The sequence below is a fragment of the Gastrolobium bilobum genome, unplaced genomic scaffold (assembly GCF_033153095.1).
Source record: "Gastrolobium bilobum isolate Gb01-03AN ecotype WA unplaced genomic scaffold, APGP_CSIRO_Gbil_v1 utg7396, whole genome shotgun sequence".
Taxonomy (NCBI): Eukaryota; Viridiplantae; Streptophyta; class Magnoliopsida; order Fabales; family Fabaceae; genus Gastrolobium; species Gastrolobium bilobum.
Genome location: NW_026899269.1, coordinates 651836 through 704851, shown reverse-complemented (window position 1 = coordinate 704851; position 53016 = coordinate 651836). Strand labels below are relative to the sequence as shown.

Here is a 53016-nt window from a genome sequence, read left to right as displayed (position 1 = left end):
GAAGGGGGGAATGAGCTGCTGTGGTAACAGCTTTTGGTGCCCCTTTGGTCTTACTGTCATGTGTCTTACTGTCATGTGTTACAGGCACTAATTTGGGTCTCGATGAATTTGTTAGGGACCTATTTGTCCAATAGGAAAAAATTACAGGGACTAAAATGGTCCTCGACCCAAATTGTGGGGGACTTATAAGGCATAAAAGGGAACCCAGAATTCAGGTATGTTTACACATGACCCCAAAATGACACAGCATACAAATATTGTAACAAGACAAGCAATGAATCAAAAAGTAGTACTGTTTGACAGTATAGAAAACAATCATGACAGTGAATACAGATAGTAACCAAACTGACATAATCTTCCAATCATTTCACATCAATGACAGCAATTCCAAACTAGTAATGACATAAGAGATTTAGTAATCCATAAAGCATATTTCATTGATATCATGACTGTGTACTTACAATTGGCACTGACATAATAAACCATTAAGTAGGAACACTATGTATTCCCAAAAAACAAAGTGTTCATACTTAATATGGCCATAACCAGAGGCATACAAAAAAAAGTCATTGGTGAATAATTTAAACAGGGCCAAAACCAAAGTAAACCAAAAAAACTTGCCTAATTACAATTCCAAGCTAATGGCCTAATAACAAAAAAAAATGCCTCCTAAGACATTCGAACTGGCCTAATGTCAGTGATTACAATTCATGTTCAGTTATGTGGGGCTGGCCTAGGTGGCCTGAGTCCTGGTGTAGTCATGAAGCTCATGAATCTGGCTCTGGTGCCACTGCTAGCTGCAGCTGCTGTCTCACTGGTCACTGCCTCAGCAGGATTGCATGGTGGTGGGCTGCTGGCTCTTGGTTCAGCTGCATTTGGTGCATGCTGGCTGCTTGTCTCTGGTGGAGGGCCCTGACTCATGCTGATGAGGATCTCTTCAACTGACCTTGACTGGCCAACTTCAACATTAACCGGTTTAGTTTTTTTCTTTGATCCACCAGCAGGTCCCTTACATGTCTTGGCATAATGACCAGTCTGACCACACTTGGAGCATTGAACTGTGTAAGTCTTCTTAAGCTTCTTGTTGGTCTTCATAAGCTCTTCAGTTGGATCCTTCTTGCGATGCTTTTTTGGACGTCCAATAGGCCTTTTCAAGCGTGGAGGAAGTGGTTTTGGGGCATCACAAGTTGGCCAATATTGTTGGGAATTGACTGGGTTCAGAGTGTGTTCATAAGTGGCATGCAAAGCATCCACTGTTAGCCATTGGTGAACATGATTTTCCACAGGTTCATTCTTGTGTGCAATGGCAGCAATGGCATGTTCACAAGGCAATCCAGTCAGCTGCCACACATTACAGCTGCAAGTTTGCTGAGTTAAATTCACCCCAACACGTTGACCCTTTCCAGAAACTTCATACAGATCTTGGACCAAGTTTCCAGTCCATGTTGGTGTCCAAGAATTGCTTGCAACCTTCAACTGGTCCAGCCTCTTCTGTTGTGCCGGTGCTATCTTACCCCTAAAGGTTTGTAGAATCCTCTTGTGTGCTGCCATCCTTCGCATTATGTAGCACCTCAATTCCTCACACAATGTCATTATAGGTTTGTCCCTATAATTGACAATCTTTGCATTCCACACCTCAGCCATATTATTCGTGATGTTGTCACATTTAGGCCAGTGACTGTAATAGGCTTTAACCCATGCTGAAGGGTGTATATTGTCAAGATACTTCCAAGCTGGTTCATTTAGAGTCTTCAACCTTTGCATGACCTTCTCAAATTGGGGAACAGTGGTGCATCTAGCACATTCCCATACAATTCCTCTTGTCTCTTTATCCTTCCATTGCTTGATGAAGTTCTTCCATACATGTTGTACACAGAACCTGTGGTGTGAACCTGGCATAATTTCCTTCAAGGCTGGGACAAGTCCCTGTATGTGAATGACAGTGAATAAAAATTAAAATACAATCTCAAATCAGCATGAATAATATTAGCATGTATAAGGGGAATTTACAGTGCTGGATTTTTAGGTGACCATATTAAAAGAACTGTTGTAGGGACCAATTTGTACCCCCGATAATATTGTTAGGGACCAAAATGGTCCCTTCTGTTAAATAACAAGGACTAAAATGGACCTCGATGATATTTATGGGGGACTAGTTAAGGTTATTAAACATCATTAGATAAGGCAAACACAACACACATACCACATGATTTCAAAACCAGATACTGCATGACATTGGCAGCAACAGACATGAAAAAATTGTAAACAATCCACATTATTCAATAAGATCAATGACAGCAATGGCAATGGCAGAAGCTTGCTTGCAAATATTCATTAACAGCAAGGCAATGGCAACAACACATAACACACATACCAGAACACACATACGAAGGACAGCAAACAGAATACTACATGGTCATCAATGACAGCAACCAGAACAAACAGGACAAACTTGGCAATCCAAAATATTCATTAACATCATCAAACAGAATTACTAAGGACAGCTTCATCAACAACAGGACTATGGCAAAATATTCATTAACAACCAAAATACAATTAAGTATGACAATTCTATATGAAATAAATAATTGGAAGCACAACCAAAAAAACCTTACCTTCTGTTGATCCGAGATGAAGTTCCAACCAAATACTGCATGGTCCCCTAAATCTTCCTGTAATAATGTCAGAAACCACTTCCAATTGTCCTTCGTCTCACTATCAACCACGGCATATGCAATCACATAAAATTGTTTGTTTGCATCTTCACCCACAGCACTCAATAATTGACCTCCATAATAGCCCTTCAGAAAGCATCCATCCAACCCAATTAAGGGCCTGCATCCAGCTTTGAATCCCTTCTTACAAGCATCAAGGCAGATGTACATTCTGTCAAATATTGGCAATGCTTGTGGAATAGGTTGGGGGGTGACTTGCAATTTGCAACTGGAGCCAGGGTTGCTCCTCAATAGTTCTGACAAATATTCCCTTAATCTTCCATATTGCTCCTTTTCACAACCTTCAATGGTCCCCTTTGCTTTTTTCAAAGCCTTACTTACTTTCTTCAGATCCAAATGCACATTGTATTCCTCCTTCATGTGCTCAAATGCCTCTGTCCTTGTCATCTTGGGTTGTGTTACTATTCTCTGCTCCAATTTCTTGGCCACCCAATCTCTTGTAGCCCTTTTATTCTTGAAGACTCTACAACATGTATCTCTTTAAAAGTCTTAACTTGGAATGTGCTTTGCTTACTGTTCCAGGCACAATACACCATCCATTCACAGTCTTCTACACTGCATTTGGCCCTTACTCTCACCTTGTCATTCTTAACCCATACAAAGTTCCTACCAAGACTGATATTGTAATCTTTTACTGCACCCTTAAATTGGTCCAGATTCATAAACTCCATACCAAGTTCTAAATAGACATGCCCAAAAGAAGCTTGCTCATTGAAATTTGGCATAACAGGTCTAACATTCTCATCATCATCACTTGAAGGAGGAGTCCTCAACTCCTCGGACAGATAGGTATATCCTTCTTCCTCAAATGACATCATGGCTTCCTCTTCATCAACTTCTTCAGATTCAGAGTCTTGTATTGGGGAATCCTTCTTGACTGCCTTCCTCCTTGGGGTCTATTTTGCAGGCCTTTCTTTCTCTACAATTGGCACTGACATATCATCATCATCATCTTCTGAATTATCCTCAACACCAGGTGGGGGAGGCTTGTAAACCTCATCCTCTGCACTCTCATATGAATATGAGTGTGAGGTAGCATGGTCATCATCTGCATTGTCTTCTTCAGACCCATCATCTGCACTGTCTTCATCATGGTCCGAATTGATCCCATCATCACCTTCTGCATTCAGGTCATCAGCAGCCCGTGCATGGTCTTCATCCAAATTCATCCCATCATCACCTTGTGCACCAAGGTCATCAGCAGCCTGTGCATGGTCTTCATTTTCTTTGACCCCAACATCACCTTGTGCACAACCTTCATGTGAACCGACCCCATCATCAACCTCTTCATGGTCGTCATTATGTGCTGAATTAATGATATTATCCTCTTCACTGTCATGTGTAGGTGAAGCAAACTGGGGAATTGAGATGCAGCCCTCAAAGTAGACATGTATCTCATTGCCATTCCCTAAAGCAGCCTCACACATAGCACACACATCTGAATCTGTACTAAGAGGTCTCAGCCCCAGATCCAAATCGGGTACCCCAGGCTGTAGCCACATCATCCTCTTGTATTTTTCATACCCATATTGCTTAAACAGGGTGTCAAGGTCACGAATATTGCAGTAGTCAATGTCCATCTCCGGCAATGAGTCCACCCTTCCATATATATAGGTCATCACTCCATCTTCATCTCTGATAAACATACCACCGTGATGATAGACAATAACTATGTATTCGGACATCTGTCAAAACCAAAAAACCAATCCTATCATTAAACCATGAAGCCACAGACTTTGAAAGTGTTAAACAATACAAAGCAATAAAAAAGCAACCTTTTTTATGGATGCAGACATGTATTCCAACGATTAACATGGGGTTTTTAAATATTTTTAAATGGGTCAACCATGGCAGGGACCACACCACCTGGTTGTTACTTTCTTTTAAAACAAAACCCTAAATGGAAACATGGACCACAAAGTTCCACTTCGTGCAGACAAAAGCAAGCATTAAACAAAGGGGAACGACATGGGGACCACAAACATTAAACAAAGGATGACAAACAACAATATAAAAAAGTTTCAACTTATAAATACTCATACATTTTTCAACGGAATGCTCAGCCTCACAAAGTATCCAAATATGGCCCTTATTTCTTCCACTGGTTCCCTTCGATTCTGGAAAAAGTTGACAATATTCTAAACGCAAGCACCAGGGTTTAATGGACGGTCTTCTTCCTTCCTTCTCAACGATGAAGTGTCGATGTTAGAAGAGGGGGAACAGGTAAAGTGTCCAACGGTTAGGTGAGGGGCAAAATTGGGTTTTTGAAAAAAGGGTTGTCCAAGTGGCTGAGTTTGTACCAAACGACGTCGTCCAACCACTCCACGTGGGCAACCGCATGTCACTTAACGTGACACATCAGCACCGTCACTCACTCCGTCAATTTTCATTTGACAGAAGGACTAACGTGGGACCTGTTTGACATTGTTGGGGACTTTTTTTTGAGTTTATTTTTCTTAGGGACTAATTTGGCCACCGCATTTTTTGTCAGGGACCAATTTGGGTCTTTACTCTAATGTTTATATACATTATCAGTATAAAAAAAGTTTATGATTGTATCTGCTATAATATTATTTAGTGATATTATTATGGGACTTATTAATTTCCTGAATAGAAAATATTTTGTCTCTTGTTGCAGGTACATCTATGTGGTGGGATCAACCGTTTTTTTTTTTTTTAAAAAAAAAAAGCATGAAAATTGATGGGTCTATAAAAAAAGGGGTAAAAAATATTAAAAAGACATTACTTACACCCTTTTAAAGAATAAATAGTTTAAAACAGGGGGGGAAAGAAGTTTAAAACTTGGGGAACTTTTTTTAAAATAATTTTAATTATTTTCATATACCCTTTTGCATACTTAAAGAAAATAATGAAAAAAGAAGAAAAACAAACCCAATAACAACAAAATACAGCACAAAAAGTTGCGTAAGCCTTTCCAGATACAAACTTTCCAAGAATTTTCAATTAGTCAAGTAGTGTGTGCCGGCTAGAGTTTTATAAGAACCTATCACAATCCTCAACCTACAGAGGAATTTATCTTTCCAATCTTTAGCAATGGATTTCAATGGCCAATATAATACAAAAGGAACAAGTTAACCACCCAACATAAAGAAGAGACATAATCGTCTCCTAGTTGCCTATGCCAAACTATAAAAACCTTAATAAAACACCACATACTCCAAATGAACAGCACACAAACAATTAGAAAATTCTCTCATTTGTCACTAGTAGGAAATATATATCTCTACACCATGCTTTTATTTAAAATATTCTGGAAAGACTAATGAACTGAAAGTCTATGGTTCTATCCTCCTCCTGTTTGGTCAATGTTCCAACACTACTAAGCCCTTTCAAACCCTTCAATCTTTCTTCAATATCTCAAAAGTTTCTTCCATTACAATGACCATGGAACCAAACCCAACATCAGATCACATTCTAGACTGGATTGAAGGTTCTGTCTCTTTCTTTCCATCATTCTTGGATAATCCTTATGACTCAAGTGACATCCATGATTATCAATTATGGGATCAAGGCCAAGACATAAGCCTGTACCAAACCGATGCCAATACAGATTCCTCTAAAGCTATCAACAACAACAACAACAACAACACAATTGCTGCTGCTGCTGCTGCTAGTACAACCAGCACAACACCCCTTGAGCCTTATGATTCTAATACCCCAACACTTTCTGATTTGCCCAAGAAAAGAAATGCCGCTGATGAACCAAGTCTCAAACCATCACAAAACCACAAGCACAAGAGAATCAAGAGCCGTCCAATGAATGAAGCTGACAATGGAGATGCTGTTGTTGAAGGGACAACAGTTAGAAAATCTGGTGGGAACAAGAAAGGTGCATCCAAGGCCAACGGAAATAACTGTAACAATGGAAACAACAAGGAGGGTAGGTGGGCAGAGCAATTGCTCAACCCTTGTGCTATAGCCATAACTGGTGGAAACCTGAACCGTGTGCAACACCTCTTATATGTTCTCCACGAGCTAGCATCACCTACTGGTGATGCAAACCACAGGCTTGCAGCACATGGTCTTCGAGCACTGACACACCATCTATCTTCTACTCCATCATCTACTTCTTCAGGGCCTATAACTTTTGCATCTACAGAACCAAGGTTCTTTCAAAAGTCACTACTGAAGTTCTATGAGGTTAGCCCTTGGTTTTCTTTTCCTAATAACATAGCAAATGCTTCCATCCTTCAAGTTCTTTCAGAAGAGCCAGATAATTCACGTACCCTTCACATCCTTGACATTGGTGTCTCTCATGGTGTGCAATGGCCAACATTTCTAGAGGCCTTGAGTCGTCGACCTGGTGGACCTCCTCCACTGGTTCGTCTCACAGTGGTTACTGCTTCTTCCTCCACTGAAAATGACCACAATATGGAGACCCCATTTTCAATAGGTCCACCTGGTGATAACTTCTCTTCTAGACTCCTTGGTTTTGCTCAGTCCATGAATGTCAATTTGCAGATAAACAGGCTTGAGAATCATCCATTAGAGACATTAAATTCTCAAAGTATTGGCACTTCCCCGGATGAAACTTTTATTGTCTGTGCACAGTTTAGGCTGCATCACTTGAATCACAACACTCCTGATGAAAGGAGTGAGTTTCTGAAGGTTTTGAGGAACATTGAGCCGAAAGGGGTGATATTAAGTGAGAACAACATGGAATGTTGCTGCAGTAGTTGTGGGAATTTCGCCACTGGGTTCTCTCGGAGAGTGGAGTACTTATGGAGGTTTTTGGATTCCACAAGCTCAGCTTTCAAGGGTCGTGAGAGTGATGAAAGGAGGGTGATGGAAGGTGAAGCTGCAAAAGCATTGACAAACCAGCGTGAGATGAATGAAGGGAAAGAAAAATGGTGTGAGAGAATGAAAGAAGCAGGGTTTGTTGGGGAAATATTTGGAGAGGATGCCATCGATGGAGGTCGAGCTTTGTTAAGGAAGTACGATAATAATTGGGAGATGAAAGTAGAAGAGAACAATTCAAGTGTGGGATTATGGTGGAAGGGACAACCTGTTTCTTTCTGTTCTTTGTGGAAGCTGGATGGGAACGACCAGGGTAAGACAAGTTCCACATTGACATCTAAACTTTAAGTTCTGCAGATTGCCTATTTTGGTGCACAAAGTTACAGGATCGATCACGGTGAACCTTAATTTAGCAATCAGTACAAGTTTATATCCAATAAGATAGTCAGGGATTGTCGATTGCTGCTTATAATAGTCAAAATGTTTCAGAGGAAAAAGGCAGCACGGGTATTTGGAGTTTTTATTATTCTTTTGTTGCTAAATTTTACCACATTGTACTACTTCTCTACGTCAAATTCTTACTACGAAACTATTTGTAAGATAAGGAGGGCTACAAATTGTTTCTTCTATTGTGTGCTTTGTAATGATTGATAGCTATATAGAAGATAGCACTGTTTCATAGTTGAGCATCTGTTGTCTTTCAGTCACAAATCTGCACTGAGTGGCATGTTTAGTTAACCATAACAAATTTCTCAATATAAGTGATTATCTTCTCAGGATAAACTAATCCAAACATGCCATCACGTCATAAGCTAACAAATATGGCACTAAAGATTAAAAGGCCGGTCCAATACTCCACTTGCTAATCTACACAGATGATAAATATATGTCAACTGCTAATTCTGCACCCGCTTGAATTAAAAACTGACATATATCAGTCAACCTTTAGACATGTTCCCTTAAGGCAGAGCTACTAAATTAAATATCATGTTTTCATAATCAGTATTTAGTACCGTCTCACAAAATTCCAATATTCGCCAACAAATGATCACGAATCTCACCAAACAAACACAGGCTGACTGCATACCCGGTTATCACCGCAAAACATCTGCTGAATTTTTAAGTAGCATTTACAAAGTGTACTCGTGAGGTTACACATATCTTTAATCTGAGAGTAATAAAAGTAACAAGAAAGATATACAGTCTAGTAGCATATGTTAGGTAAAATTAAATATGTATGCACAACGCAACTAGGAAGATTGAAAATCCTAAGAGGTTCCACAAAACGAATTAACCTCGATCAACCTTTTTAAGCCATATTCAAATATCTACACCAGATAAATTCATGTGCTGGCAGCAAAAAAGCAATCATTCTGCACCTCATCAGGCATGAAACCCTCCTGCCACAGTGAACAGAACAATCAGCCCGTGTCTATTCAAGATTCAAAAATCCGCACTGAATCTCGAATCTCCTGACGACAAACTGGACACTTGGGTGCCACTTCACGTTCAACAGATATGGCACACCCTTGGCAACATACAAGATGCCCACAAGGAATGAAAACAGAACGCCTTCTCCTCATCAGGCATATAACACATAATTGTCCGTCTGGAACATCTTCAACCACGTCATCCACCTGAGGATCAACATCACCACTGACCGCCTGCCTTTGTTGCTGGAGCTGTCTCTGTTGCTTCCACTGCATCCACTTATTCCAGTTCCTGAAAACGGGCAAAATTTAGTTTCTTCAAATCAACTCTAGCTACCCAAAATTATCAATATTATTCCAAATCATTGCTTTTCTGATTATTAGCAAACCAACTAAATTAAACAACTTCTCCATTACACATAATCATCATGACAAAGTTTATCAAACCAAGAAAATTCACTTCTATTACATATTCTCAACAAATTCTAAAGCCAGCCATGATTAACGAAATCCAACACATCATGCATACAATAAGAATAAATGGACTGGTAAATGAAACCAACATACCTCACAACTGCATAGCCAAGGATCCCAACTGACATTGAACCAAGTAGAACACCACCCCAAAAAAGTATTTTTGTTTTGAAGGAAAGTTCTACAACCATCTGATCTTTACTCAACTCAGACCTACAAAAGACATGACAATTGTCGTAAGCAGCACTTCCTCAGGCTGAATCATTTGTTAATATTTATTGAGTTACATGCACTCAAATATGCAACTAAACCACTCCCCATTAAACCCCAACTAGCGAGAGTGAGGTGAAGACAATTCTTATACACAGCCTTACCCTTGCATAAGTGTAATTACCACTCCTTGCATAATTGCACTCAAATATGCAACTAGCAGGGGAAAAAACACACAAAATTTTCAGTGTCAGTGCTTGTTTGGAAATGCTTAAATTATGTAAAATAGTTCCTTTCTTTTCAGTAAGTTGCCAAAAAAATGCTATTATTATAAGCTAACACAAGTATGCACTTTAGTCTTATTAATGTACCACGAAAAAAAAAATTAAGGAAAAAAAATAGTAGACTTGTCAAAGGATCCTTTATCAAAAGCAATTTATACTTCACAGAAGGCATCCCTACTTGTTGACAAGAAAAAAAAAATACAAGTTTGATCAAAATCACACATTGATCGATCCAAACTCACCTTTCATGGTCACAAATGTAAATAAATTAATAATTAGAAACAAATAAAAACGTCCATGATCATTCTACCAGTAAAATGGCATTTCCCATAGTATCCTACTATCTTAGAATTAAACAATCCCCACAACTACCCAGCGTATAACAATACCAAACAGTATGGACTTTTCCATGATCAACAATATAATAGTTTATTTGAAGGAAAACAAACTTACAGAAAATATGGTAGATCTTTGCATGATCTAATTTCAGCAATTCCATTTCTTAAACTGCAATGGCCAACGGCACTGATATCCTTCCCCAAAGGAAGAATTTTCTCTTCATCTAGCAGTCCAACCTGCAGAAAAGAAACATATGTTAACATTTCAGCAAATATGATATACCAAAGATCAACAAACTCACAAGAGACAGAGCCACAGATGCTAAACTATAAAATAGATTAATTGAAGAGTGAAGTCAAACAAGTATTGAGCTTGAGCATAACTCATATTTATGCTATCCACTGCAGAAAAGCATTGAGAATATTAACTCACCGGATATTCATGCCCAAAAAGTGCTTGCAAGAAAGTATAAGGAGAAGCATTTATGGGTTGCAATTTATGATAAACTGTTGTCAACGGCAATGGATGTCTTGAGCCATCCAAGTTGACAACAACATATTCAGGATTCGTCCGCCATCCTACATCAATGAGAACAAAAGGAACCTAATACAAAAATATTGTCAGAATATCTAGAAAATATTTCAAAATATCATCATATCTTAAAATATTTTAAAGTATCTTAGATGATCATTTAGGAATGATTTCAATCTTTCATAATATTTGCTATTTTTTTCCTTCTTTGATTAAGATTAGAAATCTAGTGCTGGTATAAATAAGAATCACTGCTTATTAATAGTTTTTATGTTGTAACACATCATTTCACATCACAGATCAATAACATATTCTATTATTCAGAGTTTGACCTCTATTTTCCTTCTTCTCTACCTAAATCCCTATAATTCCAATAAATATGATAATTCCCATCTAATGGATCTCTAAAACAAATAATTATGAAAAGAAAAGAAAGGAAATAGAAACCAAAAGACACTCCACAATCCTCTCAAATAATCATAACAAAGCAAGATATAGTTAAGTGATTAAATAAAAATCACCAAAGACAGTGCATATTTAAACAGACAACTATCTACAAGAAACATATCATCAAGTCCCTCAACCTTAATGTTCAAAATATTGGGCTGTTTTCACTAACCTGGGTTATGCTCAACTGAAGCACATCCATGGTGCACAATTTTATGTAACGAGAGTTTGCATGTTATATTATTAAAACCACTAATTAGTTACAAATATTAAAAAAAATAAAAAATAAAATTGTACTAGGATATCCGAGCATGCCCCCATATGTACTGCACAGGATAGGACAAAGACTTCTTCATTGTTGTCAAATATGGTGACTCTTTATACTGCTCCATTATATAAACCAGTCACAAATTTTATCATGTGAAACTCAAACACCTTGATAAGATTATACCAGAAATTTTTTGATACATTATGATCCTCAATATGTAACAAAGTTATGCATTACCTTTCTTAAGGACGTGGACTCTTGTTTTCTCCAAGATCTTGCAAATATGGCTCGGAGATCAGAAGTCCATCCAAATAAGCCCTTCCATTCATTGTATATACACTTCATGACAATCAACCAAAAAAAAAGTAAACAAATTAGTCTTCAAATTTACAACTATATCTAAATTGCATGAAATTTCAGTTGGAATCAAATTTATACTCTCTTAGACAATGACAAAATGTCATCTCTCTAAAACATGAAATTTATTTATTTTAAATGCCAAATAGTAGCCAAATATCATCTTTAAACAAATTAATTATTTAAATTTCTACAATGCTGATCCCCTGCCCATTTTCTTCCAGACCACCGTAGCTACTCAAGAATAAGAGCACACATAACAATAACACCTTACGGCCAAAACATAAAAATAAACCTATCCATATGACAAAAGGGGGGGAATCTACAGGTAACAATCTGGATATTAGTGCAGCTATCAAACAAAAAAACTCAACCAGCGAAGGTTCGTTACACAGTGCACAGTGAAAAGTCAAATCAATCAATGAGGCAGGGTTTGATCTGCTTGTCGATTAAGGGCCTTGGTTGATTAGTTGGAAAGAGAGAAGTTGGAAAAGTAAAGGACCAAGTGAAAATGATTTTCAACCCAAAGTTGTGGAGCAGAGTGAAAATGAGTACCGTTTTACTTTCCACCTTCTAATATTCTTGTTTTGAATCAAGTGTGAAGCGATTATCATTCCAAATTTTCCATTTTTTCACATTTAAACAATACATACAGACCTAACTACAAATTAAACATTCACTAATTTTCCCATACTCAAATAACCATTCAACACCCATCCCCAAACTTCGAATCAGACCCTAAAACTGCTGAATTTCAAATCAAAAACAAAATCCAACAACTGAGCACAAAAAGAAAATTAAGAACAAGAAAACAAAAAGGAGGGTTACCGTTTGAGTTCTTTGAAGGACGACACCTTTGTCGCCGGACTCGCGAGAAACCAAGACGCCGGGCCTCAAGGTTTTCCAGCTGCCGTCGACGGCAGACTTGGCGTCGACGGTGCCACGGACAATTACGATTGTTCCGTCGTCGGAATTTCCGTCAGCGTCGGAGGTGCTCTCGGAGAGGAGCGATCGGAGGTCGGAGACGGAGAGTGAAGGGGCGTGGCGGAGCTTGCCGAGGGCGGCGGAGGTGGCGGTGAATTTGAGGAGGGAGCGAACGGCGGCGTAAGCCAAGGCCAACCCCAAGACAGCGCCGTCGCAGGATAGGGCTAGCTGGGACAAAAGGGAAACTAGGGCTTGCTCCTGAGAGGACATTGATCATTCCTTCATGTTCATCGCTCACTACTATTTGCTATTGCATTTGCAGAAACATGAAGGTTCTTTTTTTTTTTTTTTTTTTTGGTAAGAGCATGAAGGTTCTTTACCTCGTCGTTTATCGGTTAAATACTCTCGACCGCCGAAATTTTTTTATTATTAATGGGTAATTTTTGTAGGAAAAACTATTTATCATTTAAAATGATATAAAATTATGTCATCTTAAGAAATAAATAGATACAAAATAATATTTTTTTATTTAAAATTTAAATTAAAAAAATCATTCATTTTCTCTCTTATAATTTTTATTCCTTATATTTATCTCTGCTAAAATAACATAACTTATGTCATTTAAAATGATAAACATCAAATTCTCTTTTTATTTATTTTAACTCTAATTGTTTTTTTATATTTTTCTTAATATTTCTCATTTAGTCAGGCTGAAAATACACCAAGAATAGCAGATGAAAGTTATGTGATTTTAATAAAGCAAATAGATACAAAATAATATTTTTTATTTAAAATTTAAATTAAAAAAAATCATCCACTTTTTTTCATGATTTTCATTCCTTGTATTTATCTCTATCCTAAAATGACACCAATTATGTCATTTAAAATAACAAACATCAAATTTTTATTTTATTTTAACTCTTATTGTGTTTTTATATTTTTCTTCATGTTTCAAAAATATTTCTCATTTAGTCAGGCTGAAAGTACACCAACAAGAGCAGGTGAATCCGGTTTTCTGTTCCAGCTTTTATATTTTATTTGCAGTGTTATCACTTTCTTAATATGTACTAACAATAAGGTAACCACATTATATAAAAAAAAAAAATCCATAAATAATTAAGTCGCTTGAGGTGCATAGAAAGAGGAAACTTCTGGTCAAATATTTTATTTTTCGTTTTAATTTTTATATGATATTTTGTTTTTTTCTCGGACAGAACCTTTGAGAAGCATATAGAAGATTTATACACAAATCAAACGTTTTGCTTGACTTGTTTATTTGTATGTTAAACAAGGTAGCTAATACCTCTTCCCTTCACTTATTGTGGTGGCTTTTGAACGACTTGTATGTTTGTCTCTTCATAGCTAATTGTGTGTGATTAATCTCCACTTAAGTTTCAACTTAACTCTAACCACAAGGTATATCTTGAGTTTCGAATCCCTACCACTTTTGTCAACTAGTTCATTTTTCTTATCACTAACCAACTATTTCATTTTTATTACATGAAAACTCGCTATTTAGCTATTAAGTTATAAAAATATGATATTCAATGTATAGATTTGTAATTATACTCTATATTCGAGATATGGTGATTGACAATAACTATCACTTTTCCGGCCCAAATAAGCCACAGGCCTCACTCATGGTTAAGTTTGAAATTCAAGCTTGCCCATTTCAGATTGACCCCACCCAACTGGAGGTAACCATTTTCACCCGTTGAAATGGATTAGTGAATTGGTGTCTATTTATATAAAAAAAAGTGTGTGTCATTTTAAATGATATAAAGTTGTGTTATTTTAAGAGAGAGAAAGAGATAGATAAAGGAGGAGAGAGAGTTGACAAAAAAAATAAAGGTGTGGTCCTACCTCTTTGTGAAAGTGAAAGGATATAAGTTGTGTCATTTAAAAGGATAAACATTTTTTTCCATTTATATATGATATATAATAAAGTATGATTTCCAATATTATGCTCTTAATTAAGACAAATTTTTGAACAGTTTCGGAAGTATAAAGGGTTTTTTTTTGTGGGTTAATAAGTATAAAGGGTTTAGAGAAACTTTTTTGTCTATGTGATTATTTATGTCATCTTGTGTCTACTATTATTTTATTAGAGCATGATATACTTACCACTAAAAAAGTTTATCACTCTTATAATCAATTTACACCTTTGGTTTCTGTCAATCTAACGGTCATAATTTATTGGAAATTAATATTTATTGTGTCATATTTATTAATTAATTATTAATTTCCAATAAATTATGACCGTTAGATTGATGGAAATTAACGGTGATTAAATTGGTTGTAAGAGTGATAAACTTTTTTGGTGGTAGGTGGATCCGTTTCCTATTTTATTAAGCAAAATTCTAATCGAATCAATTACAAGAAAAATCAAAACAAATTATCTATTTATTTAAATTTACATTTAAAAGTATCTAGGTTTAATTTTGTTATGGACTCATTCTATGGACTTATATCTTAACAACATAACAACAAGTGGTAGACCAAAAAAGAGATAAGAATAACCACAAGGGATAAAGGATAAAACAACTTATTCTATTCTCCAATAATCACAACCATGTCAGGAATCTACTCTTATAAATAACTCTTTCTATAAACAAAGGGTTAAACCTCTCATGTATACACTATGAATTCCCTATTCTCTATTGATGCCATCATTGAGCACACTCACGCTTTGGCTATATGTCCATTGTTAATCACAGTGATTGGTATATAGGGTATATGCCCATATAATATCTCTCTTATAAATATTCCTGAGCACATGTATCTATCAACTAAGTAGTGAATATTCACTGTCTAACCCAAACGGAACAAATCTGATAAATAATGGTGAGGCTAGGAAAGAGGTCCCACATCCAAAAAGTTTCAACTTTTTCTTTTCCCGGGCTTTGTGAGCATTTGTCTTTAAGCTGTTTTCTTTCTCTTTCTTTGAGATTAATAACAATAGGAGCTGTTTGATTAAGCCTGATCCGATGATAAATTAACTAATGTTTCTTTCTGATTTACAGGCCACCTTGTTTTACAGCTAATCTTAAAGCAAAAAAAAAGAAAAAAGGATGAGTGATTAACTGATTACAGCTAGAGTTGCTGAATACAAAATAATCACAATATGAACACGCCAAAAAAGTAAGGAAATATACCTTGCTTCCATACCCTGAATCTTCTTTTTCTACCATACTTTTGACCTTTTTATCATTTGCGTCCATTCCTTAAGAATGCTTTTCACTTTTTGGCCGGCTATGTTTCTATCACTTCTTCCACCCAATTCCATCTAGATTCCTTAGCCCATCACCCATTACCCATCTTTTCCCCACAATATAAACTCTTGCCTCAAGTTAAAATCTTGATCATCAAGTTGGCTTATTCTGCAAGAAAATACAAAACACTTTCTTTACCTCCATTCCCATCAATGGCTACCACCTATGCTTCCTCCTCAAGCCATGGTTCCTCCCAAAGATCACTGGCAATGGTGTTGGCTCTAGCCTCAGCAGCGGTGTTATCTCCCTTATATTGTAATTCAAAGAGTGATACCAGGAGGTATTATGAATCAAAATGGAGCTCTGGTTTTGTTCTGCCTATGGTTCTTGCTGGACTTATAATTGCTATCAGAACAACCTCTTCTGTGTCATCTCCAAGAGTTTCACTGCTACCATCTCCTGAGCCTTCGTCGGTGCTTAGAATTGGAAGTTCAACTTGGGGGTTAGCTGGGGTTTTGGTTATGCTTATGCTTGTTCTTTATTGGCAAGCATCAGTTCAAGAGTTCTTTTGGAGATAGAGCCATAGATGACTCTCTCCATCTCTCTGTCTCTTAATTTTGGTTTCTATATGTTGCCATTTATGTATTATGTTTATTTATGTAATAATATGAGAAACAAAGAGTTATGCTTAGCAATTTTGAAGTTCTCATTTCGGCATTTTGATATCTCAAAAGCTTAGACTGATAATAGTAGGCCTAAAAAGGGTTGGTTATTATTTCTAACCATATCAAACACTCAAGCACACACCGTAAAACCATATTATTTCTTGTGTCAAGCCATCAATCAACTTATCAAATAACTCCAACTAATGTGCACGTGCATATGCTAGCTTGTATGTGTTGGATACTTATCATGCTTTTATGGGCTTGGAGTACATTAATAGATGTGCAATTGGATCATTAAGTTGAACATGTCTTCTTCTTCTTCTTCTTCTTCTTAAAAAGTTTAAGTTAGCTCCCACTCTCATTAATTTGTCTTTCATTTTTTTAACATAGATGCCAACAATAAAATAATTGTTCTTAGCCAATGTGGTAATGGGATTTTGGCTGAGGAGCATCCGGTATCCTTTAGAAGCAATTTAATAATCAACTATAATAATCATTTGTCATTTCATTCATTCAAATTACATGTATTAACTCGTGGAGTAGGTTAAACTAATAGTTTAATTTATTATCAAATAGGTTAAATGGCTTAATTAACAAGGAGAAAATATCAATTTAGGACACATTAATAAGTCCCGACTACCATCTTGCAATTCTAATCAAAAGGTCTGCCGAACCTATAGAAGAAACATAGGATGAAGAAGCTGGGAGTCCCAATTCCCTCTCACGAAGAAAAGATAGAGATGCAACACTATCCCCTCAAAAGAGTGTTTTATTTATCTTCAAAAATAAAAATAAAAAGTGTGTTTTATTTTAAGTCCCCATTTGCCACTAGTGCTTACTTTAGTCTACCTCCAATGTGATTTGTGTACTAGTGATAAAAATATATGAACTTGTTTCTTGTTTAGCTTATTCTATGTAAAGTCCACTTGGGTCTGAGATTGCAATGAAATAGTTCTGACTCGGCTCATTTTGTAGTGTAACGTTAGAAATGGTCAGAATATGTGTTATGTTTTAAAATCCTTTCGAACACGATCTACACCTCAGCTATATCTATAGTAGGTTAGGAGCCTTGCAAATTTTGAAATTTTCCTCAATTTTTAGTTACTTCTATCGAGATGAAATTTTTTTAGTAGCTTAACTAAAAGGATCCTGTTCAATTTGTCTAAAGAAAACCTTGAGTTATGTATATAATTGCAATTGTAACTGGTCGAATTTGGATTGAATACGAAAGAAATATTTAAAACTAACTGAACTGTTATACATGTGTGTTTGCAACTTGTCTTTCCTTGCATTACGCAAAAACAATCATAGCTGCCGCTCTCTGCACGCTATCTACAATGTATTTTGTTTTATAACTTTTGACTTTTCCATTACAAAAGAGAAAGGACACACGAATAATTTAAAGATTTTATGTTTGATATCTTATATAAGATAACTTTACTTTCTTACACACACAACAAAAGGGAAAGACAAAGTGAAATAATAAATATGAACCTCACTTTTCTGATGTATGTATAAGAAAGTGAAATTATATTATGTAACTTAACAAACATAAAATCTATAATTTAATATATGACGATTGATGCCTTCTGTTTTCCTGTGAATAAGTTATCAAGAGAGTAGTTTGAGTATATTGTTATATAACAAGAAGTGAAAGGTTATACTTACAACTTTTTTTTTTACAACCTCTTACAACCATATCTTATCACTGTTAATTTCTGTCAATCAACGGTTATCATTTATTGTGAATTAATAATTAATTAATAAGTTTAATTTGCTAAAATAATAATCGTTGATTAACGAAAATCAATGGTGATAAAATATGATTGTAAGAGATTGTAAGAAAAAAAAATTGTAATTATAACCTTGCTCTAACAAGAAATCTAACGGACTTTATTGCTTTTTGGTAACATGTACCTGGGAATTACATACCTTTATACTAACATAGAACACAGTGTAAGAGACGCCTAATGTTTGATAAATTCGTCCCTCATGGGGCATCTCGCAATATAAAGATAAAACTATTTGATAAAGGCAAGACTCAAAAAAATAAATCCTGAATTCTTGAAGCAAAGTGGGGTGCAATTAAGTTACCAGGATAATTGAACCAACTACATAAATCAATCATTCAGCACATAATTGAATCAAGTTAGCAAGTTGATAGTAGTAACATATAGTTGTAGTTCTGTACAAATATATCTATATACATAAATAACTGTCACTAAATAATATGTTGGAAATTGGAATAGATGTGAAAGCCAAAGCAAGGGTCAACTTCTTGAGCCAACCATGTTGCTAGCAGCAGTTCCCTTGCTTGATACAGATAGCCCTCGATCATACATACGCTGGATTTCTTCCCTATATTCTGTTAGAGACTTGTCAGGTATGGCTGGTGTGAGCTCAACAACATCTCCCATCTTCAACTTGCAATTGGGGTCACTTACAGGCAAATGATTCAGCCTTGGCCTCAATTCTTCCTTCAGTGGGAACCTATATGTTGTCAACCTAGAGCTTGCTCGCCCAGCTCTTTCCAACAAATCCATTACTGTTGAGTTTGCACAAAATTCTTGAACAGACATCTGCACATCCATTCAGACACAAAATCACAGTCAATACATAAGTTCAAATGTGATAAGATCACTAAGTTTCTAAAGTTTGATTGCAGATAATGGCAATGCTGGTTTTAGTTTTCCACAATTTTAACACAATCAACATTAGACCATTGAATGTCACAGTCAATAAAAACATCAACCCCAAAGTCATTTAACACAATCACAGGTTTTTTATGTTTAATCAGTCTATAAGAACCACAAAGCATCTGGGAAACAGCCACTGTATCCGGTTAGTTCAAGAAATTGAATTAAGACTTGTCAAATAACTCTGTTGAAATTTAATTCTTACTCGTGTTTTAAGACTCAAACCATGGGTTGAAGGCACAGAAAACATGAAATTAAAATAATAAATGAATAATTTTTTCAGCACAAACCTTATCATTCTCGATCATGATAACGAACACAGGCCCATCCTGAACACAATCAGGCTTACAAGAATATGGGCAATCATCCGAATGGGAAGGGAATTTGCATGGTGGCTTGATTGAATCAGCATATCCTACAGATGAACAATCTTTACTCATTGCCTCACACTGCCAGGTGACAACCCATCGAGCCCACTCAACCATCTGAAGCACAAATGAAGAATGCTGACAGTCATCTTCCTTATATCTCCAATGAGCAGCAAATCCAAATTCTGCTTGTAAATGCATATCTTTTGTCCGAATTTGCACTTCAAGGGGAACCTTGCCTTCACCCATCACCACAGTATGCAGAGATTGATACCTATGAATTACAAAATCAAAATCAGATGATATAGAGATTTCCATTTGCAAGTGTACACCACCATTAGTGAGCTACAACATACCCATTGAACTTGGGGCAACGTATGTAATCTTTAAGCTTTCCTTGTACCACAGACCATAACTGATGAACAACTTTCAAAGCTTTATAACAGTCTTCCTCCTTGTCAACAATCAAGCGCAGCCCATAAATGTCATGGATATCATCTATGGTTAGCTTCTTCCTACAAATATATCGACAAATGAATGAAAAATTGAGAATTGATAGCGTAGAAACAAAACAGTTCAGCACGAGGTAAAAATGATGCTCTACTTTTATCATTAGTTCTAAACCAATTTGCTTCATTAGCAGTTTCATAAAAGTACCACCATAAATATAGTCATGAACTTGTCTCATACTCTCTTCTAAAACAACTCAAACAGCAATTCTGATGTTTACATGAGTTTACGCAGTAACAGCAACTCTCTTTACTCTGACACCCAATTTTGTGTAAATTAATACTCTTTAAACAATCTTTTCTCCCCAATTTGCTTCTTTTCATTTTCTTTCAATTTTCCAAATGGCAGATAACCAAACGTATAACATACAGAAGTTAAAGATCCAGCAGTTAATTAAAAAAGAGGGAAAGGTATAACATACTTCAACATTTTGCAATAAATGCTATACAAGCTCTTATGTCGCCCAGAAATGACATGATAAGATATGCCTTCATCTTTAAGTGCTTGCTCTAATCTCTCTACTGCAGAAGTAATCATTGCATCATCATATGACTCCACAAGCTTTGACGAAAGCTCCTCGTGCTGGTCTGGGTTGAGGTGCTTAAAACACAAATTTTCCAATTGTTCCTTCCAACTAGATATTCCTAACCGATTGGCCAGAGGTGCAAAAATCTCCAAAGTCTCCTTTGCAAACCTCTGTTGCTTGGCCACTGGCAATGCATCTAGTGTCATCATATTATGCAATCGATCTGCCAATTTAATGAGAACAGCTCTTGCATCTGCCATGGCAAGGAACATGGTATGCAGGCGGTCTGCTTCAACAGACTTGCAAGCTGTATTATTTTCTCGAGCCAACTTGCTTAAGTGACTCAGTTTAGAAACCTAAAATGCCACAAAGAATATTTAGAATCTTTAAAGACCAAACTACAAAAACATCAAAAAATCCAAGACATTAATGGGTGTTACTGTATAGAAACCTAAAAAAATCAAACCACAAGCATCATAAAAAATTAAATAAAAATTAAATTCAGCACTTAACAAAAGTACAACAGATAACAAAGTATTAAAGATATCATAGAAAGCTAAGTGAATAAATTACCGCACAAACCTATTGGACTTGTATTGTCATTGCCTCCAATTGCCTCCCTATATTACTAATTATATACATCAGGCTTGCAGAACATCAATACAGAAAAACTGTTCTTAATTCAGAGACAAGACGACGACAACTTCCAGAAACCACTCAATGAAGCAAAAGAGACATGAAGAGAAAGCTGATATAAGATATACACCCAATATCTGGTCGAAGACTTGAAATAATTAAATTAAGAACCTACAGATCCAGAAAGCTAGTTCTAACAAAATATTTTTCTTGCATTTTACATTTTTACATGGCAATCACAAGACTACCATGGTTATGCTTTAAGATAAAAAGAAAACAACTCTCCCTTCAAATTATGGCTATGCAGAGGATGATTGTTACTATGTTACCACTTACAAGTTGGGGCAGCATCAAAACCACCCCATCAACTGAATCACAACAGATCAATCATGGCCACAGACCATTATGGTGAGTTGAACCGAACTCAACATCCATCCAAACCACTTTTAACAGCAAATCTCATCCGAAACCAATTTAGGATTCAACCAAACCACACACACACCTATATTTTCTCCAAGGCCAATGTTTATTATATTTTGATAAAGTTCCAGCAGCCAAATGAAACTGAGCCATTGCCACTAAAACTAGATCTGAAGTGAAAAACTTAGTAAAAATTTCAATAGTAGGGGTTGATTCAAATGCTAATTATGAACATGCAGATTAAAAACATCAAATATCATTATCTTGAAATACATGCATTTACGTATTAACAACAGACATGTTCCTCACCCCTTCAACTAAATCAGCAACTCCAGCGCCAAATGTCCCAAAAATATAATCGTAAGTCAGATAAGCATCATCAAGAGTGTCATGCAAAAGCCCCGCAGCAACTACAGTGGAATTGGCACCGATCAAAGCCAGTAGCACAGCAGTTTCCAGACAATGCTGCAAATAAGGATCCCCACTAGCTCGCATCTACAGAAAACAAACGATTCATCAAAACCTCTGAACTCAACAAAACATCAAAACCACAAATCACATATTACAACTCCACACACACAAAAAGTTTTATTTACCTGCCCTCTGTGAGCTTTCTCGGCTTCACAAAAAGCCTTGATAACGAACTCTTCACAGAAGATCTTGTGCCTCAACTGGGCACCAAGCAACAACTTCTTAGCATAGGGCTCAAAGTCACCATCCACAAAAGTATCCTCCAAATTGAAGGTCAACTCATCAACCAGAACAGAAGAAGAAGCACCCACATCTAAGTCACCACCACGATGAACCTTGAAACTTGGAGAATCATAATCCAAACAAGAACCCAAAGCATTCCTCACAAATCCATCAAAAAAGCCATTAGTCCCACCCCTTTCACATCCAATCCTCACAGGGGTGGAACTTCTAACAGAACGAACGGTGCTGCAGCTGCTACACGAAACTGGGCCATGAAAAACCGAAACTGGGCTTTGATCTCTCTTCCAAGAAGACCCACCAAACTTGCTCGGCGAGTACGAGAAGGAGCTACTTAGTTCCTTCAATTCATCTTCCTCTACGCTGCCGGAAAAGCTCGACGACAACGGAACGTGCTTCACCGCCACCGTCGCCGGCGAGGAGAACAGGCACGAAAGTCCACCCATTACCGGCTTCTGAGACGTAGACGCCGCCGTTGTCGATGCCGGCGACGAAGATCGAGACCCCAATTCGAAGTCGTAGGTAGCGTGCGCATTGATCTGGCAAGGGTGCGGCGTGGAACACACACTACTCGGTGGACTCGCGTATAAAGCTATAGTAGAAACCGCCATGAAACAAAGCTTCTGCCTTTTGCTTTTGCTTCTGCTTCTTCTTCACTTCGCCTTTTGGGAATTAGGGTTTCCGATCCCAACCACAAATATACTGTAAAGTTACAATTTTTTAACCTTCTTTGGAAATCAGAGAAAAAATAAGAATAACCCAACAATTAGAATTTTGTTATTTTCTTTTTTTTCAGAAACCCAGAAGAAATTGATGCAAGCCCCAATGATTTTCAGCGACCCAGTTACTGTTATGGTGGCTCACAATTTCAGAAAAGAAAGAAGAGAAAGTGATTTTCCTCAAACTGAGGAAAAGTATTTCTCTATGCCTGTACAGAGAATTAAAAAAAAAAAAAGGGAAATGGAAATTGATTGAAGAATTCAAAGATTCAGTTTTTTCTTTCTTTCTATTGAAATGGGTGTAATATATATATACAAATTTTTATATGAGAGGTGAATAGAGAAGTATTTACAAATGGGGACCCTGGGATCTCAAAGAAAGAGAGTCAAATACGCTTGAAAATGGAGGAAGAGTAGAGAGAGAGAGAGCTTCGTTCGTCTTAGATTTTCAGCAGAATAAATGTTGTGTTGTATCTGTGAAAAGCTTGGTGGAATGACTCAGCGGCTAGGAATAGATGAGTTTTTGAAATGACAGCGTTGCCCTTGGAACATTATGGGAATAATTTACCAAGGCCAGTTAAGAAATGATGTTTTGGAACCGAAATTTAAGGAGTAAATACTTTTTTTTTTATTACTCTACAAATTTTATTATATCTGTTTTAATTTCTAGCAAATAAAAAAGTTATTTGTATTTTTTAAGAAATTTAAAATAGATTTATTAGTTGAAATCATGGTTTCTCACAAAGTCAAAAAAGATCCACATTAATTTTTCAAAAAAATTAAAATAGATCCACTTTAAATTTTTTAAAAATTACAGATAACTTTTTTATTTAAGAAAAGATTGTAAAATTTGCTAGATCCAAAAGGATATTTATTCGAAATTTAGATATGTTTGTTTTATGTTTAATGTTGTCAGGGATTTGGTCTTGTTTCGTTAACGTAAAGCTCAAGAGCTGCTGCTGAGATATTTATTTCTTTGCCCAATTTGGCCTTGTTGCGGCCCCCAATGAATCTGGACGCAATCTATGAGGGAAACAAAAAGCTTGAAAAATTGAAAACAGAAAGAGGTTTTTTCCTCTCTTTTTTTTTTTTTAATGAAACTATTTACTTTTAGAAAGAGATTAATCAATTCGGATGTGGTTAGTTCTAGAAGTGCTCGTTTCCTTTGAGAGAACAGTTTTGATGTTTAAATGTACTTATTGCAAAGAAATAGATTAATAACGGCTCGACATGGTTTTTTTTTTTTTTAATGCAGAGGATTCATATCTATGGAATAGGTAATGTCATTCAACGTAACACGGACACGCTTAATTTCTGAAAATTCGTGTGCGTTTGATATGTGGTCAATATTTGGCGACACGCAGTCAACTCTCTGACACGTTTCGACACGTTTTTTCGACACGCAGTCAATTTTTTCGGATACGCAGTCAAAACTCAGACACGCTCGAACACGTTTTTTTTTTTTTAATCTTAATTTTATTTTGTTAACTAAATATAAAAGAAATACTTTATAAATTAATTTTTTTCTGTTATGAAATTTGACATGAAAAATTAACAAAAGTACGAAAAATTATTTATATTTATGTTATGAAATTGAAATATTTGATTGGTTATATGACTTATTATGGACTCTTATATGTATTAAATATAAATTATATTATATATATGAAAAATTTATTTAATATCAAAACGTGTCTTAATGTGTCCAAATATGACATTGTTTAAAATTAACGTGTCGGCGTGTCGTGTCGTGGCCCGTGTCCGTGCATCATAGATATCATGTATTAAAAAAATCGAGGAGGAGAAATGAAATAGTTAGAAAATACTGAATATGAAAAAGGCTTTAAAAATTAAATATGTAGTGGATAATATTTCATAATTGAGCGAAAATAATTAAATATTTTTTGCAATTTAAATGAATATTCTTCTAATTGATTTCATTTTTTTTAATTCATTTGTTGATGTATATAAGTAGTTTGAAGTTTTACTCTGCTAATAAATACATTTAAACTGTGTTAATGATAAATAATTAACAAAGTTACATCTGACATGTTTGTTTACCGTAGTTATATCCCGATTCCCGAACATATATTTCAAATAGTACATATTATTTTACCAACCCTGAATTTTTATTGTATATATCTTGGTTATTACTTTATTTTTTCAAATAAAAAACTTACGTTGACTACAGCTAATTTAATCACAACTTAATTAAAAACTAATTTAACCACACCTTAATTACGATATATATATGGAGAAGGTTAATCTTATGTTACCGAAGACAAGCTTCCATTCCTGCTGATACATCGGTTTGAGTGGTATTTTTTTTTTCTTAAATAAATAGCTGGGGCCCATACTTTGGTGTGTCTATGACTGAAGATAAAATGTCTTCTATTGAATGAGACTATTTAATCCCTATATATATATATGTTAATATTTTTCCTTTTAAAAAATTAAATTGTAATTTTAATTAAAATTATTATATTTTATGGTGACAAAAATAATTATATAATAAAAATTGTGATGGAAGAAAGTGAAAAAAAAAAAGTTTAATTTAAATATAAAATAAATAATAATAGTAAATTTAATTAAATTAATTATCTTTTAAAAGAATAACTATTTTTTATACATATATATTGAGATACATCTATATTCAAACTTGTGCTATAAATGGTTTCCAAGAATGTAATATTATGTTGGCAAATAATAAATGGCAAGAAGGTTGAGTCCAATCAATGGCCAGGTGCAAGTGGGGACAATTAATGATGAACTGAATGCATTACGCAATTTGATTCATACCTTCAATTAACTACCACTTTCTTTATCTTCTTAGCACCGAAGTTCCTAACATATATAATATTATATGTTCGTACTTATCCTCTTTATAATTTTTAATCTCTAAGTAAATCTCGTGGTGATAATTTATAAAATAACGTTGCGTTTTTTTCTTATCTCTTTGGGGAAATTTTTTTTTATTATAAACATAAGATGCGATGGTCCCATTATATATTAAAAAGAAAAAATAAAAAAAAAAAAATTTATTATACACAATTTAATGTCTTACTGATAAGAGAAAGATTCTCTTATAATATAAAAAAAAAATCCTTGTATATTAATAAGATAATACTCTTTTTATATTGTATAAAAATATATTATCTCCTACTCAGATAATAAATAAGAAATAAAAAAATTCTTTGATTAAAGGAAATAATATTTTTTTTATATTAACATTAGAAAATGAGTTTTTTTTCCACCTATATTTACTCGAACATGTAGAGGAGGGGCATTAGTGGGAAATTAGGAACGGCCGGTTGGTCTTCCTGATCTTCATGGGTGTTGTTTACAGAACAAAGGGAGAGGGTGGTTTGCACTTTGAATAGTTTGAAAATGAGGACCACTACTCTTACTTTGTTCTTATTAACAAAAACTCAAACCAACCTTTGGTGTTTTTTTGTGTGAGATTCAGTTTCGTGGTCGACGAGTTTGGTGGACACGTGGTCTTCATTGACGGCTATTACTGACTGCATTGGGTGAATGAAGAATCATCTTCAGTGTTGTTTGTGGACACAGTCACACTCGAGCCTGTTACACTCTTTCCACGTGCATTGCCGAGTCGGTTGCCGGTTGGTCTCAGTACGCCACAAGTTAGCTCCCAACTCTAAGGGCTCCATGCATGACACGGTGATTATCATTCTGACTTCTCAACATTCTAAGTTCGTAATTTCTCATTTGAAGGTTGGAGTCAAACCCCACACTATAAGAAAAAACGAAATGGATCCTGTGAAAAAGGAATAACTATAGAAAGATAAATTAACGGTTATGATTTTGTAATTATCTATTTTAATATATTTTTTTTCTTCTTTTATTATCATTGATCCACTTTTGTATGACTATGATTCTTCACATGACATGGTCATGTGAATTTTCACATGAGAGGATCTAGGTCCAAGAAAAAATCTTATTAATATCAAATTTGATCAAAAATATACAAATTTAGTTATTTGTGTCGAAAATTATCATTTGTGATGAAATTTTTCGTCACAAATAATTTTTTTCTTGTAATGTTGGTATCTCAATTCATCAATGTTACTCTCTCTCTCTTCTTTTTTTTTCCTTCAAAAAATATATATATATCACTTTTTTTCTTAGTCACAAAATAAATTGCATGTTTTATAAACAAATAAAATGTGAACAAGTAGTTGTTGAAGGAATAGCCTTGATATTTAGAGAGAAAAAACTTAGTATTAGATTCAAAATATTGTGAGAAAATATTAGGTGGCTAAAGGGGAGGTCAAAAGGAAATGATATTACTAATGGGTTAAGTGATAATTACAATTATATATACTTGACATTATTTGTTGATCTAAAATCATAAAATAATGAGTGTGTATGGATCTTTTAATTTAAATAATCCTCAGTTAATTTAATTTTAATGAAGGTGGACTATATTATTCGCATTTGAATTATCAATAATTTTTTGGTTAGAAGATAGTTATTATAAGATCATCAAATACGTAATAGAATAACTACCATGATGAGTTAGGCACAACTTCGATTGTTAACTACCATCTCTAAATACCTAATCTAACTAAATTACCGCTCAAATGCTACTTGTTGAGTGGTTAAGGGGAGTTAAAAATATGAGAGATACGTCCATAAATAGAATAAGTTACAAACTGTAATAGTAGATATATAAACTTGAATAATAGTTTTAATTACGAGTCTTTTCATTCTAGCACTAGACTACACTGATTACACTTAAATTTCTAACCAGAAATCGGGTAAGTTTTTTAAAGAAGGGACAAAAACAACTTTCAAAAAAATACAAATGAGGGACAAAAACAACTTCTTTTTCACGTTAAATTAAAATATGCTCTTTTAACTAAGCTTACAAGATAATGTCATTTTATTTAAGTTTTTTTATACGATTTTATGTAGGAAAAAATGTTTTTCCAAGTAATTTTAGTTAAAATTAAAATAAATTTTTTTATTAATATTTAAATTTTAAAAAAAAAAATCATCATAATTCTATTGTATAACTCTTTCTCTCATCATAAAACACTGTAATTTTAATTAAAATGACAGAATTCTATGTCAACAAACACTAATGCATTTTATTTAAGAGCGTATTTGGTGCATAGTATATGATAAGGTCTAATAATATAAGACCTGATCAAATTTTAATACTATTGAGCATTTGTCATGATAGTATATAAGATAATAAAATCCATTTACTAATGCACTTTATAATACTAGGTAGGACAAAAATAAATATTTTGATAAAAATACTCTTTAATAAAGAATTTATATAATTCTTCCAAATATGTAATATGATATTAATTTTTATAAAAATCTATTGATCAGTGTGTCCAAAATACATATTAATTTTTATAAAAATAAAAATCTCCAATATTTTAAGAAATAATATATTGAAATTTATTTTTTATTTTAATATGTTAATTTTTGAGAATTGTATTGGTCAGCGATATTAATACATCAACTCCTTATCAGGTCTAATCTAATTCCTTTAAGCTTGATTAAGTTATACATTATTTTGATGTATTAGGAATTTTGCTGTATAAACTTATATTATACGACAATCACATCAAATAATTAAAAATGTCAAAACATATAATATAAGGGAAATATACTTCTCCTTTCAATAGAGAATTTTTTTTTCTGCAGCAACCGATTTTCACTATGTACTCCCTAGGATACATAATGAAAATATTGAAGCTTCAAAAAATTTCTCTCTCCTAATAAATTTTATGCTAACGTAGAAAAAAAAATAATGTTTTCATTATATATTCTAGAAGTACATAATAAAAATTGATTGCTGCTTGAAAATTTATTCTCCGTTAAAAGAAAAAAATTTGAACTCGTAATATATGCACGTCAATTGGTAAAAGTTTAGCCTTGAAAAAGGAGGGGTGATGAGGTGATCAATTTGATTTCCCATTCCCCATTCCGCTAACTACGTTAACAACAGAAATTACGGTTTTGGCCAAAAGAACTATCCACCGCATCAGAAGAAAAAAAGTTAGCACACCTTTAGTTTTCTTTCCTGTTATTTCTTTCTTTCTACAAATACTAAAAAAAAAACTTACAAAACATAAATTATTTACTCCATAAATCGAATTTATTTAGGAGGTATTTGGTATGAGTATTTGATATGAAATAATGAGGAAGTGAAATGGGGAATATTTAATGATCATGTTTGATATGAGTTAGTGAAAAAAATCTCAGCAAATAATTTTTCTGGATATTTCCTTTTTTAACTACACAAAGACAAATAATTATCTCATTGATCTTTTGGTATTTTTTTTGCCTAGGGTCTTAAATTCTGAATATAATATTTTGAGTTAAATAATTATCCCATCAACAATTTATCATCAACTAAACATAGCATCAATAAAATGAACACAATTTTTTCGACAAAATTTTGGCCAACCAAATATTTTTTCGTAACTTACTTGAGATAAAAAAATTCTTACTAAATCTTCAACTATTTTTTTTTTCAAATTAAAAAAACTATCTGTTGTACCAAACGTTCCCTTGTTGCTTTATGCTTCCATCCATGGCAAAAACTCATTCTCAAATACTTAAAAATAAATTTCAGCTGTCCATCACGATTGGCATGTGCTTTCGCTTCCCATGACCAATCACAAAAACGTGCAAGCTAGTCATACACAAGAGTGTGTATCATAATATGTTACACGATGGACTTTGCAGTTTGGGTTTGCGCTCACGCTACGCATGCATTATTATTAGATTATTATGAACTTAAGATAGAGACTGTTGCGCTATTCTTTGGGTAATTGTCTCTGCTAAGAAAAACTAACTCCAATTACAGACAAATTAATGGACAGCTAGCTCAGCAGCTTATAAAACTTTGACAAAATCATGTTCCTATTTGATTTTTGAAGGCTACTGCTTCTTTAGTCCAACGGGTTACGTAGGTTCACTTTTGTCATTACTCATTACCACTACTTTCTAAGAACTTGTAGTATGCGTGATGTGCAAAACTCGCCTAACGGTGTTTTATCAAATGCTAAAAGGTTTTTCTAAAATGGGTTTGATATTAAGAGTGTATTTTATTATTAAATTTCAATGATTTAAGATTATAATATACTTTGTGCATTTTCTTAACTTCATAAAACTATATGATATTGTTTGTCAGTTAATTATTGAGTAAGTTCAAATATAAAATTTACTATTAATCGAACATATAAAGGTAACAAAATATTATCTCTAGCTAATCTTCGCGGTCTTTTTTTTTTTTTTTCTGTTTACAATGATGAATTATGATATCGTTTTAATTATCTAATTGGATCTTGAGTAAATATTTACTTTGATCATTAAAAGATATATATGACTGTTATATTTATCATCCGTTCATAAATATATCAAATTGATTTTCTTACGACATATGCAATATCAAATTAATTATTTAAATTTACTTTTCTTAAGTTGATTTTTGAAAAACGAAACCAGTGATATGAATAAATAAAGAATTAATGTGATGTCGCGTCAACCTTCGAAGTGTTAAAATGGATTTTTACTCTTAATTCTGTAATGTTATACGGAGAATTGATTCGATTACAATTTTTTTTTATAAATTTATGCAAATTACACTATGTTCTCTCGGAAGAAGATAGTGTGATTAGTATTCTTCCAGGAGAAGATAGTGTAGTTTGTAAGAGTTTGTAAACAAAAAAAGTTTGTAAACAAAAAAGTTTGTAAATATAACTGTCCCATGTTATCTGTTCATGAATTAAAATTGAGTTTAGCGTGTGTCATTTAAAAAGATATAAGTTATGTTCTTTTAGTGACTTACACATTCTTTTTCACTTTACACGTCAGCGATCTGACTAGGAAGAGAGAAAAAAAAATAACTTTTCAGCTTTACACAAAATATGACATGTCATACTTTGTGTAAATCTGAAAAGTTTCTTTTTTTTCACTTTACACGTCAGCAATGTGACTAGGGAGAGAGAAAAAAAAAGTAACTTGTCAGCTTCACACAAAGTATAACCGGTCATACTTTATGTAAATCACTTAAAAAGATACAAACTTGTGTCATTTAGAATGATATTTCTTTTTCCCGTTAAAATTTGTAAGTTGTGTTATAGCCCGTTTGTTTCTCCTTTTTAAAAAACTAACTTTTATCTCTTCCTTATTTTAGAAGTGATTTTTATAAAAGTTAAAGCTATTTATATTTTTATAAAAATATTTAGTTTTTAAAAAAAATATTTGGCTTTTGACTTCTGCTTTTTTTAGAAGTTAATATTTTTAGCTTCTAAAAAAAGTTTTTTGTGACTTTTGCTTTTTTTTTTAAAAACAGATATCCAAACGAACTAAAACTGAGAAGTACTTTTTTCAAAAAGGAGAGAGCAGCTTTTAAAAGAAAAAAAGCTCATCCAAAGACTCTTAATGCACAAACAAGTGAATACCCATGCGGCCATGCCCATCTATCTGGATTATTGAGACCCAAACTTCATAGGATATTACAAGAGGTCCAAAAACTCGAACCCATCGATGTAGAAGTACGTATATGGAATGCTTCCAGAGTTTGGGCTTGTGCCCATTTTAAATAAGATTCTGTTCGCTTTTCACACACACACACACACACAAATCGTATGTTTTTGGTCATAATTTGAAAGAAGTCCGTTAAGGCATGGTTGGGCTAACTGGGCTGATTTTGGAGGTAGAGTGTGAGATATTCAGTTGAGGCTCATCGATCATAATGGATCCGTTTCTCCTAAAATTTATCAATTTAGGTTTGGATGAAAATAATTTATCAAGAGAATTCAACGGCAGCGCCCCATGCGACACTTTTTAAAAATAAAAATAAAAATAAAGGGTTTGGTGTTTGTCATTTTAAATGACATAAGTTATGTCATTTTAGGAAAGAGATAGACACAGAAAAACAGAAATCATGGGAGAAAAAAAGTGGATGATTTTTTTTAATATAAAATTTAAATTTTTTTTGTCTGTATCTCTCTTAAAATGATATAACTTTCTGTTATTTAAAATGACAAACACTTTTCCCAAAAATAAAATAGAGAAACAGGCCAACAAATTGGGCCATGTAATTAATTGGTTGGCATATTCTTATTTAAAGAAATCATCTCATATTTTGTTTTGTTGTTGTGCTTTTTTAAACATTATATAAAATCAATTATGAGTAACAACTCAAGGATGGAGAACGGGTCTAAAAGTCATTAAGAATTAATAATCATTAAGATTTTTATTTGTTTAAAAATCAATTATAATGAATTAATAAATTTTCTCAAAATTTATATTAACTATTGATTAGTCATTATTGTTTATTGGCAATTATTAATATAGTAGTTAATAGTCATAATTATGTATTAATTGAAAATTTTAATTATTTAATATTTGAAGTGAGTGAATGAGAAAATATGAAATTTTATATAAACTTATGCAATGTGGTACTCAAATGCCTCACTAAAATGATAGGATAGAAACTAAAGTCCAACTCCAAATCAAGCCAACTTCATTCCTGAAAGTGTGATCCAAGATGACATTATCATAGCGAACAAACTCTTCCACTCTATGGTGAAAAAAAAATGGAAGGGAAGAATATATGACTATCAAAATAGATCTTCAAAAAGCGTATGATTGATTAGAATGACCGTTCATTAAAGATACTTCACTCTACTTGGCCTTCCTACCCATCTAAGAGATATGATCATGGATTGCATCCCCACTTTCGAAATGAATATTTTATGGAATGGTGAAAAAATTCAGAATTTCAAACCTACTAGAGACATGAGAGAGGGGATCTCATCTCGCTTGTAATTTGTATGGAAAGATTATCACATTTTATCCCCTCAAAATGGAGGTCCTAAATATAGACTTTCATCTTCACTCATAGAAATGCATTCATATATGTGGTGTGAATAATGAAATGCCTAATACTAGGCTTGTTGCAATCTTTATTTTTTGTGGTGCTTTGTTCTATGCTTTTTCTATGTTCATTGTCCTTAGAATCAAGTAGAGGGAAAGGGGTAAATTAATCTACTGAAGTGTAGGCTTTGACAAAAAAAAAAATGAGTTTTTGGCTACGGTGCGCCAACATTTTTATTTTCCAACTACGAGGATGCCTTCCATGTAGACATTAACAAATTGAAAGGGGTTTAGTCTCAATTGGTTATGTTTCTCAAGACAATCATGAATATCAAATTAATATGTGGTTAATCAAAAGTTTATCCCTAAGGATGGATTACCATGTTAATACAACCAATCATATTTACAAAAAGACAAGTTCATTTATTGATGATTTTATTGTACATAGAATATATAATAAAAAAGAAAAGGAAATGCTGAAAATAATTCAAGATTTTAGCTTCATGACACTACGTGACTGTTTGGATTCTCTTTTTTTTAAGCTAGAAGCTACTTATAAGCATAAGCTAGGCCAAACAGGTTTTAGCAAAAGCTCTTATAACGAAAAACTCTTTTTTTATAATGAAGAAAAAAGCTGAAAACTAAAAGCTCCTAGGATGAGCTTTTTTTTAAGCTCTTATCTGTTTTTCTTGAATTGTGTGTTTTTAAAAAAAAATGAAGAGTGATAAAGATAGAGAGAGATATTTTTTTTGAAATATGTGCTTTTAAGTGATTTTTAAGCTAAAACTTTTATGTAATTTCCAAATAGCTTTTAGCTTCTTGTTTTAAGCTCTCTTTTTTAACTTTAGCTTATAAGTAGCTTCTAGCTTAAAAATAAGAGAATCCAAACAAGCTCTAAGAGAGGGGCATAGAGGGAACATGATGTGGGAAAATGGGAAGGAAGCTTTCATGTGGCTCGATTATTGATCCGGCTGGAGTACTAGGTTATTAGGTCATTGGTTCAACCGCATGACCCAATAAGTATATGTAAATCTGTAATTTTTATTAAAAAAAATATAACTATACTTAAATATTTGTAAAAAAATGATACCAATTTCAAATACTTTAATATGCAAAATAATAAATTACACATCTTTGCCCAATAAAAGATCAATCAAACATATAATATTTGTGATACTGATGTTTTCAGTAAACGACATATCTAACTATAAATCAAATCAAAATTTCTTGCATATTGCATAACCAATATAAGATTAGTGGTGTTGTAATTACATAATATATGTAAGTTAATAAGCTAGAGATCACTTAAATATTTCGAAAGAAAACAAATAATTTGTGTATGAAAGTGAAAAAAAGGAAGACATCAATTGATAAGAACAGACTATTTTTTTTTTCCAAACGGGGTCAGGTCACAAGTTGAACCGACTGAGTCACCAATTTTTACGAAAATCAACCAGGTCACACCGGTTCTGTAACATGACTGGTTCAATATGAAAATCGAACCAGTTACATGATCAGTTCATCGATTTTCAGATCCACCCAGATTTTTATAAAATTGGTTACATGGGAGTTGAATTGTATGGTAATTCAAGTTGAGAAAAAGGAGAGTTTTAAGACTAACTCCCAAGTTAATTCTCAAATTCGTTTTAGTGGTTCTAAATTCTCATAGTAAATTGAAAATGACATCAGCATACATAAATAGAGTTAGATTTGCGGCACACTCAACCTAACCCTCTAGAATAATTGAATTTAGGCCAAACTACGTCAATTTGCTCTCATATTTAATTCATGTGGACAAAAATACGTTAAAGTTTACAATAATCATAACACTTTTTGTCCAAACAAGATTTTAGAAAAGTCATGTAACAAAATGAAATTTATATATAAAGGTAAGGATTAAGTAAATCAAACAAGAAGTAATTTGTATTTTACCGTTTTAACATCTAAAAATTACATTGAAAAAAGAGAGGATCAAATACAATGTTTTGAAGAAGAATTTCACATCAAGGAAACAGTGGAGTTACATTGAGTAGATTAGGGGTAAGGTGGTGACATGGTAAGAAATTTTAAATGGAGGCATTTCAGCCAATAATGATCGGTTTGGGTTTAGGGGAAAGAAAACATTTTCTCATGTCATAGGAGAGTTATTTTCTCTTACTAGTGTCCTTTCGATTTTCGTGCAATATTTTCTTTTGTTTTTATTTTTTTAATAGATGTGGACTCCACATAAAATATATCTACAACATGAAAAAATTTCTCCTATCACGTAAAAAAATCAAAACCCAACATAAAATTACTAGCATGCTTTTTATTTTTGGGATGCTAGAATATGTCACATGGCATATTTTGGTTGGACACCAAGTGCAAGTGCTCGTGGGAAGGGGTCGCGACATTAACCAGCCCAAATAAAATTATATTGACCATTGGCCCAAACTAGTATTTATTAAATGAAATAACACACCAATTGGGTTAAACAGCTTTTTTTTAGTACATTTTAAACAGCCTTTAAATGAGGATCAGGTTAGAAAATATTTTTAAAAAATAAAATAAAAGTCAATGTTCAAATAATTAAATAAAAAAAGGCCCCTCTTAAGCTCCAATCTGAGAGGAGTCGTCCCTGATGGTGGGATTGAAGAAAAAAATACCGCATCAAATCAAACAGAGCAATCAAGGTAAATTGCCACGTCTAATATCCATGATACAATCAATCACACTCTATTGCGATTGAATCATTGATATAATTATTATTATTTGTTTTCTCATGATATTTTCTGGGAAAATACTAGCTACAATTATTGGATTGATGTTTGGAATTTAGTGAGAATTGATAATAAAATTGAACACCTCATTCTTTTGAGATAAGTCCCAACACCGAGGTGGGTTGCTACTAGCTGCTATTGTATTATAATGTTATGCTATGGCCACCAAAAATTTTCAAAAACTATTTTTTACATGTAATGAGGAAGTGTATACACTTTATTAACCGACAATATTTGTGAATATGAAGTACCCAATTCATATTTTCTCCGGACTATTGATGTAAGAGGCATGCTGTTTTCTTGGATGAATGTAAAATATATAGGTGATGACCAAAGCAACTATAACTGAATTATTCGGTGGGTTCAGAATATGAATAGGAATTTTACGTTAGAATAACATTCATTAATTGTTTTTAAGGAAATTGGTATATTTATAACTAGCATATTGGTAAGTGAAAACTTTGCTATAAATTACACTTTTGTTTGAGATTTTCACATTTGATGAGAGTATTAAAACATGACCGTTATTTGCATAAGATATTGTAATCTCACAAATTTTTGCCTTCTTGTTATTTCACATAAGGTCTTCTTAAATTCTGGACTATCTAATATTGCATACTAGTATTAAAAACAATAACATACCATATTCTTAATGAACAATTACTGTTTTTCTTTCAAAAAAAATTAAGCGATTAATGTAGTAAGTTAAGGACCGTTTGGATGTATTTTTGAAATAAATGACTTTTATGTATTATTTTTTACTTTATATTGTACTTGGATGTAGTATTTTAAAAATATTTTTAATTAAAAAAATATTTGAATGTTAAAATTAAAAATATTTCTTATTTATAAAATTATTAAAAAAGACATGTGAAAGTAAGTCATCAAAGCAAGATTATGGTTGAAGCAATAATAATAATAATAATAATAATAATAATAATAATAATAATGGAACCAAAATTTGATGGTACGGTGGAGCGGCAATAAAGTTGATTGAGAATTTGTCTCCAAAAAAAATAAAGTTGATTGAGATTGGAGTTGAAGCGAATTTAGATTTTAAGAAAAATATTTGATTTTTTACTTTTATTTGTTTTAAAAATTAGAAATTTTAACTTAAAAAAATAGTATTTTGACTTCTTTTTATGGTTTCTGTTGTTTTTTTTTTTAATTCACATATAAATACTTGCTTAAGGTGAGAAGCATTTTTATTTTAAAAAAATAAAAGCAAATTCTAGAAGAAAAATTCATATCTAAACGTACTTTAATTCAACATCGAATTGCTACTAGGAGCAAACCCAAATTTAGGATTCCATCACTACCGAATTAGTTACGTATTCTGGATTGGTCCGTTATATATGGCCCATCAACATCCTTATCAAGTAATGTACATAATATTACGTGCAAATATCATTATTTTATAATGGCAAAATCAATGAGCTAGTATACGGTTTCGTATCCTGGTTATTTTTATTTATTTATTTTAAAAGCATTGGGATGCATTTTCTGTGTCAGCTGCAGATAGCATCTCTCTATAGCCGCTGCAATAGCAGCTCTCTGCAGCTGCTGCAGAAAAAGTGTCCCTTTTATGATGGAATTCACTTTCCCTATATCACATTAGATAATATTATCTCTTGTGATCGTAATATGACATTATTTTGAAGTTTAGAAATAAATAAATAAATAGTACTTTAATAAAATTTATGATACAAGATAAAAATAAAATGTTTAAAATATTTTTTCCCTTTAAATTCTAAAATGACATCGTTTTAAATTTGATGGAAATAATGTTATTTTGTGTGAGAGGAGAGACATTTTGCCCTTTTATAATATTCCTTCACACCCTTATATATTTTGAAATGTGGAATGGTTATTAAAGCTATCCAAGAATTTATGATGGAAAAAAAAATTGTTGTGAGGCATTCTTACAATATGTGAGAGAGAGGGAAAATCGCATTAGAATGAATGAATCAATCGAATAATTACATGTTAGTTATCTGAAAGTATATAAAGCTACGCGCTAAAACTAACAGATTAACAAACAGACAGCTATGCTAACTAACTCAGAGCTAAAGGTGTGTGGGCCAAGAGAATAATGAAATGGGCCAAGTGAATAGGTCAAGTATCTTAACACCCCCCATCAAGTTGGGAGGTGGATATTAAGGAGGCCCAACTTGCACAAAAACACGTGGAATGAGACATGATGCAAAGGTTTAGTGAAGGTATTTGCCAACTAATGAGTAGTTGAAATAGGTAGCAAATGAATTAGTCCATCTACAATCTTCTCGCGTGTAATATTGCAGTCAAGCTCAATATGCTTGTTGCGCTCATGAAAGGAAGGATTGTGTGCCAAGTGAATGACAGCTTGATTGTCGCAATAAATCATAGTTGGGCTGGAAGAAGTAACACATAGATCATGGAGCAAGTATGCAAGCCATTGTATCTCGCAAGTTAGAGTAGCTAATGCTCTATACTCTGCCTCCTCTGAAGATCTGCTAACTGTACTTTGTTTCTTGGACTTCCATGAGATCAAGCAAGAATCGAGGAAGACGCAAAACCCAATGGTTGAATGTCTAGTATCATGACAAGTTGCCCAGTCAGCATCTGTGAACCTGTGAAGAGATAAAGAATTTTCTGATAGGAAGAATAAGCCCTTTGCTAGACATCCTTTCAAGTAACGAAGAACTCTACATGTTGCTTTAAAATGAGTGTCTATGGGATTGGCAACGAACTGGCTCAGTTGCTAGACAGCAAAGGAGATATCTGGTCGGGTGTTCATCAGATATAGCAGCCTACCCACCAATCTCTAGTAGCTAGCAGGTTCAGAACATGGTTTTCTATCATTCTGTCTAAGATGAGTACTAGGTCCCATTGGAGTGGATGTTGCTTTTGCTCCAAGTAACCCATTGGCAATGAGTAATTCTAACACATATTTCTGCTGATTAAGTGCCAACCCTCGCTGAGATCGTGCCATTTCAAGGCCAAGGAAAAACATCAAAGGTTCAAGGTCCTTTATTCAGAATAGATCATCCAAATGGCATTTGACAAATTTGATCTCCTATATATCATTTCTAGTTAAAACCATGTCATATACGTACACAAGGAGAGCTGTGAAGGATTCACCTTTAGTTTTGACAAAGAGTGAGTGGTCAGCAGATGATTGAGAGGTTCCTAATGTATTGAACTCAATGGTCAATCTGGCATTCCACTGCCTGCTGGTCTTCTTGAGGTCGTACAACGACTTTGTAAGCTTACATATATGTTGTGGACTGGGAGCACGAACACCTTCAAGATCTGTCATGTAGACTTCTTAAGATAAGTCTCCATGTAAGAAGGCATTATTTATATCAAGTTGTTCAAGATGCCAATTACATGCAGATGCTAAAGCAAGCATCACCCTGATAGTAGTTAACTTCGCAACTGGGGAAAACTTTTCAAAGTAATCAACCTCTTCTATTTGATTATATCCTTTTGCCACTAGTCATGCTTTGTAGCGAAAAATGGTTCTATCTGGGTTGTATTTGATTTTATAAACCCATTTAGATCTTATTGAATGTTTTCTTTCTGGCAATTCAATAAATCTCCAAGTCTTGTTTGGGTTGAGTGCTTTGATCTCTCTATCTATGGCAGCAACCCATTCAGGATTTTGAGCTGCTTGTTTGTAATGAGTAGGCTCAACAAAGGAGCTAATGTTATGACAAAAGGAAGAAAAATTGGTAGAACACTTATTATAAGAGATCACAGAAGAGATGAGATAGGAGCAGGAAGTGGAAATGTTGCACTTGTAGTATGCTAGATGCTTAGGTTGGAACCTCACTCATTCAGAGTGTCGTAGTGAAGGTTGGAAGACATCAGCATCATGGGAAGCAACATTAGGAACACTGGTATTGGTATTGGAGACATCAACATCAGAGGGATGAATAGCTACATCATCAACATCAGGGGAAGCAACATTAGGAACACTAGTATTGGTATTGGAGACATCAACATAAGAGGGATGAATAGCTACATTCTCTCGAGTGTTGGAAATTTTGAATGACGTGGTTCTTGTTGAGGAGCTGGTGCACTTTGATAAGAAAATGGCATCTCATATTGAGTATTTGAATCCTGACCAATGGGCCAAGGATTAGGTTGATCAGAGGGCTGCTCCTTAAAAAAGGGGAAATGTTGCTCATAGAACACAATATTACGCGAGATGAAAATTTGCCTTGACAGCAAGTCATATAACATATATCCCTTTGTTCCATTTCTATGTCCAATATACACACACTTCCTTGCTCGAGGATCAAATTTGGAGCGTCCAGCTGCTACAATTGATGCATATGCAAGACAACCAAAGGCTTTGAGGTGTATAAGTAATTTATAAGGAGTGTTGTGCAACTTTGGTGTGCTGAGTCTATTTATAAGATGAATGGCATATATGATGCAGTAGCACCATAAGCTCTTTGGGGGGTTTACCTTGGAAGAAAAGTGCCCTTGCTGTGTTGAGGATATGTTGATGCTTTCTTTCCATAATTCCATTCTATTGGAGAGACTCCACACAAGACATTTGAGAATTATACCTTTCTGCAAGAAAAAATCATTCGTCATAAATTCTTGCCCATTGTAACTCCGAAATGCCTTGATTGTTTTATTAAACTGATTCTCAATGATAATTACAAAGTCACGAATGTGACTCCTAATTTCTGACTTTGTTTTCATGAGTATACCCCAAGTAAAACAGGTACAATCATCCACTATGGTTAACAGATATTTATGAGAATGAATTGAGGGCACTGAATACGGCCCCCAAATATCTATGTATATGAGATCAAAAGCAAATTTGGATGCACTAGAACTTGATTGAAAAGAAGTCTTATTTTGTTTGGCCAAGTGGCAAATGTCACATGGATTGCCTACACCTTTACAAGTAATGAAAGGGTATTGTAGCATCATGGTCTTTAAAACAGACTTTGAACAATGCCTTAAGCGAAATTCCAAACATCAATGGCATGAGTTTCTATTGGGAAACTATTTTTATTTGTAAATTGTAAACCTAGCAAAGAGGTGAATAGGGTCCCAAATAATGAGAGATATAAAAAAACAGCAGATCTATATGTAAACATAGTATCTATTTAGATACGCTCGAACAACCCCTTCTCATAATGAGTATATATATAACCCTATTCTGGTCTGGTCCGGTATGGAATGAACTTATAATCATGGAATCGACTCGATCATTAGATTCTAGATTATAAGTTCATAACCCTATCCCATTCCCATTTTGGGCGTGGGCAGAACAGAAAAAGAGCAGAAGTAAAAAAAGTGATGATTCAAATCAAGATTTATCCAGTTCCCTACGTCAAATTCAAATAACAATAAAAAAATCGAAAAGGCACAAAAGAATGTTCTACCAGACTGCTTGTCTTCTTGTCGTTGGGTCTCCAAGTTTTTGGAATGCTCCAAATTCTACTTGAGCATTCAAATCAGGGTCGATACCAGCAAAAATATCTCTAAACAAGGTTATAGCATCATGCCAAATGTGCCCCAAGAAGAAGAGCAGAGCAAATGAAGCATGTCCAAAAGTAAACCAACCTCTTGGACTGCTACGAAAAACATCATCTTATTTCAAAGTAGTATGATCTAATACAAAAATTTCACCTAATTGAGCGCGTCTAGCATACTTTTTCATAGTAGTGGAATCACTATAACCAACTCCATGGAGTTTGCCACCATAAAACTCAACGATTGCACCTACTTGTTGAATTCCACTAATTTATTCATTTAGGAATTCTAATATTGATATTTTTTTGGATTCCGTCTAATAAAATAAAAATTCGATATTTCTATCAAATTCCTAATTTTTCTTAATCAAATTACTTTTATACTTAACTTCTTTAGAAATTTATACATTATACACATTTCATATTAATGTATAAGAATTTTGTAATCAAAATTTAAATTAATGTTTACTATAATCTAATTATTCTTTATTATTTTTTAATATAAATTCTAAAAAAATTAGTATTTTTTTAGAACTCAAAAAGAACATATCCTATTATATATATATATATATATATATAATACTATAAAATAACAAAATATACTAATACATATAGAATATAGAATATGTATATATATATATATATATATATATGTATATATATATAAGGCATACCTAGTAAAACTTACCAGTAAACCATATATAGAGATGGCAACTAGGGTTGCTGTTTCCATTATTATATAATTATTTAATTTAAAGACCACAATGAATATATAGAATAAGATCCTTTACACATGAAAAGAATGGAAAAATAGTATTCAATTGTCAACTACTTCTATCGGAAATAGGATTGACTACGGATTAGAGTAATAACACATAATTTCATAAAAACGTACGATCTTACCGATCTAAATAAAGCAGGTTTTTCATAGACTTGACTCAGCATGTTCTATTCGATACGATTAAGAGAAGAACCTGACTCGATATTCTTAAAAAAATAGAGAAATCAGAACCAAGTCAAGATGATACGGATCAACCCCTCTTTGTCCATTATTTTCCACAGCTCTAGTATCTTCATTATGCCTAGCTTGATTGATGATGTATAAGCCTGCCTAAAGCCTAGCAGAACCAATCGTGTTCAAGGAGGGAAGTTGCTAAATGGAACATATTTGATGCTAAAAAACCTGTTGGAAATTAGATTCATATACCAATCTATTTATCGATATTAGGTTCACTGCAAATTGCTCAACATATAATACATTAGTTAAGATAAGTGAGTTGGAAATTTCAATTGTCCCCGAGATATAAGAGAGTACTTGACTACCATCAGGCAAGCAAATGGCAATAGGCTTAATTCTTTTAATTGAAGACATATTCCCAGGAAAAGAAGTAATATGGTCAGTGGCTCGTGTCTAGGATCCACTGAACCTTTGCATTACCTAAGAATGAGCTACCACTAGTTTTTGCATTCAACGCCTTGGTCTGAACTAAATTGCTAGCATGGAACTGAGACATAGGTTGAGTGGTAGGTTGATTTTGTTGCTTTTGCACCGAATTCTGTATCATCTCCATTATGACTTGATACTGATCTTTAGTAAAGTTCTCCACGTGCAGTGTTATTTTCTTGATCAAACAACTTACTCACAACAACATTGGCTTGTTTAGGGTTCCTTTGCTGATTATCAAGGTGGATATCTGTGCTTCCTGAAACAAGTGTCTACAGTATGACTATTCTTTCCACAGTAGGTACAAAGTCTTAAACCATTGGATCTTCCCCGTTCACCATAGGCGTTTTCCCCCTGCCACGAATCTGAAAGCGTCACCTTGCAGCATGAAAAAGCTCTGCAGAATTAAAAAAACCTTGGAAGAATCAAGATTAGAAACATTACCTTCTAATTGTAGTTGTCTTTTTGGTTGGATCACAGGTGAAAATACACGATTGATGGAAGGAAGCAGATCCATCAACATAATTTGGGACCTCACATTAGAGAACTGCTCATTGAGTCCCTTGAGGAATCGTATTGAGTAGTCCCTGTCACAAACTTTTTTTATCTCCATTGAAACTCCGCAACATGGTCGAACACATTTACAGGTTGGAGTAGGTTGCAATGTTTCCATTTCATCCTAAAGAATCTTGAGACGAGTGAAGAAATCAGAAACAAAATTCTCTCCCTGGTGCAACCGGTAGATATCATATTGCAAGTCAAATTTTTTGAATATATCTGATTGCGAAAACTTTTCCTTCAAATCTCTCCACATATCAGAACCACGATCCATCCATAATATGGATTGAGAAATAGAATTTTTGATCGAACGATGCAACCATAAGAGTACCATGGTATTGCACCTATCCCAAGGTGCATACCTTGGATCTGATTCATCTGGAGTTGAAATTGTACCATTCACAAATGACATTTTTCTCTTTGACACTAGAGCCATAGTCATAGCGCTAGCCCCTCCATGATAATTCTTTTCGTTCATAAGTGTAAAAACCAGAACGAGTGAGGAATTTTCGTTTGGATGTAGGAAATATGGATTTCCTGGATCAGAAAGATCGAAAGCATCGCTTTGACTCCTGACATTTTCTAGCCTTGGTGGTGGTTCATCATTCTGACTCCTGATATTTTCTCGCCTCGGGGGTGGCTCATCATTCTGAAGAACATCAGATTCAACAAAAGAAAATGAGGGAATGGAGCTCTGATTCACTATAGTAATGATTCTTGAAATTGAAAAGAAGATCGAACAAGCATAGAAAGCTAATTCGATAAGCAAGAAAAGAAACAAGAAATGAGGGAGAATATCAGAGCTCCTCATGGAGCTGTGATACCATCTTACAATATGTGTGAGAGAGGAAAATTCTCATTAGAATGAAGGAATCAATCGAATAATTACATGTTAGTTATCTGAAGGTATATAAAGCTACGCGCTAAAACTAACAGATTAACAAACTGACAACTATGGTAACTAACTGGGAGCTAAAGGCAAGTGGGCCAAGTGAATGGGCCAAGTATCTCAATATGCACTCTTTTGCGTTATCAAGACTACACTGGTATGACCAAATCTTTTATGAGAAAACTTATAAATCCAATTGTACATACTTTATCATAAGTAAATAGAGCCATTGATATAATAAAAAAATTCATTATCCTTAAATCAATTATTAAATTTGTAATGATGTATTGGATCATTCTTGTTATCGGAATAAGGATGAGACGAATCTTCTTTTGAGGAAGAGGTGAGTTCCCTCTAACCTCCAAAGAATTTCAAGAATTTAATTTGACCAATGTTTGAACCCTGACTAAAGTAAGTCTTAGGCGCTCACTTGTCAAGTGAATTAGGTAGGGTATAATATCAATAAATATTAAATTTGAATGATGATGGTGGTGCCGAGTTGTTATAACTTATAAGAGTACACAGTTTTGATTTTAGCCGGTATTTTCTCTCCCAAGGCAAGGACGTTGAAGAAACCTGTCACTTCCTGGTGGAGTGATAACTGTTATCTACTCATATTTAAAGGTTCCAATTTATTAATGATATTGATTAGTCCAATAGAGATCGGGTTAGATTACTCCTTCAGTGAGTTCTCTGTACGGGATGAAGAGCCTGGTATTGAGTTGTATTGTTTGTATTTTTAAGTGAATATTGACACTCCGAAATTCAAATTAGTAAATAACCAATGAGCTTTAATAATGATAGATAAAATGGATTTTCAAACCTCTGTTACATAGTAGTTGGTTGTTCTCCTTATTCTATTTTAATATTTTAATATGATGACATTTAACCTGATGGGCAGAAACAACTCCGCAGGCTATTCCATGTGTGGATACCTACTTGTGGATTGTGCTTTCTAAGCTATGAGATAATATTCTCAATTTCATTAAAATTTCTTAAATAATCTAAATTATAGACTTGGCTGATGGCTTCACATATTAAATCTGAGTATTCATTTTTATAATTGAATTGTGAGGACTTGGAGAATCCTGCGATGCGGTCCTTCATAATTTTGACTAATAATTACCCAAAAGTGTTTTCGTCGACCAAAAGGACGACGCCGTCTGAACGTTGGAATGGATATTCATCTGTCTGTTTTTCAAAGACCAGCTATCATCCACACAGCTTGTGCTCGGTAACTTACCAAGTGAAAAATAATTGGAGACTTTGTTTAATGTTTTTCATAGTGTAGGATATAAAAATTTTACACACATATAAAAATATGTAGGATTCATATAAGGTAAAGTGAAAAGAAAAAGAAAACATAGACTTCATATACTTTAATGTATATACAAGAAATAAATTTATATCTTACAACATGTATAGCTTGATATTTTTAACGAAGACAACATAAAAAATAGAAGATAATGAAATTGTGAAAGCATATTTAATAACTTTAATAGCCTGACCAAACGTTATACTAATAAATTTTTTATTTTTTTTTTTGGAAATTACCAAACGTTATACTATGATTGTAGGATAAGTGACGTTAGTTGATGCTGGCTGTACGTTCGTAGGCTAAATTACAAGAACAAAGTTGATTTTGAAAAGAAAATAAAATTATTGACTTCTTAGTAAAAGATAAAAAGAAAAGTTAAAGAACAGAGTGTACGAAACGGTGAAGAAAAATAAAAAAAGAATAAAAAACATAGAAGTAGAAAGTTAGAAACAAATGAAGAATTGTTTCCAAAAAAAGAAACAAACGAAGAAAAAGTATAATGGTAACCGATTAATTCATCTGAGGTAAGTCAAGGTCTTGAAAAACTGATTAACTTTAATGACAGTTTATGTTCCCTTAAAAATGTGTGGAAAAAATTATAAAACGAGTTTTCTATAAAATAATGTAAACTATTAATTCCTCAAATTGATTTTTACTTTCAGAAGTAAAAGGAAAAAAATGGAAGAAAATGAAATTAGAGTAAACTATGCCGACTGCAAACATTTTCTTCTAATGTGCCGAACTAGGTATTTATATTTCAGTGTTTAATCATTTTTCCTCCAACATGGAAAATTTCTTTGGTGCTACGGATACACTGTAAATTTAGTATATCTTCCACTCATATTGTGACATATGTTTTATTTTTGTCAAATCAATAATAAATAATTCATTTTAAAGTTAGGGAAAAGAATAATTTAATATAAAATAAGACACATATCACAATATAAGTGATTGATACACTGAGTTTTCGATGCATCTGTATTACCAAATATATTCTCCCAACATTGGTAGGTTCTCATGCATAATTATTTCCCTGGTCGTTTGTTTAAAGCTCTAGTCATATAATACTCCAAATAAAACAGAAAGAAAAAAAAAAGGTATTATTCATTTAGTGTTCATTCAATGCAGATTTTCACTGTACTTTCCAAATCATTAATAACCCATTTTGAAAACCACTAATTCTTTTGTTTCTCTTCTCTTTTTGTCATTTTACCTTACACAGAACGCAGTAAAGTTCGAAAAAACTTAAAATAGATACATAAGTCTTGGCCATCCTATTAATGTTGTTGAGCTTGTAGCCAAAAAGATATAGAAGACTTGGTCATCCTTTTAATGTTGTTGAGCTCTTAGCCGAAAAGATATAAATGACTTCGGTCATCCTTTTTATGTTCTTGGACTCGTAGCCGAAAGGACACAAAAAACTTTGGTCATCGCATTAATTATTGACCAGAAGTTAAAAAAGGTATAGGCTGACCAACTGAAACACACTGGTTTGGGATCCAAACTTATGGACTTCTTGTGTGTATCACACCCTTCCCACATTTTAAGTTAGAAAATGATAATTTACTGTATATAATTTATATTAGGAAAAAGTTTAAAAATTTCCTTATAGTTTTATCCAAGTAATCTTCTAACACTGTTAAAAATTAAATTAGATTATCTGTTTTACCTTTATAAAAAGAATCACTATGAGATTATTTATTACTGTATTCCTACTCACATTTCTCAATTTCTTGAGATGAAAATCTCATAGTAATTACGATAAATTAGCTTTTAAATGAAAAAAAATTTAGCTTTTAAATGAAATTAGATTATAGTAAAAATTTCTTGAGACTAAAATGCGTTAGCTTTTTATTTATTATCTAATTTCACAGTAAATAATATATTGTTAATTTATTATAATACTAATGCATATGGGTGTTAAGGGGCTGAGCTTTGATCTTGAGAGGCTAACAGCTTGTTTGATGCATAGTATAGGATAAGGCCTGATAGTATAAGACTTGATAGTATAAGGTCTGATTGTATAAGACCTGATTGAATTTTAATACTATCCAGCGTTTGGTACGGTATTGTATAAAATAATATATTGTATAAGATAATATCATCTAGTATTTGATAATACACTGTATAATACTATATAGAATAAAAATAAATATTTTTAATAAAAATATCCTTAAATAAAGAATTTATATAATTCTTCAAAAAATATCATATGATACTAATTTTTATAAAAATTTATTGATCAGCGTGTCCAAAATATAAATTAATTTTTATAAAAATAAAAATATTCAATATTTTAAAAATTAATATTTTGAAAAATTAATTTTTATTTTAATAAATTAATATTAAAATAATATATTAATTTTTGAGAATTACATTGGTCAACGATGTTAATACATCAATCTCTTATCAGGTCTTATTCCTCACTCTTAGGCCGGATTAAGTTATACATCGTTTTGATGTATTAAGAGATTATGCTGTATAAGCTTATACTATACGATGGTCACACCAAACAACTGAAAATGTCATAACGTATAGTATAAGCTTATACTATCATGCCTTATACGTCACACCAAACAGGCCCTAAGTCTGTGTTTAAATGTGTCAGCCTGACCAAGCCTGTTACCTGTTATAAATATAATTATCAGCCTGTGGCCTAACTTATTTACAAAAAATAAAAGCTTGATTTAGCCTATTTAAAAAAAATAAGACAACAAAAATTTATCCAAACAGAATATAAAATCAACAATACTAGTAATTCCATAAATATTCATAAATTTAATGTATATCCAAACAATATAATATAGAACGAAATCATTCAAAAAATCTGTTTAACCAATAAAATGAGATAAAATGGATTGAGGAGAAAAAGAAGGATATTATAAGTAGTATAAAAAATTAAAATTAAAATAAAAATTAATACACTAGGTCAGCCTGTGAGGCTCTAAGGCCGAATTTTTGAATTGGAATTTGAGGCCTTTTTATTAAATGAGCTTTTATACAAGTTCAAGTCTGGTGCCAACAACCAATTTTAGACACCTTTACGAGTCCCTGATTCATTTAGCACTCGTACTAATGGAGATAATCAAACATATATTACATGTTTAAACCCTTAAATCCACCAGAATGTGTAGCATTTAACTTAAATTAACTTAAATTGAACTCTCTTTATTTTAACTCAATCAACTCCTCCTTTTTTTGAATTTTCTAGATTTTATTATTTTATTTGTGGCCAATTCGTTATTCATCTATGCATATGTGCTCATAACTTTGAACGTAATGTTGGTGAATATTTTAAATCAATGGACCAATCTATTCCTTCATTTATTAGTATTTTTCCAACATTTTTTATTTTCGGAAGGCGATGATCGATAGCTGGTCCGAGAGGATGATCAGCCACACTGGGACTGAGACACGGCCTATTACCTATCTCTTGCTCATTTTTTTTTTAGGATTTTATTAATCTCGATCATTAGGAGAGAAACTCTCTTATTATAGAGATAACCTTGTGTGGGATCCACTCACTTCTAAAAAAAGAAAAAAAAATACAAAAATCGATATATGTGTAGGAGAGAAAAATATTCTCTAACAATATGAGAGCATAGTTATCAATATCTTATGATACTCGATACGATTCGTACGATACGATTTACAAGCACAACGCTATGTATCATGGGATATATCAGAAAGGAATTTATATCGGACGATACGATACAATATTAAAAAAAAAAATTGATTTGTGATTCAAATTAAAAAAATCTAAAACATAATTATTACTAAAAAATAAAGATTTGATTTGTGATTTAAAATCAAAAATCAACTTGAAAAATCTGTATTAATAAAGGAAATAATTAAATAAATATTTTAATAAATATTTTAAAACTATTTTTAAAATATTTTTGTATCTTATGATTTGATACGATTCACGGCATACGATGTAAAAAATTGGTCAAACGATACATGATACGTATTGCGATTCAACAATATTGTATGAGAGTATATTTTTCTTTTTTTTTTAATATTTGAACCCAGAATAAAAATATATTTACATATAAATTGATTAATTAAATAATATTAAATTTTATTTAATTAAATTTAATATATTAATACATTTATCAAACTCAAGTCAAGTCAGTTTTGTTAAAAATATATAAATTTGTAAGAAGAAAAATAATAACTCTAAGTTATGCATTCATTCTTGCTAAAAATATTGTGAATATTATCTTATTGAAATATCGAAGTTAGCTCCTAACTTGCAGCTTTCTTTGTAATTTCTCTCTCATCATCGTTAGGATGAAAAACATTTTAACAGATTGGTATAAATTTTAGAAAACAATCAAAGTCGGATGACAAAATAATATTGCAATATAAAATTCTTTTTTCTATAATGATTCTTTTTATAAGGGTAAAATGGATAGTTTAATTTAATTTTTAACAGCATTAGAAGGTAAACTGGATGGAAAAAATCATATAGGGATAAATGATAAAAAAAATAACCATAAGAGAATAAGTGATCCATAAGTAGAGTTTTTGAACTTTCCCTTTATATTATGGGAAAAAAGTTTCTAATGTTACTTTAGACAACTTTGTCTAATGTTCACCAAAACGACGTCGTTTTAAGATTGAAAAATCAAAAAATTAGAATGATAAAGACTATTATAACCCTGAAATAAATTAAAATTACAAATACACTATGATTTCCGCCCCAAAACGTCGTTTCGGTGAACATTAGATAAAGTTATCTAAAGTAACTTTAGAAAAAACAAACCCTTATATTATTTCAAATTTATAAATGTGAAAATGTTTAAGTGTCAAATCTTTTCAATTTTATTTTAAAAACAAAAAAATTATGTTTTGAATGTTTTAAGTGTTTTTACTTGTATTTTGTTGGCATTCATCTTATTTATTTATTAATAGTTAACTAATTATGCTAATTAACCATTTCGATGCCACACGCTTCCCATGTGTCAAAATGCTTTGCTTTATGTGACTCTTTTGCTCTTAAATGTAATTTCTGCTTATGTATGCTCTCTTTTTTCGATCACGTGTGTTGGATTAGGAAGTTTTGATTTTGAAATACTGTTGTAAATATTTAAAATTAAATTTCTGTTTGTAACAAAGTAGTTGTTAGAAGATTTTTAGGAAACAAAGTTATTCTGATTTGTATTTTTAGGAAGTACTTGATCTGTATAAATGCACCTCATTGAAGAGGAAAATATATGAATGAAAACAGAAGTATTCTCTGAATTAAAGTTTTGACATGGTATCAGTTAATTATTGATCCAGGAACCCCATTTCCCAATTTTCTCTTCTATTTCTTTGTATACCCGAACCAAACCATCCATTCCCACTAATAGCCGACCCGTATCCGACCCAAAACCGGTTTCTTTCATTCGAATCCCAAATTCCTTCTTCTCAAAATCCCAATTTTTTTTTTCGAATCCCTAAGTCACCTCCATGGAAAACTCAGACTCCACCACCGTGGTTCCTCCCACTCCTCCTCCTCCTCCTCCACCCTCAAACATCATCATTCAACAAGACAACTCTTCCTTTCCCATCACCGTTGTGCTTGACGACACAAATTACCCTCTTTGGTCCCAGTTGTTAGATATGCGCATCGGAGCGCGAAACAAATCTGGTTACTTAACTGGAACCTTGCCCAAACCCCCACCTGAAGACCCATCGTATGATACATGGGTTACTGAAAACAAAAGAGTCAAGAGCTGGCTCATTGACTCCATGACTCCGTCCCTGATGCAGCGCTTCATACGGCTCGAATCCGCCTCTGAGATCTGGGATGCTGTCAAGCGTACGTTTTTTGATGGCTCCGACGAAACTTGCTTGTTTGAGTTGAATCAACGCTCCTTCAACACCAAACAACATGGCCGTCCCCTTTCAACATACTTCAATGACCTCATCTCCATCTTCCAGGAGATTGACCACCGTACATCTACTCAGGCTGGCACTGTTGCGGGGGTTCTTCAGATGCACTCAGCTATGGTTCGCTTACGCGTTCACATCTTTCTCAGCAGTCTTGATGCTGAGTTCGACCACGTTCGCGGTGAAATCCTCCGGAAGGACCCGAAATTGGACCTTGAAGGCTCCTATGCGTATGTTCGACGAGAACAGCAGCAACGCGTCACCATGAATCGTCCTCTCTCCTCTAATGAATCCTCAGCCATGGTGGTGAACACTTCTCGTTCTGCCTCTGCCTCTCTGAAATCTCGCAAAGATACTCCTTCTTCCAAGCTTCTATGCTCCCACTGTGGAGATTCTGGTCATACGAAGACGCGCTGCTATGAAGTCATTGGATATCCCGAATGGTGGGATTTTAATAAGAGACCTCGCCGTAAGGTTCTGGACAAAGCTGCACCTGTCTCCCCTGATATGGATCCCCCTCCTTCAGCCAATGCAGTATACGAAGGTATTCTTGGTAAGTCTCATGCTTTCTCTACCCTATCTCAAATTGATTCATGGATAATTGATACAGGTGCTTCTGATCATATGATTCGTAATCCTAACCTTTTGTCTAATCTTTCCCCTTCCCCAAAGACTGTGATCTCTACGGCCAATGGTGGAACCTCTGCCATTGTTGGTCAAGGTTCAATTTCTCTCTCTGACCGGTTACATCTTCCCTTGGTTTTGGCTGTTCCCTCTCTGGACTTCAATCTTCTTTCTGTTAGTCAAATTACTTCTAACCTTAATTGTTCTGTGATTTTTCTGCCTGTTGTCTGTATCTTCCAGGACAACCAAACAAAGGAGATCATTGGTTATGGTGTTAGGAAAGGCAAGTTGTATTTTTTGGATGGTTCCCGTTGTAGTCGTGAAGCTCCTTCTCGTGTGTCTGCTACTTCTGCTGTGGATTCTGCAAAAGATACTATCTGGATTTGGCATAGACGATTAGGTCACCTTTCTTTTACATATCTCAAAAAATTGTTTCCCCATTTTTTTTCTGATGTAAGCATTGCTGATTTCCATTGTTCTATTTGTGAATTGGCTAAAAGCCATAGAATTCCTTATTATCCAAGTTTGAATAAAAGTATTATTCCGTTTCAAGTTATTCATTCTGACGTCTGGGGCCCTGCACAAGTACCTTCCTTATCCAAATCTTTTTATTATGTAACATTCATTGATGAGTGTACGCGTATGTGCTGGGTGAGTCTCTTAAAAAATAAAGGAGAAGTTTTTTCTGTGTTTAAAAATTTTTTCTGCATGGTTCAAACTCAGTTTAATACCAATATTAAGATCCTTCAGTCAGATAATGGCATGGAGTATATGGCTGCGAACTTTGCTGATTTTTTGTCTTCTCATGGCATTAAACACAACACCTCTTGTTCTTATACCCCACAGCAAAACGGTTTAGCCGAGAGAATGAACCGCACACTCTTAGAAGTAGTTCGTGCTTCCTTGTTTGGCATGAATGTTCCTTCTTCTTATTGGGGGGAGGCTGTCACTTCTGCTGCATACCTTATCAA

At 33.5% G+C, this 53016-nt stretch overlaps 4 protein-coding genes across 4 annotated transcripts; 2 read left to right on the top strand and 2 right to left on the bottom strand.

Annotated features, from left to right (window-relative positions):
• Nucleotides 1-6091: 6091 nt before the first annotated feature.
• LOC133289056 (protein NODULATION SIGNALING PATHWAY 1) lies at nt 6092-7841 on the top strand. Its single transcript, XM_061486918.1, has one exon. The coding sequence runs from the start codon at nt 6135-6137 to the stop codon at nt 7839-7841; it is 1707 nt and encodes a 568-aa protein (XP_061342902.1). The 5' UTR covers nt 6092-6134.
• Nucleotides 7842-8584: 743 nt separating this feature from the next.
• LOC133289039 (E3 ubiquitin-protein ligase SPL2) lies at nt 8585-13128 on the bottom strand. The gene is made up of 6 exons (XM_061486899.1): nt 12662-13128; nt 11714-11815; nt 10663-10833; nt 10345-10466; nt 9491-9610; nt 8585-9215 (listed from the first exon to the last, which is right to left on the bottom strand). Exons 1-6 carry the CDS (start codon nt 13025-13027, stop codon nt 8930-8932), a joined length of 1167 nt encoding a protein of 388 aa, XP_061342883.1. The 5' UTR covers nt 13028-13128; the 3' UTR covers nt 8585-8929.
• Nucleotides 13129-16147: 3019 nt separating this feature from the next.
• On the top strand, nt 16148-16602 carry LOC133289029 (uncharacterized). The gene has a single exon (XM_061486878.1). The coding sequence runs from the start codon at nt 16182-16184 to the stop codon at nt 16545-16547; it is 366 nt and encodes a 121-aa protein (XP_061342862.1). The 5' UTR covers nt 16148-16181; the 3' UTR covers nt 16548-16602.
• A 2026-nt stretch (nt 16603-18628) lies between these two features.
• On the bottom strand, nt 18629-23672 carry LOC133289042 (probable GTP diphosphokinase RSH2, chloroplastic). Its single transcript, XM_061486904.1, has 6 exons — nt 22387-23672; nt 22100-22285; nt 20630-21090; nt 20055-20213; nt 19621-19972; nt 18629-19213 (listed from the first exon to the last, which is right to left on the bottom strand). The coding sequence occupies exons 1-6, from the start codon at nt 23110-23112 to the stop codon at nt 18905-18907; spliced, it is 2193 nt and encodes a 730-aa protein (XP_061342888.1). The 5' UTR covers nt 23113-23672; the 3' UTR covers nt 18629-18904.
• Between the last annotated feature and the right edge of the window lie 29344 nt (nt 23673-53016).

What these genes read in the sequence shown, in the direction of transcription:
- LOC133289056 (XM_061486918.1), top strand. Translation starts at nt 6,135, where the DNA reads ATGACCATGGAACCAAACCCAACATCAGATCACATTCTAGACTGGATT.
- LOC133289039 (XM_061486899.1), bottom strand. Translation starts at nt 13,027, where the DNA reads ATGTCCTCTCAGGAGCAAGCCCTAGTTTCCCTTTTGTCCCAGCTAGCC. An exon ending in TCCTTCAAAGAACTCAAACG is followed by an intron (nt 11,816 to 12,661) that starts GTAACCCTCCTT and finishes ATTGTCATGAAG; the next exon opens with TGTATATACAATGAATGGAA. An exon ending in CTTGGCTATGCAGTTGTGAG is followed by an intron (nt 9,216 to 9,490) that starts GTATGTTGGTTT and finishes GCCCGTTTTCAG; the next exon opens with GAACTGGAATAAGTGGATGC.
- LOC133289029 (XM_061486878.1), top strand. Translation starts at nt 16,182, where the DNA reads ATGGCTACCACCTATGCTTCCTCCTCAAGCCATGGTTCCTCCCAAAGA.
- LOC133289042 (XM_061486904.1), bottom strand. Translation starts at nt 23,112, where the DNA reads ATGGCGGTTTCTACTATAGCTTTATACGCGAGTCCACCGAGTAGTGTG. An exon ending in AGAAAGCTCACAGAGGGCAG is followed by an intron (nt 22,286 to 22,386) that starts GTAAATAAAACT and finishes TGTTTTCTGTAG; the next exon opens with ATGCGAGCTAGTGGGGATCC. An exon ending in CGTTGCCCCAAGTTCAATGG is followed by an intron (nt 19,973 to 20,054) that starts GTATGTTGTAGC and finishes TGTAATTCATAG; the next exon opens with GTATCAATCTCTGCATACTG.